At 40.0% G+C, this 72,089-nt stretch overlaps 21 non-coding genes and 7 pseudogenes across 21 annotated transcripts; all 28 read right to left on the reverse strand.

Moving 5' to 3' along the window:
• Nucleotides 1-13,279: 13,279 nt before the first annotated feature.
• Nucleotides 13,280-13,398, reverse strand: LOC141356003 (5S ribosomal RNA). Its single transcript, XR_012362444.1, has one exon. It is a non-coding gene; the product is annotated as a 5S ribosomal RNA (ribosomal RNA).
• Nucleotides 13,399-13,539: 141 nt separating this feature from the next.
• Nucleotides 13,540-13,658, reverse strand: LOC141357736 (5S ribosomal RNA). Its single transcript, XR_012364223.1, has one exon. It is a non-coding gene; the product is annotated as a 5S ribosomal RNA (ribosomal RNA).
• A 129-nt stretch (nt 13,659-13,787) lies between these two features.
• Nucleotides 13,788-13,906, reverse strand: LOC141354444 (5S ribosomal RNA). The gene has a single exon (XR_012360877.1). It is a non-coding gene; the product is annotated as a 5S ribosomal RNA (ribosomal RNA).
• A 141-nt stretch (nt 13,907-14,047) lies between these two features.
• On the reverse strand, nt 14,048-14,166 carry LOC141357267 (5S ribosomal RNA). The gene has a single exon (XR_012363749.1). It is a non-coding gene; the product is annotated as a 5S ribosomal RNA (ribosomal RNA).
• Nucleotides 14,167-14,319: 153 nt separating this feature from the next.
• Nucleotides 14,320-14,438, reverse strand: LOC141358514 (5S ribosomal RNA). Its single transcript, XR_012365010.1, has one exon. It is a non-coding gene; the product is annotated as a 5S ribosomal RNA (ribosomal RNA).
• A 141-nt stretch (nt 14,439-14,579) lies between these two features.
• On the reverse strand, nt 14,580-14,698 carry LOC141356004 (5S ribosomal RNA). Its single transcript, XR_012362445.1, has one exon. It is a non-coding gene; the product is annotated as a 5S ribosomal RNA (ribosomal RNA).
• A 141-nt stretch (nt 14,699-14,839) lies between these two features.
• On the reverse strand, nt 14,840-14,958 carry LOC141356005 (5S ribosomal RNA). Its single transcript, XR_012362446.1, has one exon. It is a non-coding gene; the product is annotated as a 5S ribosomal RNA (ribosomal RNA).
• A 140-nt stretch (nt 14,959-15,098) lies between these two features.
• Nucleotides 15,099-15,217, reverse strand: LOC141356007 (5S ribosomal RNA). Its single transcript, XR_012362448.1, has one exon. It is a non-coding gene; the product is annotated as a 5S ribosomal RNA (ribosomal RNA).
• A 121-nt stretch (nt 15,218-15,338) lies between these two features.
• Nucleotides 15,339-15,457, reverse strand: LOC141357642 (5S ribosomal RNA). The gene has a single exon (XR_012364129.1). It is a non-coding gene; the product is annotated as a 5S ribosomal RNA (ribosomal RNA).
• A 141-nt stretch (nt 15,458-15,598) lies between these two features.
• LOC141356008 (5S ribosomal RNA) lies at nt 15,599-15,717 on the reverse strand. Its single transcript, XR_012362449.1, has one exon. It is a non-coding gene; the product is annotated as a 5S ribosomal RNA (ribosomal RNA).
• Nucleotides 15,718-15,858: 141 nt separating this feature from the next.
• On the reverse strand, nt 15,859-15,977 carry LOC141353379 (5S ribosomal RNA). The gene has a single exon (XR_012360476.1). It is a non-coding gene; the product is annotated as a 5S ribosomal RNA (ribosomal RNA).
• Nucleotides 15,978-16,118: 141 nt separating this feature from the next.
• On the reverse strand, nt 16,119-16,237 carry LOC141356009 (5S ribosomal RNA). Its single transcript, XR_012362450.1, has one exon. It is a non-coding gene; the product is annotated as a 5S ribosomal RNA (ribosomal RNA).
• A 140-nt stretch (nt 16,238-16,377) lies between these two features.
• LOC141356010 (5S ribosomal RNA) lies at nt 16,378-16,496 on the reverse strand. Its single transcript, XR_012362451.1, has one exon. It is a non-coding gene; the product is annotated as a 5S ribosomal RNA (ribosomal RNA).
• A 141-nt stretch (nt 16,497-16,637) lies between these two features.
• LOC141356011 (5S ribosomal RNA) lies at nt 16,638-16,756 on the reverse strand. The gene has a single exon (XR_012362452.1). It is a non-coding gene; the product is annotated as a 5S ribosomal RNA (ribosomal RNA).
• A 4,333-nt stretch (nt 16,757-21,089) lies between these two features.
• LOC141354423 (5S ribosomal RNA) lies at nt 21,090-21,212 on the reverse strand (annotated as a pseudogene).
• Nucleotides 21,213-21,345: 133 nt separating this feature from the next.
• On the reverse strand, nt 21,346-21,464 carry LOC141354900 (5S ribosomal RNA). The gene has a single exon (XR_012361329.1). It is a non-coding gene; the product is annotated as a 5S ribosomal RNA (ribosomal RNA).
• A 141-nt stretch (nt 21,465-21,605) lies between these two features.
• On the reverse strand, nt 21,606-21,724 carry LOC141358374 (5S ribosomal RNA). Its single transcript, XR_012364869.1, has one exon. It is a non-coding gene; the product is annotated as a 5S ribosomal RNA (ribosomal RNA).
• Nucleotides 21,725-21,877: 153 nt separating this feature from the next.
• Nucleotides 21,878-21,996, reverse strand: LOC141354375 (5S ribosomal RNA; annotated as a pseudogene).
• Nucleotides 21,997-22,659: 663 nt separating this feature from the next.
• Nucleotides 22,660-22,778, reverse strand: LOC141357464 (5S ribosomal RNA). Its single transcript, XR_012363951.1, has one exon. It is a non-coding gene; the product is annotated as a 5S ribosomal RNA (ribosomal RNA).
• Nucleotides 22,779-22,919: 141 nt separating this feature from the next.
• On the reverse strand, nt 22,920-23,038 carry LOC141354327 (5S ribosomal RNA; annotated as a pseudogene).
• A 154-nt stretch (nt 23,039-23,192) lies between these two features.
• Nucleotides 23,193-23,311, reverse strand: LOC141354015 (5S ribosomal RNA; annotated as a pseudogene).
• Nucleotides 23,312-23,444: 133 nt separating this feature from the next.
• On the reverse strand, nt 23,445-23,563 carry LOC141356903 (5S ribosomal RNA). Its single transcript, XR_012363375.1, has one exon. It is a non-coding gene; the product is annotated as a 5S ribosomal RNA (ribosomal RNA).
• Nucleotides 23,564-24,452: 889 nt separating this feature from the next.
• On the reverse strand, nt 24,453-24,571 carry LOC141354910 (5S ribosomal RNA). Its single transcript, XR_012361338.1, has one exon. It is a non-coding gene; the product is annotated as a 5S ribosomal RNA (ribosomal RNA).
• A 141-nt stretch (nt 24,572-24,712) lies between these two features.
• Nucleotides 24,713-24,831, reverse strand: LOC141354329 (5S ribosomal RNA; annotated as a pseudogene).
• A 154-nt stretch (nt 24,832-24,985) lies between these two features.
• LOC141354016 (5S ribosomal RNA) lies at nt 24,986-25,104 on the reverse strand (annotated as a pseudogene).
• Nucleotides 25,105-25,237: 133 nt separating this feature from the next.
• Nucleotides 25,238-25,356, reverse strand: LOC141356904 (5S ribosomal RNA). Its single transcript, XR_012363376.1, has one exon. It is a non-coding gene; the product is annotated as a 5S ribosomal RNA (ribosomal RNA).
• Nucleotides 25,357-25,495: 139 nt separating this feature from the next.
• On the reverse strand, nt 25,496-25,614 carry LOC141354316 (5S ribosomal RNA; annotated as a pseudogene).
• Nucleotides 25,615-25,779: 165 nt separating this feature from the next.
• LOC141356013 (5S ribosomal RNA) lies at nt 25,780-25,898 on the reverse strand. The gene has a single exon (XR_012362454.1). It is a non-coding gene; the product is annotated as a 5S ribosomal RNA (ribosomal RNA).
• Nucleotides 25,899-72,089: the final 46,191 nt, after the last annotated feature.

A 72,089-nucleotide genomic window follows, 5' to 3' on the forward strand; every position in this document is an offset into this window, starting at 1 on the left:
ACTCACATTGACACACTTGCTCACACTTACTCTCACACTTACTCACACCCACTCACACTCACTCACATTTACACACTAACGCATATTGACACTGACACTTAATTTCACTCACATTTACACACTTACTCACACTTGCTTACATTTACACACTCACATTTACACACTTACTAACACTTACATTCACACTGACTCACACTCACTCACATTGACACACTTGCTCACACTTACTAACACCCACTCACACTTACATTTACACACTTACTCACACTCACTGACATTAACACACTTACTCCCATTTATACACTTACTCCCATTTACACACTTACTCACACTCACTCTTACTCACACTGACTGACATTTACACACTTGCTCACATTTACACACTTACTCACACTTACTCACACTCACTGACATTTACACACTTACATTGTAACTCACATTCGCTTACATTTACACACTCACATTTACACACTTACTCACATTTACACACTCACATTCGCTTACATTTACACACTCACATTTACACACTTACTAACACTTACACTCACCCTTACTCGCCCTCACTGACATTTACACACTTACTCCCATTTACACACTTACTCACATTAACACACTTACTCACACTCGCTCACACTTACACACTTACTGACATTTACACACTTACTCTCATTTACACACTTACTCACACTCGCTTACATTTACACACTCACTCACATTTACACACTTACTAACACTTAAATTCACACTCACTCACACTTACTCACACTCACTCACATTGACACACTTGCCCACACTTACTCTCACAGTTACTCACACCCACTCATTTACACTAACTCACTTACACTTAAACTCATAATTACTCAAATGTACACACTTACTAACACTTACATTCACACTCACTCACTCACACTCACTCACATTGACACACTTGCTCACACTTACTCTCACACTTACTCACACTCACTCACACTCACTCACATTTACACACTAACTCACACTTACTCACACTCACTGACATTTACACACTTACTCACATTTACACACTCACATTCGCTTACATTTACACACTCACATTTACACACTTACTAACACTTATACTCACACTTACTCACACTCACTGACATTAACACACTTACTCCCATTTATACACTTACTCCCATTTACACACTTACTCACACTCACACTTACTCACACTGACTGACATTTACACACTTGCTCACATTTACACACTTACACACACTTACACTTACTCACACTCACTGACATTTACACACTTACTAACATTTACACACTTACTCACATTCGCTTACATTTACACACTCACATTTACACACTTACTAACACTTACACTCACCCTTACTCACACTCACTGACATTTACACACTTACTCCCATTTACACACTTACTCACATTAACACACTTACTTACACTCGCTCACATTTACACACTTACTGACATTTACACACTTACTCACATTTACACACTTACTCACACTCGCTTACATTTACACACTCACTCACATTTACACACTTACTAACACTTAAATTCACACTCACTCACACTTACTCACACTCACTCACATTGACACACTTGCCCACACTTACTCTCACATTTACTCACACCCACTCATTTACACTAACTCACTTACACTTAAACTCACAATTACTCAAATGTACACACTAACTATCACTTACATTCACACTCATTCACTCACATTGACACACTTGCTCACACTAACTCTCACACTTACACACACTCACTGACATTTACACACTTCCTTACACTCACACTTACTCACACTCACTGACATTTACACACTTACTCCCATTTACACACTTACTCACACTTACACTTACACTCAGTGACATTTACACACTTGCTCACATTTACACACTTACTCACACTTGCTTACATTTACACACTCACATTTACACACTTACTAACACTTACATTCACACTCACTCACAATGACTCACACTCACTCACATTGACAAACTTGCTCACAATTACTCACACCCACTCACACTCGCTCACATTTACACACCCACTAACATTTACACATTTACTTACACTTACATTCACACTCACTCACACTTGCTCATACTTACTTTCTCAGTTACTCACACACACTCATTTACACTAACTCACTCACACTTACACTCACACATACTCACACTTGCATTTACACTCACTTACACTCACTCACATTAACACACGCTCACACTAACTCTCACAGTTACTCAGACCCACTCATTTACACTAACTCACTCACACTTACGCTCACACTTACCTTTACACACTTACTAACACTTACATTCACACTCACTCACATTGACACACTTGCTCACACTTACTCTCACACTTACACCCTCTCACACTTACTCACATTTACACACTTACTCACACTCCCACATACTGACATTTACACACTTAATCGCATTTACACACTTAAACTCACACGCACACTCGCTCACATTTACACATTCACTCACATTTACGCACTTACTAACACTTACATCCACACTGACTCACACTTACTCACACTCACTCACATTGACACACTTGCTCACACTTACTCTCACACCTACACCCACTCACACTTACTCACATTTACACACTTACTCACACTTACTCACACTCGCACACATTTACACACTCACTCACATTTACACACTTACTAACACTTACATACACACTCACTCACACTTACTCACACTCACTCACATTGACACATTTGCTCACAATTACTCTCACAGTTACTTACACCAACTCATTTACACTAACTCACTCACACTTACACTCACATTTACTCACATTTACACACTTACTGACATTTACATTCACACTCACTCACACTTTCTCACACTCACTCACATTGACACACTTGCTCACACTTACTTTCACAGTTACTCAAACCCACTCACACTTACTCACACTCACTGACATTTACACACTCACTCACACTTACTCACACACACTGACATTTACACACTTACTCCCATTGACACACTTACTCACACTCACTGACATTTACACACTTGCTCACATTTACACACTTACTCACACATACTGACATTTACACATTTACTCGCATTTACACACTTACACTCACACTCGCTCACATTTACACATTCATTCACATTTACACACTTACTAACACTTACACTCACCCTTACTCACACTCACTGACATTTACACACTTACTCCCATTTACACACTTACTTACATTAACACACTTACTCACACTCGCTCACATTTACACACTCACTGACATTTACACACTTACTCACACTCGCTTACATTTACACACTCACTCACATTTACACACTTACTAATACTTAAATTCACACTCACTCACACTTACTCACACTCACTCACATTGACACACTTGCCCACACTTACTCTCACAGTTACTCACACCCACTCATTTACACTAACTCACTTACACTTAAACTCACAATTACTCAAATGTACACACTTACTAACACTTACATTCACACTCACTCATTCACACTCACTCACATTGACACACTTGCTCACACTTACTCACACCCACTCAGACTAACTCACATTGACACACTCACACTTACTTTTACTCACATTTGTACACTCACTAACATTTACAAACTTTTTAACACTTTCATTCACACTCACTCACACTTACTCACACTCACTCACATTGACACACTTGCTCACACTTACTCTCAAACTTACTCACACCCACTCACACTTACTCACATTTACACACTTACTCACACTCACTCACATTTACACACTCACTCACATTTACACACTTTCTAACACTTACATTCACACTCACTCACACTTACTCACACTCACTCACATTGACACATTTGCTCACACTTACTCTCACAGTTACTTACACCAACTCATTTACACTAACTCACTCACACTTACACTCACACTTACTCACATTTACACATTTACCGACATATACATTCACACTCACTCACACTTACTCACACTCACTCACATTAAAACACTTGCTCACACTTACTTTCACAGTTACTCAAACCCACTCACACTTACTCACACTCACTGACATTTACACACTCACTCACACTTACTCACACACACTGACATTTACACACTTACTCCCATTTACACACTTACTCACACTTACACTTACTCACACTCACTGACATTAACACACTTGCTCACATTTACACACTTACTCACACTCACACATACTGACATTTACACACTTACTCGCGTTTACACACTTACACTCACACTCGCTCACATTTACACATTCACTCACATTTACACACTTACTAACACTTACTTTCACACTGACTCCCACCTAGTCACACTCACTCACATTGACACACTTGCTCACACTTACTCTCACACGTACTCACACTCACTCACATTTACACACTTACTCCCATTTACACAGTTAATCACACTAACACTTACTCACACTCACTGACATTTACACACTCACTCACATTCACACACTTACTCACATTTACATTCACACTCACTTACACTCACTCACATTGACACACTTGCTCACACTTACTCTCACAGTTACTCAGACCCACTCATTTACCCTAACTCACTCACACTTACGCTCACACTTACTCACCTTTACACACTTACTAACACTTACATTCACACTCACTCACATTGACACACTTGCTCACACTTACTCTCACACTTACACCCTCTCACACTTACTCACATTTACACACTTACTCACACTCACACATACTGACATTTACACACTTAATCGCATTTACACACTTAAACTCACACTCGCTCACATTTACACATTCACTCACATATACACACTTACTAACACTTACATTCACACTGAATCACACTTACTCACACTCACTCACATTGACACACTTGCTCACACTTACTCTCACACTTACTTACACCCACTCACACTTACTCACACTCGCACACATTTACACACTCACTCACATTTACACACTTACTAACACTTACATACACACTCACTCACACTTACTCACACTCACTCACATTTGCTCACACTTACTCTCACAGTTACTTACACCAACTCATTTACACTAACTCACTCACACTTACACTCACACTTACTCACATTTACACATTTACTGACATTTACTTTCACACTCACTCACACTTACTCACACTCACTCACATTAAAACACTTGCTCACACTTACTTTCACAGTTACTCAAACCCACTCACACTTACTCACACTCACTGACATTTACACACTCACTCACACTTACTCACACACACTGACATTTACACACTTACTCCCATTTACACACTTACTCACACTTACACTTACTCACACTCACTGACATTTACACACTTGCTCACATTTACACACTTACTCACACTCACACATACTGACATTTACACACTTACTCGCGTTTACACACTTACACTCACACTCGCTCACATTTACACATTCACTTACATTTACACACTTACTAACACTTACTTTCACACTGACTCACACTTTCTCACACTCACTCACATTGACACACTTGCTCACACTTACTCTCACACTTACTCACACCCACTCACACTTACTCACATTTACACACTTACTCACACTTACTCACACTCACTCACATTTACACACTCACTCACATTTACACACTTACTAACACTTACATACACACTCACTCACACTCACTCACATTGACACATTTGCTCACACTTACTCTCACAGTTACTCACACCAACTTATTTACACTAACTCACTCACACTTACACTCACACTTACTGACATTTACATTCCCACTCACTCACACTTACACACACTCACTCACATTGACACACTTGCTCACACTTACTTTCACAGTTACTCACAACAACTCAAACCCACCCACACTTACTCACTGACATTTACACACTTACTCACACTCACACTTACTCACACTCACTGACATTTACACACTTACTCCCATTTACACACTTACTCACACTTACTCAAACTTGCTTACATTTACACACTCACATTTACACACTTACTAACACTTACAGTCACACTGACTCACACTAACTCACATTTACACACTAACTCACACTCACACTTACTCACACTCGCTCACATTTACACACTCACTCACATTTACACACTTACTCACACACCCACTCACACTAACTCACATTTACACACTAACTCACACTCACACTTACTCACACTCGCTCACATTTACACACTCACTCACATTTACACACTTACTCACACTTACTCTCACAGTTACTCACACCCACTCATTTACACTAACTCACTCACAATTACACTCACAATTACTCACATTTACACACTTTTTAACACTTTTCACACTCACTCACACTCACTCACATTGACAGACTTGCTCACAGTTACTCTCACACTTACTCACACCCACTCACACTCACTCACATTTACACACTAACTCACATTTACACTCACTCACATTTACACACTTTTTAACACTTACATTCACACTCACTCACACTTACTCGCACTCACTCACATTGACACACTTGCTCACACTTACTCAAACCCACTCACACTTACTCACATTTACACACTTACACTCACACTTAATCACACTCGCTCACATTTACACACTCACTAACATTTACACACTTACTAACACTTACATTCACACTCACTCACACTTACTCACATTAGGGGTTTTCACACTGCGCTTAACCCTGGGTTATCTTCGTTCTAAACCCCGCTTTTAACCCTGGGTTAAGGAGCGTTTCACACCTGTAATTTGAAAGCAGTGTTAGCACCGTTTTTTACCCAGGGTTATGAAACCCTGCTCCGGAGCAGGGTTAGCAGCGCATTTGTGGTGTTAACCTCGCATTGCGGTGCCAAACGCATGCAGTGTGAAACGAAGCAGGGTTAGAATGTTATGACCCTAATTAAACACAGCTGAAGCAGCCAATCAAGGTGTTCAGGGTTGCTTGATAATTACATACAGGTGTGTTGGAGCTGTGTTGGAGACTCCTGACCCAGGGTTTTGGAATGCACAGTGTGAAACGTCAAATTATGAATGCCCAGGTTTATCTCTTAATCCCTGGTTAAGTTTGAACAGTGTGAAACATGAGAAAAATAACTCAGGATTCCGTTAACCCTGGTTTTAGAATAACCCAGGGTTAACAATTTCAGGTGTGAAAAGCCTAATTGACACACTTGCTCATACTTACTCTCACAGTTACTCACACCCACTCATTTACACTAACTCACTCACACTTACCCTCACAATTACTCACATTTACACACTTATATTTACACTCACTCACACTCACTCACATTGACACACTTGCTCACACTTACACTCACACCCACTCACACCAACTCACACTTACTCACATTCACGGACATTTACACACTTACTCCCATTTACACACTTACTCACACTTACAATTACTCACACTCACTGACATTTACACACTTGCTCACATTTACACACCTACTCACACTTGCTTACATTTACACACTCACATTTACACACTTACTAACACTTACATTCACACTGACTCACACTCACTCACATTGACACACTTGCTCACACTTACTCACACCCACTCACACTTACTCACATTTACACACTTACTCACACTCGCTCACATTTACACACTAACTCACATTTACACACTTGCTAACACTTACATTTACACTCACTCACACTTACTCACACTCACTCCACATTTACACACTTGTTTACACTTACTCTCACAGTTACTCACACCCACTCATTTACACTAACTCACTCACACTTACACTCACAATTACTCACATTTACAGACTTACTAACACTTACATTCACACTCACTCACACTCACATTTACACACTTACTCACACTCACACTTACTCACACTCACTGACATTTACACACTTACTCACATTTACACACTTACTCGCATTCGCTTACATTTACACACTCACATTTACACACTTACTAACACTTATACTCACGCTTACTCACACTCACTCCACATTTACACACTTGTTCACACTTACTCTCACAGTTACTCACACCCACTCATTTACACTAACTCACTCACACTTACACTCACAATTACTCACATTTACAGACTTACTAACACTTACATTCACACTCACTCACACTCACATTTACACACTTACTCACACTCACACTTACTCACACTCACTGACATTTACACACTTACTCACATTTACACACTTACTCGCATTCGCTTACATTTACACACTCACATTTACACACTTACTAACACTTATACTCACGCTTACTCACACTCACTGACATTTACACACTTACTCCCATTTATACACTTACTCCCATTTACACACTTACTCACACTCACACTTACTCACACTGACTGACATTTACACACTTGCTCACATTTACACACTTACTCACACTTACACTTACTCACACTCACTGACATTTACACACTTACTCACATTTACACACTTACTCACATTCGCACACACTTGCTCACATTTACACACTTACTCACACTCACACTTACTCACACTCACTGACATTTACACACTTACTCACATTTACACACTTACTCGCATTCGCTTACATTTACACACTCACATTTACACACTTACTAACACTTATACTCACGCTTACTCACACTCACTGACATTTACACACTTACTCCCATTTATACACTTACTCACATTTACACACTTACTAACACTTACACTCACCCTTACTCACACTCACTGACATTTACACACTTACTCCCATTTACACACTTACTCACATTAACACACTTACTCACACTCGCTCACATTTACACACTCACTGACATTTACACACTTACTCACGTTTACACACTTACTCACATTCGCTTACATTTACACACTCACATTTACACACTTACTAACACTTACACTCACCCTTACTCGCCCTCACTCACATTGACACACTTGCTCACACTTACTAACATTTACACACTTACTCACACTCACACTTACTCACATTCACTCACATTTACACACTCACTCACATTTACACACTTACTAACCCTTACATACACACTCACTTACACTTACTCACACTCACTCACATTGACACATTTGCTCACACTTACTCTCACAGTTACTCACATCCACTCATTTACACTAACTCACTCACACTTACTCACATTTATACACTTACTGACATTTACATTTACACTCACTCACACTTACTGTTGGACTTTAAGGCGTCCGAAGCATGTTTATCAATGGAGAAAGACACAAATATCTAAATTGAATATTTATTGATCAGATATGAAAAAGTTTTACAGCGCGCCGGGTTGTTTCAAGGCCACAATCGGCAAGCAACAACCCCCAGCATTTGGGAAAACAACTATTTATAGAGTATGTGACGTCGATCTTCTTCTTAGAATCTCCACCCACAAAGGCTGCTTTTCCTCGTGAATCTGACTCCCTCACCACACCTAGTTTTAGCCTATAGGCAAAGATAAACACACAGACAAAGGAAAAAACAACTGCTCTCCCCCAACTTTGAGAGTCCTGCAGTTTGTCAGTACTTTTCCACTTTACATATGATTGACTTCACATAGCATTTTATAATGCTTTCTTAAAAACAAATCATTAATAAAACATTCATTTATTCATAAAAAACAAACTGTAAGATAAAAGTGATTATTATGTAGAACACATTTCAATATCATGACATAATTTCATTATTCGTAAAATTGGTTATATGAATAAGGCACACATTAACTTCTTTAGATAGATAAACACATATTAAATCTTTTACTGCAATACTACTTCTAAGCAAACACTTTATCATCATTAAAAAACATCTGTTCAGTATGTTTTCCCTTAGGCCCCTTTTATCTTGAATGATTATCAGATGCACATTCCTAGCTAATCCCCCCTTGCAGCCTCTACACACACACCCAAGCTGGTAGCTTTCCACTCTCAAACACAAACACCTCATTTTTACGTAATAACTCAATGCATATATGAAACACACAGTGTTTGTAGAATAAAATGATTAATTAAAGAAATATAAAATGGAACAAAATCAATTTCTACAGTCCTTATTTGGACATCTTTGTAACTTTAACACTTTTAGCAATGATCATGAAATGTAGGCAGTAAATATGTAAAACATAATTATTCAACAACACAACAATACTCCATTGTTCATGAATTGGTTAAATGCATTCATTAGTTAAACATACTAATTTTCACTTTCTCTAAATATAACATAGTTATAAAACAAACAACTTGTTTATTGAAACCATCTGTTCTGTGTGTTTTCCCTTCAGGGCTTTTTACAGCCCCCCGGCTCCCACACACACACACACACACACACACACACACACACACACACACACACACACAGACAACTTTCTTGTGGTCAGCACAGAAATCATTGTTGTAACAATACACATAAATTAAGATTATAAACAGCACGATTAATAAAACAAAATCAAATCCCACAATTACTCACACTCACTCACATTGACACACTTGCTCACACTTACTTTCACAGTTACTCACAACCACTCAAACCCACTCACACTTACTCACACTCACTGACATTTACACACTTGCTCACATTTACACACTTACTCACACTTACTCACACTTGCTTATTTTTACACACTCACATTTACACACTTACTAACACTTTTATTCACACTGACTCACACTCCCTCACATGGACACACTTGCTCAGACTTACTCACACCCACTCACACTTACTCACATTTACACACTTACTCAAACTCACACTTACTCACACTCACTCCCATTTACACACTTACTCCCATTTATACACTTAATCACACTCAGACTTACTCACACTCACTGACATTCACACACTTACTCACATTTACACACTTACTCACACTCACTCACATTTACACACTTGCTCACACTTACATTCACACTCACTGACATTTACACACTTACTCACATTTACAGACCTACTCACACTTACACTTACTCACACTCACTGACATTTACACACTTACTCACATTTACACACTCACATTCGCTTACATTTACACACTCACATTTACACACTTACTAACACTTACACTCACACTTACTCACACTCACTGACATTTACACACTTACTCCCATTTACACACTTACTCAGACTCACACTTACACTTACTCACACTGGCTCACATTGACACACTTGCTCATACTTACTCTCACAGTTACTCACACCCACTCATTTACACTAACTCACTCACACTAACACTCACAATTACTCAGATTTACACATTTATTAACACTCACATTTACACTCACTCACACTCACTCACATTGAAACACTTGCTCACTCTCACACTTACTCACACCCACTCACATCCACTCACACTTACTTACATTTACACACTTACTCACCTTTACACACTTACACTCACATTCACACTGACTCACACTTACTCACACTCACTCACATTGACACACTTGCTCACACTTACATTTACACACTTACTCACACTCACACTTACTAACACTTACATACACACTCACTTACACTTACTCACACTCACTCACATTGACACATTTTGCTCACACTTACTCTCACAGTTACTCACATCCACTCATTTACACTAACTCACTCACACTTACACTCACACTTACTCACATTTATACACTTACTGACATTTACATTTACACTCACTCACACTTACTCACACTCACTCACATTGACACACTTGCTCACACTTACTTTCACAGTTACTCACAACCACTCAAACCCACTCACACTTACTCACACTCGCTGACATCTTTTTTGTAATATAATTTGTGTCAGATGCCAAGTCATTCAGAGTACCAAGTTTCTGGCCTGCATTTGAGGTTACCTCCATCAGCATCATGATAACAGGAAGCTCTTCTAGCCCACTTTCATCCAACAATCCCATCAGGTTTTGATTAGAGCAGCTTACTGCTTTAACTTTGTTGGTGAATGCTTTCTTGCACTTTTCTGCCATTTCTGGTGAGAGTCCAGCCAAGAATTCCTCCTGTTCTTCGGTCAGTCTGTTGCCTTTTCTAGGATTCCTGGTGACAGCCTTGCCTTCACTTATGTTCTTGAGTTCCCCTCTTGAACAAAGGAAGTAATGATGGTCTGACAAGGACCCTCTTTTACAATCTTTGTTTCTGCAAAGGTAACTGTCGCTACACCTGTCATCATCCTCATGACATCCTAAGCACTTTTTACATGCTCCCAGCTTTCCCACAATATATCTCTTCTCTGCTAGTTTTAGTTCTCTAAACTTTTTGCAGAAGAAAATCTTGTCTCTGTGTTTCTCCACTCCACACACAATGCACCCACCCTTTGTAGAAACTTTCTTTGTCGACCTAGTAAAAGCATAGTTCCTCTCAGATCTCCTTTCTGGCTTTTTCGCTCTATCTGAAATTTTGAGATGATCCAGCTTCTCAAGAATGGCTTCCTCTTTCTTTAGGAACTCTAACAGTGCATCGAAGTGGTTCTCTGGTGTGATGCCATTTGCAGGATCTGTCATGCAGCCCAGCCAGTCCCTTTTCACATAGTCTGGCAACTTGCTCTCAATGGACTTTATTACGAGTGGGTTCTTTATTGCACCAATATTTCCCAGATCTGTGAGATTTGTCAGTGCTTTTTCAACCATTTGGATTAATTCTATCTCTCTTCTGGTCTGATTTCCTCTTACAGCTGGGACTCTCTCCAACTCCTCAACAATTTCCATGGCAATGGAGATTTTATCTCCAAAACGGTTTTCTAAGACCCTGAATATGTCAGCTGCAGTGTTATAAGAAGATAATCTGAGTTCTTTAGCAATCTTTTCATCAATGCTGTCCACAAGCTGGATTTTTTTAACCTCAGCTGATCCAGTGGGCTCTCCTTGACTCTGTAGATTTTCTCAGTCCTTTTTCCAGCGGTAGAAATCTCTCTTAATCCCACTAAACTTAGGCAAACTTGTGGGTCTAAGTTTAACCACTGGCATAATTTGTGCTGCAGATGCTGCGCTATCCAGATTTCTCCCTGTATTAGTTTCTGCTGCTCGATCAGCCTCAGCTGCGCTCCGAGCCCATGCAAATTCAGCTTTTCTTGCTTCAAGCTCGTTGCTAAAATCTTTCAGCTTTCTAACACGACTATCAAGATTTGCTCTCTCCGACGTTGGAGTCCATCTCTCCCAATTTATCAAAGCTCCAGTTGCTTCCTTCACCAGTCTTATCAAAAGCTCAAGTTGCACTACATAACTTTCATAGCTGATGCTATCGACAGGTATAGTGACTGTGCGTGAACAGGCTCTCTCTGCTGCGGAGATAGAAGAATTAAATGCTTACAGCACCTGGTATTCCCAGGCGGTCTCCCATCCAAGTACTAACCAGGCCCGACCCTGCTTGGCTTCCGAGATCAGACGAGAGCGGGCGTGCTCAGGGTGGTGTGGCCGTAAGCGAGCGCTGACTCGATTCGAGAGCCACTTCAAGACTAATGTGGCAACGCCATGCCATCGGCGAACGCTTACAGAAAGGATGCATTTCTGGAAAAAAATTATATGAATAAATAATTAAATAATTAATTAAATAAAGAATTAAATGCTTACAGCACCTGGTATTCCCAGGCGGTCTCCCATCCAAGTACTAACCAGGCCCGACCCTGCTTGGCTTCCGAGATCAGACGAGAGCAGGCGTGCTCAGGGTGGTGTGGCCGTAAGCGAGCGCTGACTCGATTCGAGAGCCACTTCAAGACTAATGTGGCAACGCCATGCCATCGGCGAACGCTTACAGAAAGGATGCATTTCTGGAAAAAAATTATATGAATAAATAATTAAATAATTAATTAAATGCTTACAGCACCTGGTATTCCCAGGCGGTCTCCCATCCAAGTACTAACCAGGCCCAACCCTGCTTGGCTTCCGAGATCAGACGAGAGCGGGCGTGCTCAGGGTGGTGTGGCCGTAAGCGAGCACTGACTCGATTCGAGAGCCACTTCAAGACTAATGTGGCAACGCCATGCCATCGGCGAACGCTTACAGAAAGGATGCATTTCTGGGAAAAAATTATATGAATAAATAATTAAATAATTAATTAAATAAAGAATTAAATGCTTACAGCACCTGGTATTCCCAGGCGGTCTCCCATCCAAGTACTAACCAGGCCCGACCCTGCTTGGCTTCCGAGATCAGACGAGAGCGGGCGTGCTCAGGGTGGTGTGGCCGTAAACAAGCGCTGACTCGATTCGAGAGCCACTTCAAGACTAATGTGGCAACGCCATGCCATCGGCGAACGCTTACAGAAAGGATGCTTTTCTGGAAAAAAATTATATGAATAAATAATTAAATAATTAATTAAATAAAGAATTAAATAAATAATTAAATGCTTACATCACCTGGTATTCCCAGGCGGTCTCCCATCCAAGTACTAACCAGGCCCGACCCTGCTTGGCTTCCGAGATCAGACGAGAGCGGGCGTGCTCAGGGTGGTGTGGCCGTAAGCGAGCGCTGACTCGATTCGAGAGCCACTTCAAGACTAATGTGGCAACGCCATGCCATCGGCGAACGCTTACAGAAAGGATGCATTTCTGGAAAAAAATTATATCAATAAATAATTAAATAATTAATTAAATAAAGAATTAAATGCTTACAGCACCTGGTATTCCCAGGCGGTCTCCCATCCAAGTACTAACCAGGCCCGACCCTGCTTGGCTTCCGAGATCAGACGAGAGCGGGCGTGCTCAGGGTGGTGTGGCCGTAAGCGAGCGCTGACTCGATTCGAGAGCCACTTCAAGACTAATGTGGCAACGCCATGCCATCGGCGAACGCTTACAGAAAGGATGCATTTCTGGAAAAAAATTATATGAATAAATAATTAAATAATTAATTAAATAAAGAATTAAATGCTTACAGCACCTGGTATTCCCAGGCGGTCTCCCATCCAAGTACTAACCAGGCCCGACCCTGCTTGGCTTCCGAGATCAGACGAGAGCGGGCGTGCTCAGGGTGGTGTGGCCGTAAGCGAGCGCTGACTCGATTCGAGAGCCTCTTCAAGACTAATGTGGCAACGCCATGCCATCGGCGAACGCTTACAGAAAGGATGCATTTCTGGAAAAAATTATATGAATAAATAATTAAATAATTAATTAAATAAAGAATTAAATGCTTACAGCACCTGGTATTCCCAGGCGGTCTCCCATCCAAGTACTAACCAGGCCCGACCCTGCTTGGCTTCCGAGATCAGACGAGAGCGGGCGTGCTCAGGGTGGTGTGGCCGTAAGCGAGCGCTGACTCGATTCGAGAGCCACTTCAAGACTAATGTGGCAACGCCATGCCATCGGCGAACGCTTACAGAAAGGATGCATTTCTGGAAAAAAATTATATGAATAAATAATTAATTAAATGCTTACAGCACCTGGTATTCCCAGGCGGTCTCCCATCCAAGTACTAAACAGGCCCGACCCTGCTTGGCTTCCGAGATCAGACGAGAGCGGGCGTGCTCAGGGTGGTGTGGCCGTAAGCGAGCGCTGACTCGATTCGAGAGCCACTTCAAGACTAATGTGGCAACGCCATGCCATCGGCGAACGCTTACAGAAAGGATGCATTTCTGGAAAAAAATTATATGAATAAATAATTAAATAATTAATTAAATAAAGAATTAAATGCTTACAGCACCTGGTATTCCCAGGCGGTCTCCCATCCAAGTACTAACCAGGCCCGACCCTGCTTGGCTTCCGAGATCAGACGAGAGCGGGCGTGCTCAGGGTGGTGTGGCCGTAAGCGAGCGCTGACTCGATTCGAGAGCCACTTCAAGACTAATGTGGCAACGCCATGCCATCGGCGAACGCTTACAGAAAGGATGCATTTCTGGAAAAAAATTATATGAATAAATAATTAAATAATTAATTAAATAAAGAATTAAATGCTTACAGCACCTGGTATTCCCAGGCGGTCTCCCATCCAAGTACTAACCAGGCCCGACCCTGCTTGGCTTCCGAGATCAGACGAGAGCGGGCGTGCTCAGGGTGGTGTGGGCGTAAGCGAGCGCTGACTCGATTCGAGAGCCACTTCAAGACTAATGTGGCAACGCCATGCCATCGGCGAACGCTTACAGAAAGGATGCATTTCTGGAAAAAAATTATATGAATAAATAATTAAATAATTAATTAAATAAAGAATTAAATGCTTACAGCACCTGGTATTCCCAGGCGGTCTCCCATCCAAGTACTAACCAGGCCCGACCCTGCTTGGCTTCCGAGATCAGACGAGAGCGGGCGTGCTCAGGGTGGTGTGGCCGTAAGCGAGCGCTGACTCGATTCGAGAGCCACTTCAAGACTAATGTGGCAACGCCATGCCATCGGCGAACGCTTACAGAAAGGATGCATTTCTGGAAAAAATTATATGAATAAATAATTAAATAATTAATTAAATAAAGAATTAAATGCTTACAGCACCTGGTATTCCCAGGCGGTCTCCCATCCAAGTACTAACCAGGCCCGACCCTGCTTGGCTTCCGAGATCAGACGAGAGCGGGCGTGCTCAGGGTGGTGTGGCCGTAAGCGAGCGCTGACTCGATTCGAGAGCCACTTCAAGACTAATGTGGCAACGCCATGCCATCGGCGAACGCTTACAGAAAGGATGCATTTCTGGAAAAAAATTATATGAATAAATAATTAAATAATTAATTAAATAAAGAATTAAATGCTTACAGCACCTGGTATTCCCAGGCGGTCTCCCATCCAAGTACTAACCAGGCCCGACCCTGCTTGGCTTCCGAGATCAGACGAGAGCGGGCGTGCTCAGGGTGGTGTGGCCGTAAGCGAGCGCTGACTCGATTCGAGAGCCTCTTCAAGACTAATGTGGCAACGCCATGCCATAGGCGAACGCTTACAGAAAGGATGCATTTCTGGAAAAAAATTATATGAGTAAATAATTAAATAATTAATTAAATAATTAATTAAATAAAGAATTAAATAAAGAATTAAATGCTTACAGCACCTGGTATTCCCAGGCGTTCTCTCCTCCAAGTCCCTATGCCGACCAATCATTGAGCGCCGTTGAGCAAGTTGAGCTGCTCAACCAACCAATCACTGAGCTCTGTTGAGCAGGCCGCTTCCTCAACCCACCAATCAGATGGCGCCGTTGCTTTGAATATTAAGTGCATCACGCGAGTGACAAACGTAAATAACACTATTATCATCGTTTGATTGAGATCGGTTACAGCAAACAAGAGGTAAGTCGAGTATATTTACCAGTATATTCATATAAATGCTTTCTAACCGTTTTTTGTATGGATTCGCGTGGATTTACGTGCAGTAATTACAAAGTTATTAAAGTTTTAAAAGCTTTAATAGAGAAAATATAATCGCCCATCTAAGTTAACTGCTAACGTGTATCGTAAACTGCAGTTATTCGAGTCTTTGTAATATTTTACTCAAATTAAATACTTTGGAAATACCCAAACACAATCAGGGCTGGACATTAAGACTAACACTACTATCCAAATACAGGTAGATTTTACTTATTGCTAGTAATACTAATGCCAGTTTTTCCTGTTGGAATTGACTGACTACATACTGTACAATATGATAATCCATTAACAGTCAATAACATGTTAAAACACTGAAAACACAAGGCAAGCAAAAATAAAGTCTACAATTATAAAACCATTACCTTTTGTACTTTCAGCTAATCATATGAAATATCACATTAAAAAGTAAATCTGATAACATCAATAAAATACCTTTTTAGTTCTACTTTAAGTAATAGTATTAGCAGTACTGTTACTTGTGTACATGTTTTGCATCTCCTGGTTTTCCAGTGTTTAGTCCCCTGTACAGTTTGAAAAGAAGAAACCAATCTGAATATGTTTCTGTTTTATTACAACAAATAGAAATCATGGATGTGGAGGGACACAAGTGCGTGACAAGAGTTTCTCTGTGAAGTCCAACCTGACTCGGCACATGCAGCTTCATCTTCCAAAGGAACATGTGTGTGAAGTGTGTGGGAAAAGCTTCTCAGTGAAAAAGCATCTGAGCAGCCACCAAAAACAACACCTGTACCCATGCATCCGTCTGTACAGGCAGGGAGAGGCCAAGCTGCAGTGTACGGATGGATCTGCATCGTCTCAGAAGAGCATCCTGTCCTTTGTCAAAGCTGTTGGTACTTACACCCCTCCTCTGCCCCGGTCTCCCCTTCCTTGTGCCCGTGTGCTGAGGCGTGCGCACATGATCATGGAGATGGAGAAGATGTCTGGAGAAATCCTCTGCATTGATGGCACAAAAAAGGTATGTGTATTGTATAAATTCATGAAGTTCAGTAGACTTAATATTTGTTTAGTCACTTTAAAATGACTTGAGCAAACCTATTGTTTTGAATAAGGGACTTTGGCCTCACTGTTCAGCGTTCAAATGTGATGGATACAAAATGTACATGCATTGTAATTCATATCAATTATATTGGGCAGACAGGTTATTGATAGAAACTATCAAATGAATGTTCTGCTTTGTGTTTTCCAGGTCCTTAAGAAGATATATGGTGATGGCCAGGGCACCATGCAGTATATCACCAGTGTGCTGAACGAGTGGGGCCAGTTCTTGACCACAGTGGTGGTGGCAGCTGAGTCTGAGGGGTGCTACAGACGTATGGCCAAAGGTCTGATGGCCCTCTTTGAATGAGCTAGGGCTCCTGCACCAGCTGTCATATATGCAGATAACAACTGTTGTCGGTAGGTAATAACACATACATATACCCTGATAATATTTGTCAAAAAAAAAAAAAAGAACACATGCTGAAAATTTTTATTGTGACAGTGCTTCATCCTTCCTGGAGAATCTGTTCAGGGACTGGGCACAGAAGGGCACTGTGATCCGACTGGACATCCGACACTGGCTGCACGCTGGGATGCTGTTGTCATCAAACAGAGCCATGCCAACTATGGGGTGTTTATGAGTGCCCTTGCAAGTGCAGTGCTGGCCTACAACAAGAATGATATGATGCTCCTCAACTGCCCAATCTGAATGCCAAGGCTAACTACAGGGCAACCGTAATGCCAAAGGTGAAACCCCACCAACGAGTGCTGTCAGAAGAACCAATGCCAGCAGCTCCTACTCTGTCAGAATCCCTTCCAGCTCCAGATCGACCTCAGGTTCAGTACCAGAGCCTATGTCATGCAGCTGGAAAAAGGCATGATCAGAAGCGGAGGTAAGCTGTAAAACCATTAGCAACCAAACGTATAAACATAAACATAGAATGAGACAAAGTTTGAGATCAGTTTGTTGTTTTTATGTGAGCTTTCATGCATATTACACATTGGAACGTTCTTGTTCACGGTCAGGGACTATTTTTTCTAGCGGAAGAAATGCTTTTACTGATATAACTTCATTAAAGTTGCACTAACACATTTTTTAACTTTAATATTGTGTGGTAACTTTTTTATAAAAGCAATAAGGTACTTGAGGCAAGTGCTGTGTCGTGAATAAGTGACACGAAGCGGAGTGCCTGCAACCCCTTCAGCCGTTACTTATTCACGATACAGCACAGCCTCTCATACCTTATTGCTTACATGTGAACATAACTGAATTCATCAGCTGAATGGTTTAAACTTAAACACAACAAACCATGTAAATTGATAGTCATACCCATTATTTCTTATGAATTAAACTCATCATCGCATGTATGATTTATTTTTGCAGGATAGATGTGGAAGAGTTTGTGAACCGGCCCATTCAACCTAAACCCCCTGTGGCCACGTACATCCCATCCAGAGCGTCAAAAGCACCTGTCCTTGTAGTGGTTCCTGCATAGCCACAGGGACCATCCATGATGCTCTGTGGGGCATCCAGCAGTCAAGGGTTCATACCTTTCGCACCGCCTCCTGCGCTGACATCCAGACCAATCAAGCCTCATAAATCCCCGAAGCCTTGTGGGGCCTACCAAGTACCCCAGTGTGGTGGGCAGGTACACGCCGTCCAAAGACAAGGCTGCTGAAAGTAGCCGAAAAATATTTACGTATTGCCCAGCAACTAGAAAGTCCACCACTTCAGGTTTTGAAGGTGTTGTGTTCAACAGTTTCGAACACTTCAAAAGTGTAGTAGATGAAGAACTAAAAATGAAGACAAATAACAATTAGAGGGCCAACTACATCCCCCAAATCACAATAGCAGATTTCTGGGGTATGGCTTGTACCTGGTTCAGACCTGGATCAGACCTAGTTTACTTCATCCCCTTGTATATATTGTACACAGTATTGGGGAAAGTAACTTTCCCCAACACTGATTGTACTTATATTGTATATTGTTCAATGTGTACATGTATAAATCTTAAAAAGAATCCTGTAAATAATAACTTATTAGTACCTATTTAGCTATTTTCTGCTAAATTACTTAATAATTAATGTAAATTCTATTCTGTTTACCTTGTGACCTGTGTTATTGTTATTATTGTTGTGTTGTTTATTTATTTCTATAGATATATATTGTTGAACAAATAAAAAAAGAATGTTTCCGAATATATGATTCCTCTCTCTTGTTCTCCATTTGTCCACTTAATAGAGGTAAAGACTGTCACATGAAACTGTATTGAGTATAGCAGAGGCTGAATTACTTACCAGTATGGTAAAGATTAAGTATTTTTCTAAAATTCCATTAAGGCCATTTTATGTGTACATTTTTCATGCTTTCTAGAGGGCGAATAGGGCATATAGAGTGAATAATATCTCAGATATGAGCAAATTACACTTTATTCAAGTAGCCCTAATATAGCTTCTTAGATTTTTTCAGTGATCTTGCAAACATTGTAACTAAAAGTCTCAAGTTTATTTGTAAAGTGCATCCATTCATACATCAAATAGATATGAGCAAAAACATTTGTTACATTGCTTGTTTTTTTATTGTTTTCATTAAAGCATGATGTATGTTACATTAAGTGACAGACATCATATTATACTTAATAAAACATTGAAGTCAAAGATTCTAGTCTTCATGGTCTTACTCACAAAAACATAAAAAGAACAGTAAATTTAGAATTGATGTTCTGAAGTGAGAAAACATTGACCTCTATTTGGCCCCACCAAAATCTAACACATGTCCTCCCTCCACCGTCCTACTGATCTGTTTACTTGGCTTTTTCCAAGGTGATCGGGACCCAGGATAGGGACTTGCGGGGGTCATGAGCCATTCCCAGGCGGTCTCCCATCCAAGTACTAACCAGGCCCGACCCTGCTTGGCTTCCGAGATCAGACGAGAGCGGGCGTGCTCAGGGTGGTGTGGCCGTAAGCGAGCGCTGACTCGATTCGAGAGCCACTTCAAGACTAATGTGGCAACGCCATGCCATCGGCGAACGCTTACAGATTGGATGCATTTCTGGAAAAAAATTATATGAATAAATAATTAATTAAATAAAGAATTAAATGCTTACAGCACCTGGTATTCCCAGGCGGTCTCCCATCCAAGTACTAACCAGGCCCGACCCTGCTTGGCTTCCGAGATCAGACGAGAGCGGGCGTGATCAGGGTGGTGTGGCTGTAAGCGAGCGCTGACTCGATTCGAGAGCCACTTCAAGACTAATGTGGCAACGCCATGCCATCGGCGAACGCTTACAGAAAGGATGCATTTCTGGAAAAAATTTATATGAATAAATAATTAAATAATTAATTAAATAAAGAATTAAATGCTTACAGCACCTGGTATTCCCAGGCGGTCTCCCATCCAAGTACTAACCAGGCCCGATCCTGCTTGGCTTCCGAGATCAGACGAGAGCGGGCGTGCTCAGGGTGGTGTGGCCGTAAGCGAGCGCTGACTCGATTCGAGAGCCACTTCAAGACTAATGTGGCAACGCCATGCCATCAGCGAACGCTTACAGAAAGGATGCATTTCTGGAAAAAAATTATATGAATAATTAAATAAATAATTAATTAAATAAAGAATTAAATAAAGAATTAAATGCTTACAGCACCTGCTATTCCCAGGCGGTCTCCTATCCAAGTTTTAACCAGGCCCGACCCTGCTTGGCTTCCGAGATCAGACGAGAGCGGGCGCGATCAGGGTGGTGTGGCCGTAAGCGAGCGCTGACTCGATTCGAGAGCCACTTCAAGACTAATGTGGCAACGCCATGCCATCGGCGAACGCTACAGAAAGGATGCATTTCTGGAAAAAATGTATATGAATAAATAATTAAATAATTAATTAAATAAAGAATTAAATGCTTACAGCACCTGGTATTCTGCCCTCCAAAGGCTAAGTGCAGTATCTACGCAAACACTAAAACTGAGATAAATGGCTTTAAAGTTTTTTACACCAGCCAGTAAAACATGTTACTGCAATTTTGGCACACACGTTTCTCTGAAATGGGACAAAATTGAACCAGGAGACTTTGTCACAAGACACAACAGATCTCACAAAGCCCATTTGAACCCTTAACTCAATTTTGACCAAATGCGTAGTTACTGCGCTTTTGCTTTGTAGGGCAGTATTCCCAGGCGGTCTCCCATCCAAGTACTAACCAGGCCCGACCCTGCTTGGCTTCCGAGATCAGACGAGAGCGGACGTGCTCAGGGTGGTGTGGCCGTAAGCGAGCGCTGACTCGATTCGAGAGCCACTTCAAGACTAATGTGGCAACGCCATGCCATCGGCGAACGCTTACAGAAAGGATGCATTTCTGGAACAAAATTATATGAATAATTAAATTAAAAATTAATTAAATAAAGAATTAAATAAAGAATTAAATGCTTACAGCACCTGGTATTCCCAGGCGGTCTCCCATACAAGTACTAACCAGGCCCGACCCTGCTTGGCTTCCGAGATCAGACGAGAGCGGGCGTGATCAGGGTGGTGTGGCTGTAAGCGAGCGCTGACTCGATTCGAGAGCCACTTCAAGACTAATGTGGCAACGCCATGCCATCGGCGAACGCTTACAGAAAGGATGCATTTCTGGAAAAAATTTATATGAATAAATAATTAAATAATTAATTAAATAAAGAATTAAATGCTTACAGCACCTGGTATTCCCAGGCGGTCTCCCATCCAAGTATTAACCAGGCCCGATCCTGCTTGGCTTCCGAGATCAGACGAGAGCAGGCGTGCTGAGGGTGGTGTGGCCGTAAGCGAGCGCTGACTCGATTCGAGAGCCACTTCAAGACTAATGTGGCAACGCCATGCCATCGGCGAACGCTTACAGAAAGGATGCATTTCTGGAAAAAAAATTATATGAATAATTAAATAAATAATTAATTAAATAAAGAATTAAATAAAGAATTAAATGCTTACAGCACCTGCTATTCCCAGGCGGTCTTCTATCCAAGTACTAACCAGGCCCGACCCTGCTTGGCTTCCGAGATCAGACGAGAGCGGGCGCGATCAGGGTGGTGTGGCCGTAAGCGAGCGCTGACTCGATTCGAGAGCCACTTCAAGACTAATGTGGCAACGCCATGCCATCGGCGAACGCTTACAGAAAGGATGCATTTCTGGAAAAAAATTATATGAATAAATAATTAATTAAATAAGGAATTAAATGCTTACAGCACCTGGTATTCCCAGGCGGTCTCCCATCCAAGTACTAACCAGGCCCAACCCTGCTTGGCTTCCGAGATCAAACGAGAGCGGGCGTGCTCAGGGTGGTGTGGCCGTAAGCGAGCGCTGACTCGATTCAAGAGCCACTTCAAGACTAATGTGGCAACGCCATGCCATCGGCGAACGCTACAGAAAGGATGCATTTCTGGAAAAAATTATATGAATAAATAATTAAATAATTAATTAAATAAGGAATTAAATGCTTACAGCACCTGGTATTCCCAGACCCTGCTTGGCTTCCGAGATCAGACGAGAGCGGGCGCGATCAGGGTGGTGTGGCCGTAAGCGAGCGCTGACTCGATTCGAGAGCCACTTCAAGACTAATGTGGCAACGCCATGCCATCGGCGAACGCTACAGAAAGGATGCATTTCTGGAAAAAATGTATATGAATAAATAATTAAATAATTAATTAAATAAAGAATTAAATGCTTACAGCACCTGGTATTCTGCCCTCCAAAGGCTAAGTGCAGTATCTACGCAAACACTGAAACTGAGAAAAATGGCTTTAAAGTTTTTTACACCAGCCAGTAAAACATGTTACTGCAATTTTGGCACACACGTTTCTCTGAAATGGGACAAAATTGAACCAGGAGACTTTGTCACAAGACACAACAGATCTCACAAAGCCCATTTGAACCCTTAACTCAATTTTGACCAAATGCGTAGTTAGTGCGCTTTTGCTTTGTAGGGCAGTATTCCCAGGCGGTCTCCCATCCAAGTACTAACCAGGCCCGACCCTGCTTGGCTTCCGAGATCAGACGAGAGCGGACGTGCTCAGGGTGGTGTGGCCGTAAGCGAGCGCTGACTCGATTCGAGAGCCACTTCAAGACTAATGTGGCAACGCCATGCCATCGGCGAACGCTTACAGAAAGGATGCATTTCTGGAACAAAATTATATGAATAATTAAATAAAAAATTAATTAAATAAAGAATTAAATAAAGAATTAAATGCTTACAGCACCTGGTATTCCCAGGCGGTCTCCCATCCAAGTACTAACCAGGCCCGACCCTGCTTGGCTTCCGAGATCAGACGAGAGCGGGCGTGATCAGGGTGGTGTGGCTGTAAGCGAGCGCTGACTCGATTCGAGAGCCACTTCAAGACTAATGTGGCAACGCCATGCCATCGGCGAACGCTTACAGAAAGGATGCATTTCTGGAAAAAATTTATATGAATAAATAATTAAATAATTAATTAAATAAAGAATTAAATGCTTACAGCACCTGGTATTCCCAGGCGGTCTCCCATCCAAGTATTAACCAGGCCCGATCCTGCTTGGCTTCCGAGATCAGACGAGAGCAGGCGTGCTGAGGGTGGTGTGGCCGTAAGCGAGCGCTGACTCGATTCGAGAGCCACTTCAAGACTAATGTGGCAACGCCATGCCATCGGCGAACGCTTACAGAAAGGATGCATTTCTGGAAAAAAAATTATATGAATAATTAAATAAATAATTAATTAAATAAAGAATTAAATAAAGAATTAAATGCTTACAGCACCTGCTATTCCCAGGCGGTCTTCTATCCAAGTACTAACCAGGCCCGACCCTGCTTGGCTTCCGAGATCAGACGAGAGCGGGCGCGATCAGGGTGGTGTGGCCGTAAGCGAGCGCTGACTCGATTCGAGAGCCACTTCAAGACTAATGTGGCAACGCCATGCCATCGGCGAACGCTTACAGAAAGGATGCATTTCTGGAAAAAAATTATATGAATAAATAATTAATTAAATAAGGAATTAAATGCTTACAGCACCTGGTATTCCCAGGCGGTCTCCCATCCAAGTACTAACCAGGCCCAACCCTGCTTGGCTTCCGAGATCAAACGAGAGCGGGCGTGCTCAGGGTGGTGTGGCCGTAAGCGAGCGCTGACTCGATTCAAGAGCCACTTCAAGACTAATGTGGCAACGCCATGCCATCGGCGAACGCTACAGAAAGGATGCATTTCTGGAAAAAATTATATGAATAAATAATTAAATAATTAATTAAATAAGGAATTAAATGCTTACAGCACCTGGTATTCCCAGGCGGTCTCCCATCCAAGTACTAAATAGGCCCGACCCTGCTTGGCTTCCGAGATCAGACGAGAGCGGGCTTGCTTAGGGTGGTGTGGCCGTAAGCGAGCGCTGACTCGATTCGAGAGCCACTTCAAGACTAATGTGGCAACGCCATGCCATCGGCGAACGCTTACAGAAAGGATGCATTTCTGGAAAAAAATTATATGAATAAATAATTAAATAATTAATTAAATAATTAATTAAATAAAGAATTAAATAAAGAATTAAATGCTTACAGCACCTGGTATTCCCAGGCGGTCTCCCATCCAAGTACTAACCAGGCCCGACCCTGCTTGGCTTCCGAGATCAGACGAGAGCGGGCGTGCTCAGGGTGGTGTGGCCGTAAGCGAGCGCTGACTCGATTCGAGAGCCACTTCAAGACTAATGTGGCAACGCCATGCCATCGGCGAACGCTTACAGAAAGGATGCATTTCTGGAAAAAAATTATATGAATAAATAATTAAATAATTAATTAAATAAAGAATTAAATAAAGAATTAAATAAAGAATTAAATGCTTACAGCACCTGGTATTCCCAGGCGGTCTCCCATCCAAGTACTAACCAGGCCCGACCCTGCTTGGCTTGCTCACACTTACTCACATTTACACACTTACTCACACTCACACCTACTCACACTCGCTCACATTTACACACTCACTCACATTTACACACTTGCTAACACTTACATTCACACTCACTCACACTTACTCCCACTCACTCCACATTTACACACTTGCTCACACTTACTCTCACAGTTACTCACACCCACTCATTTACACTAACTCAATCACACCTACACTCACAATTACTCACATTTACACACTTTTTAACACTTACATTCACACTCACTCACACTCACTCACATTGACACACTTGCTCACACTTACTCTCACACTTACTCACACCCACTCACACTCACTCACATTTACACACTAACGCATATTGACACTGACACTTAATTTCACTCACATTTACACACTTACTCACACTTGCTTACATTTACACACTCACATTTACACACTTACTAACACTTACATTCACACTGACTCACACTCACTCACATTGACACACTTGCTCACACTTACTAACACCCACTCACACTTACATTTACACACTTACTCACACTCACTGACATTAACACACTTACTCCCATTTATACACTTACTCCCATTTACACACTTACTCACACTCACTCTTACTCACACTGACTGACATTTACACACTTGCTCACATTTACACACTTACTCACACTTACTCACACTCACACTTACACTCACTGACATTTACACACTTACTCACATTAAACACTTACTCAAACTCACTGACATTTACACACTTACTCACATTTACACAACTTACTCACATTCGCATACATTTACACACTCACATTTACACATTTACTAACACTTACAATCACAATTACTCACACTCACTGACAATTACACACTTACTCCCATTTACACACTTGCTCACACTCACACTTACACTCACTGACATTTACACACTTACTTACATTAAACACTTACTCAAACTCACTGACATTTACACACTTACTCACATTTACACAACTTACTCACATTCGCATACATTTACACACTCACATTTACACATTTACTAACACTTACAATCACAATTACTCACACTCACTGACAATTACACACTTACTCCCATTTACACACTCACACTTACACTCACTGACATTTACACACTTACTCCCGTTTACACACTTACTCACACTTACTCACACTCACTGACATTTACACACTTACTCACATTTAAACACTTACTCACACTCGCTCACATTTACACACTCACTGACATTTACACACTTACTCACATTTATACACTTACTCACACTCTCTCACATTTACACACTCACTCACATTTACACACTTACTAACACTTACATTCACACTCACTCACACTTACTGACACTCACTCACATTGACACACTTGCTCACACTTACTCTCACAGTTACTCACACCCATTCATTTACACTAACTCACTCACACTTAAACTCACAATTACTCAAATGTACACACTAACTATCACTTACATTCACACTCACTCACATTGACACACTTGCTCACACTAACTCTCACACTTACTCACACTCACTGACATTTACACACTTCCTTACACTCACACTTACTCACACTCACTGACATTTACACACATACTCCCATTTACACACTTACTCACACTTACACTTACACTCAGTGACATTTACACACTTGCTCACATTTACACACTTACTCACACTTGCTTACATTTACACACTCACATTTACACACCTACTAACACTTACATTCACACTGACTTACACTTACTCACACTCACTCACATTGACACATTTGGTCACACTTACTCTCACACTTACTCACACTCACTGACATTTACACACTTACTCCCATTTACACACTTGCTCACACTCACACTTACACTCACTGACATTTACACACTTACTCACATTAAACACTTACTCAAACTCACTGACATTTACACACTTACTCACATTTACACAACTTACTCACATTCGCATACATTTACACACTCACATTTACACATTTACTAACACTTACAATCACAATTACTCACACTCACTGACAATTACACACTTACTCCCATTTACACACTCACACTTACTCACACTCACTGACAATTACACACTTACTCCCATTTACACACTCACACTTACACTCACTGACATTTACACACTTACTCCCGTTTACACACTTACTCACACTTACTCACACTCACTGACATTTACACACTTACTCACATTTAAACACTTACTCACACTCGCTCACATTTACACACTCACTGACATTTACACACTTACTCACATTTATACACTTACTCACACTCTCTCACATTTACACACTTACTAACACTTACATTCACACTCACTCACACTTACTGACACTCACTCACATTGACACACTTGCTCACACTTACTCTCACAGTTACTCACACCCACTCATTTACACTAACTCACTCACACTTAAACTCACAATTACTCAAATGTACACACTAACTATCACTTACATTCACACTCACTCACTCACATTGACACACTTGCTCACACTAACTCTCACACTTACTCACACTCACTGACATTTACACACTTCCTTACACTCACACTTACTCACACTCACTGACATTTACACACATACTCCCATTTACACACTTACTCACACTTACACTTACACTCAGTGACATTTACACACTTGCTCACATTTACACACTTACTCACACTTGCTTACATTTACACACTCACATTTACACACTTACTAACACTTACATTCACACTGACTTACACTTACTCACACTCACTCACATTGACACATTTGGTCACACTTACTCTCACACTTACTCACACTCACTGACATTTACACACTTACTCCCATTTACACACTTGCTCACACTCACACTTACACTCACTGACATTTACACACTTACTCACATTAAACACTTACTCAAACTCACTGACATTTACACACTTACTCACATTTACACAACTTACTCACATTCGCATACATTTACACACTCACATTTACACATTTACTAACACTTACAATCACAATTACTCACACTCACTGACAATTACACACTTACTCCCATTTACACACTCACACTTACTCACACTCACTGACATTTACACACTTACTCCCGTTTACACACTTACTCACACTTACTCACACTCACTGACATTTACACACTTACTCACATTTATACACTTACTCACACTCTCTCACATGTACACACTCACTCACATTTACACACTTACTAACACTTACATTCACACTCACTCACACTTACTGACACTCACTCACATTGACACACTTGCTCACACTTACTCTCACAGTTACTCACACCCACTCATTTACACTAACTCACTCACACTTAAACTCACAATTATTCAAATGTACACACTAACTATCACTTACATTCACACTCACTCACTCACATTGACACACTTGCTCACACTAACTCTCACACTTACTCACACTCACTGACATTTACACACTTCCTTACACTCACACTCACTGACATTTACACACATACTCCCATTTACACACTTACTCACACTTACATTTACACTCAGTGACATTTACACACTTGCTTACATTTACACACTTACTCACACTTGCTTACATTTACACACTCAAACTTATACACTTACTAACACTTACATTCACACTCACTCACAATGACTCACACTCACTCACATTGACACACTTGCTCACAATTACTCACACCCACTCACACTCGCTCACATTTACACACCCACTAACATTTACACATTTACTTACACTTACATTCACACTCACTCACACTTCCTCACACTTGCTCATACTTACTTTCTCAGTTACTCACACACACTCATTTACACTAACTCACTCACACTTACACTCACACATACTCACATTTACACACTTACATTTACACTCACTCACACTCACTCACATTGACACACTTGCTCACACTTACACTCACACTTACTCACACCCACTCACACCAACTCACACTTACTCACACTCACTGACATTTACACACTTACTCACATTTACACACTTACTCACACTCGCTCACATTTACACACTCACTGACATTTACACACTTACTCACATCTATACACTGACTCACACACGCTCACATTTACACACTCACTCACATTTACACACTTACTAACACTTACATTCACACTCACTCACACTTACTCACACTCACTCACATTGACACACTTGCTCAAACTTACACTCACAGTTACTCACACCCACTCATTTACACTAACTCACTCACACTTAAACTTACAATTACTCAAATTTACACACTAACTAGCACTTACATTCACACTCACTCACACTCTCTCACACACATTGACACACTTGCTCACACTAACTCTCACACTTACTCACACTCACACTTACTCACACTCACTGACATTTACACACGTACTCCCATTTACACACTTATTCACACTTGCTTACATTTACACAATCACATTTACACACTTACTAACACTTACATTCACACTAACTCACAATGACTCACACTCACTCACATTGACACACTTGCTCACACTTACTCACACCCACTCACACTCGCTCACATTTACACACTTATTCACACTTGCTTACATTTACACACTCACATTTAAACACTTACTAACACTTACATTCACACTAACTCACAATGACTCACACTCACTCACATTGACACACTTGCTCACACTTACTCACACCCACTCACACTCACTCACATTTACACACTTACTAACACTTACATTCACACTCACTCACACTTCCTCACACTTCCTTACATTGACACACTTGCTCACACTTACTCTCACAGTTACTCACACCCACTCATTTACACTAACTCACTCACACTTACACTCACAATTACTCACATTTACACACTAACATTTATACTCACTCACACTCACTCATATTGACACACTTGCTCACCCTTACACTCACACTTACTCACACCAACTCACACTTACTCACACTCACTGACATTTACACACTTACTCCCATTTACACACTTACTCACACTCACACTTACTTACACTTACTGACATTTACACACTTACTCACATTTACACACTTACTCACACTCACACTTACTCACACTCACTGACATTTACACACATACTCACATTCGTTTACAATTACAAACTCACATTTACACACTTACTAACACTTACACTCACACTTACTCACACCAACTCACATTACTCACACTCACTGACATTTACACACTTACTCGCATTTACACACTAACTCACACTTACTCACACTCACTGACATTTACACACTTACTCCCGTTTACACACTTACTCACACTCACACTTACTCACACTCACTGACATTTACACACTTACTCACATTTACACACTTACTCACACTCGCTCACTTTTACAAACTCACATTTACACACTTGCTCACACTTACACTCACACTTACTCACACCAACTCACACTTACTCACACTCACTGACATTTACACACTTACTCACACTCACACTTACACTCACTGACAATTACACACTTTCTCCCATTAACACACTTACTCACACTCACACTTACTCACACTCACAGACATTTACACACTCCTGTTTACACACTTAATCACACTAACAGTTACTCACACTCACTGACATTTACACACTTACTCACATTTACACACTTACTCACACTCACTGCCATTTACACACTCACTCACATTTACACACTCACTCACATTTACACACTTAATATCACTTACATTCACATTCACTCACACTCACTCACACTTAAACTCACAATTACTCAAATTTACACACTAACTCACACTTACATTCACACTCACTCACACTCCCTCACTCACATTAACACACTTGCTCACACTAACTCTCACACTTACTCACACTCACTGACATTTACACACTTCCTCACACTCACACTTACTCACACTCACTGACATTTACACACATACTCCCATTGACACACTTACTCACACTTCCTCACATTTACAAACTCACATTTACACACTTAATCACACTTACACTCACACTTACTCACAACAACTCACACTTACTCACACTTACTCCCATTTACACACTTACTCACACTCACACTTACTCAGATTCACTGACATTTACACACCTACTCCCATTTACACACTTACTCACACTCACACTTACTCACACTCACTGACATTTACACACTTACTCCCGTTTACACACTTACACTCACTCACTGACATTTACAAACTTACATTTACCCACTTACTCACACTCACTCACATTTACACACTTGCTCACTTACTCTCACAGTTACTCACACCCACTCATTTACACTAACTCACTAACACTTAAACTCACAATTACTCAAATTTACACACTAACTAACACTTACATTCACACTCACTCACACTCCCTCACTCACACTGACACACTTGCTCACACTAACTCTCACACTTACTCACTCTCACTGACATTTACACACTTCCTCACACTCACACTTACTCACACTCACTGGCATTTACACACGTACTCCCATTGACACACTTACTCACACTTACACTTACTCACTGACCTTTACACACTTGCTCACATTTACACACTTACTCCCATTTACACACTTACTCACACTCACACTTACTCACACTGACTGACATTTACACACTTACTCACACTCACACTTACTCACACTGACTGACATTTACACACTTGCTCACATTAACACACTTACTAACACTAAAATTCACACTGACTCACACTTACTCACACTCACTCACTCACATTGACACACTTGCTTACACTTACTATCACAGTTACTCACACCCACTCATTTACACTAACTCACTTACACTTAAACTTACAATTACTCAAATTTACACACTTACACTCACACATACTGACATTTACACACTTACTCGCATTTACACACTTACACTCACACTCGCTCACATTTACACATTCACTCACATTTACACACTTACTAACACTTACATTCACACGGACTCACACTTACTTACACTCACTCACATTGACACAATTGCTCACACTTACTCTCACACTTAATCACACCCACTCACACTTACTCACATTTACACACTTACTCACACTCGCTCACATTTACACACTCACTCACATTTACACACTTACTAACACTTACATACACACTGACTTACACTTACTCACACTCACTCACATTGACACATTTGGTCACACTTACTCTCACACTTACTCACACTCACTGACATTTACACACTTACTCCCATTTACACACTTGCTCACACTCACACTTACACTCACTGACATTTACACACTTACTTACATTAAACACTTACTCAAACTCACTGACATTTACACACTTACTCACATTTACACAACTTACTCACATTCGCATACATTTACACACTCACATTTACACATTTACTAACACTTACAATCACAATTACTCACACTCACTGACAATTACACACTTACTCCCATTTACACACTCACACTTACACTCACTGACATTTACACACTTACTCCCGTTTACACACTTACTCACACTTACTCACACTCACTGACATTTACACACTTACTCACATTTAAACACTTACTCACACTCGCTCACATTTACACACTCACTGACATTTACACACTTACTCACATTTATACACTTACTCACACTCTCTCACATTTAAACACTCACTCACATTTACACACTTACTAACACTTACATTCACACTCACTCACACTTACTGACACTCACTCACATTGACACACTTGCTCACACTTACTCTCACAGTTACTCACACCCACTCATTTACACTAACTCACTCACACTTAAACTCACAATTACTCAAATGTACACACTAACTATCACTTACATTCACACTCACTCACTCACATTGACACACTTGCTCACACTAACTCTCACACTTACTCACACTCACTGACATTTACACACTTCCTTACACTCACACTTACTCACACTCACTGACATTTACACACATACTCCCATTTACACACTTACTCACACTTACACTTACACTCAGTGACATTTACACACTTGCTCACATTTACACACTTACTCACACTTGCTTACATTTACACACTCACATTTACACACTTACTAACACTTACATTCACACTGACTTACACTTACTCACACTCACTCACATTGACACATTTGGTCACACTTACTCTCACACTTACTCACACTCACTGACATTTACACACTTACTCCCATTTACACACTTGCTCACACTCACACTTACACTCACTGACATTTACACACTTACTCACATTAAACACTTACTCAAACTCACTGACATTTACACACTTACTCACATTTACACAACTTACTCACATTCGCATACATTTACACACTCACATTTACACATTTACTAACACTTACAATCACAATTACTCACACTCACTGACAATTACACACTTACTCCCATTTACACACTCACACTTACTCACACTCACTGACAATTACACACTTACTCCCATTTACACACTCACACTTACACTCACTGACATTTACACACTTACTCCCGTTTACACACTTACTCACACTCACACTTACTCACATTCGCATACATTTACACACTCACATTTACACATTTACTAACACTTACAATCACAATTACTCACACTCACTGACAATTACACACTTACTCCCATTTACACACTCACACTTACTCACACTCACTGACATTTACACACTTACTCCCGTTTACACACTTACTCACACTTACTCACACTCACTGACATTTACACACTTACTCACATTTATACACTTACTCACACTCTCTCACATGTACACACTCACTCACATTTACACACTTACTAACACTTACATTCACACTCACTCACACTTACTGACACTCACTCACATTGACACACTTGCTCACACTTACTCTCACAGTTACTCACACCCACTCATTTACACTAACTCACTCACACTTAAACTCACAATTATTCAAATGTACACACTAACTATCACTTACATTCACACTCACTCACTCACATTGACACACTTGCTCACACTAACTCTCACACTTACTCACACTCACTGACATTTACACACTTCCTTACACTCACACTCACTGACATTTACACACATACTCCCATTTACACACTTACTCACACTTACATTTACACTCAGTGACATTTACACACTTGCTTACATTTACACACTTACTCACACTTGCTTACATTTACACACTCAAACTTATACACTTACTAACACTTACATTCACACTCACTCACAATGACTCACACTCACTCACATTGACACACTTGCTCACAATTACTCACACCCACTCACACTCGCTCACATTTACACACCCACTAACATTTACACATTTACTTACACTTACATTCACACTCACTCACACTTCCTCACACTTGCTCATACTTACTTTCTCAGTTACTCACACACACTCATTTACACTAACTCACTCACACTTACACTCACACATACTCACATTTACACACTTACATTTACACTCACTCACACTCACTCACATTGACACACTTGCTCACACTTACACTCACACTTACTCACACCCACTCACACCAACTCACACTTACTCACACTCACTGACATTTACACACTTACTCACATTTACACACTTACTCACACTCGCTCACATTTACACACTCACTGACATTTACACACTTACTCACATCTATACACTGACTCACACACGCTCACATTTACACACTCACTCACATTTACACACTTACTAACACTTACATTCACACTCACTCACACTTACTCACACTCACTCACATTGACACACTTGCTCAAACTTACACTCACAGTTACTCACACCCACTCATTTACACTAACTCACTCACACTTAAACTTACAATTACTCAAATTTACACACTAACTAGCACTTACATTCACACTCACTCACACTCTCTCACACACATTGACACACTTGCTCACACTAACTCTCACACTTACTCACACTCACACTTACTCACACTCACTGACATTTACACACGTACTCCCATTTACACACTTATTCACACTTGCTTACATTTACACAATCACATTTACACACTTACTAACACTTACATTCACACTAACTCACAATGACTCACACTCACTCACATTGACACACTTGCTCACACTTACTCACACCCACTCACACTCGCTCACATTTACACACTTATTCACACTTGCTTACATTTACACACTCACATTTAAACACTTACTAACACTTACATTCACACTAACTCACAATGACTCACACTCACTCACATTGACACACTTGCTCACACTTACTCACACCCACTCACACTCACTCACATTTACACACTTACTAACACTTACATTCACACTCACTCACACTTCCTCACACTTCCTTACATTGACACACTTGCTCACACTTACTCTCACAGTTACTCACACCCACTCATTTACACTAACTCACTCACACTTACACTCACAATTACTCACATTTACACACTAACATTTATACTCACTCACACTCACTCATATTGACACACTTGCTCACCCTTACACTCACACTTACTCACACCAACTCACACTTACTCACACTCACTGACATTTACACACTTACTCCCATTTACACACTTACTCACACTCACACTTACTTACACTTACTGACATTTACACACTTACTCACATTTACACACTTACTCACACTCACACTTACTCACACTCACTGACATTTACACACATACTCACATTCGTTTACAATTACAAACTCACATTTACACACTTACTAACACTTACACTCACACTTACTCACACCAACTCACATTACTCACACTCACTGACATTTACACACTTACTCGCATTTACACACTAACTCACACTTACTCACACTCACTGACATTTACACACTTACTCCCGTTTACACACTTACTCACACTCACACTTACTCACACTCACTGACATTTACACACTTACTCACATTTACACACTTACTCACACTCGCTCACTTTTACAAACTCACATTTACACACTTGCTCACACTTACACTCACACTTACTCACACCAACTCACACTTACTCACACTCACTGACATTTACACACTTACTCACACTCACACTTACACTCACTGACAATTACACACTTTCTCCCATTAACACACTTACTCACACTCACACTTACTCACACTCACAGACATTTACACACTCCTGTTTACACACTTAATCACACTAACAGTTACTCACACTCACTGACATTTACACACTTACTCACATTTACACACTTACTCACACTCACTGCCATTTACACACTCACTCACATTTACACACTCACTCACATTTACACACTTAATATCACTTACATTCACATTCACTCACACTCACTCACACTTAAACTCACAATTACTCAAATTTACACACTAACTCACACTTACATTCACACTCACTCACACTCCCTCACTCACATTAACACACTTGCTCACACTAACTCTCACACTTACTCACACTCACTGACATTTACACACTTCCTCACACTCACACTTACTCACACTCACTGACATTTACACACATACTCCCATTGACACACTTACTCACACTTCCTCACATTTACAAACTCACATTTACACACTTAATCACACTTACACTCACACTTACTCACAACAACTCACACTTACTCACACTTACTCCCATTTACACACTTACTCACACTCACACTTACTCAGATTCACTGACATTTACACACCTACTCCCATTTACACACTTACTCACACTCACACTTACTCACACTCACTGACATTTACACACTTACTCCCGTTTACACACTTACACTCACTCACTGACATTTACAAACTTACATTTACCCACTTACTCACACTCACTCACATTTACACACTTGCTCACTTACTCTCACAGTTACTCACACCCACTCATTTACACTAACTCACTAACACTTAAACTCACAATTACTCAAATTTACACACTAACTAACACTTACATTCACACTCACTCACACTCCCTCACTCACACTGACACACTTGCTCACACTAACTCTCACACTTACTCACTCTCACTGACATTTACACACTTCCTCACACTCACACTTACTCACACTCACTGGCATTTACACACGTACTCCCATTGACACACTTACTCACACTTACACTTACTCACTGACCTTTACACACTTGCTCACATTTACACACTTACTCCCATTTACACACTTACTCACACTCACACTTACTCACACTGACTGACATTTACACACTTACTCACACTCACACTTACTCACACTGACTGACATTTACACACTTGCTCACATTAACACACTTACTAACACTAAAATTCACACTGACTCACACTTACTCACACTCACTCACTCACATTGACACACTTGCTTACACTTACTATCACAGTTACTCACACCCACTCATTTACACTAACTCACTTACACTTAAACTTACAATTACTCAAATTTACACACTTACACTCACACATACTGACATTTACACACTTACTCGCATTTACACACTTACACTCACACTCGCTCACATTTACACATTCACTCACATTTACACACTTACTAACACTTACATTCACACGGACTCACACTTACTTACACTCACTCACATTGACACAATTGCTCACACTTACTCTCACACTTAATCACACCCACTCACACTTACTCACATTTACACACTTACTCACACTCGCTCACATTTACACACTCACTCACATTTACACACTTACTAACACTTACATACACACTGACTTACACTTACTCACACTCACTCACATTGACACATTTGGTCACACTTACTCTCACACTTACTCACACTCACTGACATTTACACACTTACTCCCATTTACACACTTGCTCACACTCACACTTACACTCACTGACATTTACACACTTACTTACATTAAACACTTACTCAAACTCACTGACATTTACACACTTACTCACATTTACACAACTTACTCACATTCGCATACATTTACACACTCACATTTACACATTTACTAACACTTACAATCACAATTACTCACACTCACTGACAATTACACACTTACTCCCATTTACACACTCACACTTACACTCACTGACATTTACACACTTACTCCCGTTTACACACTTACTCACACTTACTCACACTCACTGACATTTACACACTTACTCACATTTAAACACTTACTCACACTCGCTCACATTTACACACTCACTGACATTTACACACTTACTCACATTTATACACTTACTCACACTCTCTCACATTTAAACACTCACTCACATTTACACACTTACTAACACTTACATTCACACTCACTCACACTTACTGACACTCACTCACATTGACACACTTGCTCACACTTACTCTCACAGTTACTCACACCCACTCATTTACACTAACTCACTCACACTTAAACTCACAATTACTCAAATGTACACACTAACTATCACTTACATTCACACTCACTCACTCACATTGACACACTTGCTCACACTAACTCTCACACTTACTCACACTCACTGACATTTACACACTTCCTTACACTCACACTTACTCACACTCACTGACATTTACACACATACTCCCATTTACACACTTACTCACACTTACACTTACACTCAGTGACATTTACACACTTGCTCACATTTACACACTTACTCACACTTGCTTACATTTACACACTCACATTTACACACTTACTAACACTTACATTCACACTGACTTACACTTACTCACACTCACTCACATTGACACATTTGGTCACACTTACTCTCACACTTACTCACACTCACTGACATTTACACACTTACTCCCATTTACACACTTGCTCACACTCACACTTACACTCACTGACATTTACACACTTACTCACATTAAACACTTACTCAAACTCACTGACATTTACACACTTACTCACATTTACACACTTACTCACACTCGCTCACTTTTACAAACTCACATTTACACACTTGCTCACACTTACACTCACACTTACTCACACCAACTCACACTTACTCACACTCACTGACATTTACACACTTACTCACACTCACACTTACACTCACTGACATTTACACACTTTCTCCCATTTACACACTTACTCACACTCACACTTACTCACACTCACAGACATTTACACACTCCTGTTTACACATTTACTAACACTTACAATCACAATTACTCACACTCACTGACAATTACACACTTACTCCCATTTACACACTCACACTTACTCACACTCACTGACATTTACACACTTACTCCCGTTTACACACTTACTCAAACTTACTCACACTCACTGACATTTACACACTTACTCACATTTATACACTTACTCACACTCTCTCACATTTACACACTCACTCACATTTACACACTTACTAACACTTACATTCACACTCACTCACACTTACTGACACTCACTCACATTGACACACTTGCTCACACTTACTCTCACAGTTACTCACACCCACTCATTTACACTAACTCACTCACACTTAAACTCACAATTACTCAAATGTACACACTAACTATCACTTACATTCACACTCACTCACTCACATTGACACACTTGCTCACACTAACTCTCACACTTACTCACACTCACTGACATTTACACACTTCCTTACACTCACACTCACTGACATTTACACACATACTCCCATTTACACACTTACTCACACTTACATTTACACTCAGTGACATTTACACACTTGCTTACATTTACACACTTACTCACACTTGCTTACATTTACACACTCAAATTTACACACTTACAAACACTTACATTCACACTCACTCACAATGACTCACACTCACTCACATTGACACACTTGCTCACAATTACTCACACCCACTCACACTCGCTCACATTTACACACCCACTAACATTTACACATTTACTTACACTTACATTCACACTCACTCACACTTCCTCACACTTGCTCATACTTACTTTCTCAGTTACTCACACACACTCATTTACACTAACTCACTCACACTTACACTCACACATACTCACATTTACACACTTACATTTACACTCACTCACACTCACTCACATTGACACACTTGCTTACACTTACACTCACACTTACTCACACCCACTCACACCAACTCACACTTACTCACACTCACTGACATTTACACACTTACTCACATTTACACACTTACTCACACTTGCTCACATTTACACACTCACTGACATTTACACACTTACTCACATCTATACACTGACTCACACACGCTCACATTTACACACTCACTCACATTTACACACTTACTAACACTTACATTCACACTCACTCACACTTACTCACACTCACTCACATTGACACACTTGCACAAACTTAGTCTCACAGTTACTCACACACACTCATTTACACTAACTCACTCACACTTAAACTTACAATTACTCAAATTTACACACTAACTAGCACTTACATTCACACTCACTCACACTCTCTCACACACATTGACACACTTGCTCACACTAACTCTCACACTTACTCACACTCACACTTACTCACACTCACTGACATTTACACACGTACTCCCATTTACACACTTAATCACTTACACTTACACTCACTGACATTTACACACTTGCTCACATTTACACACTTATTCACACTTGCTTACATTTACACAATCACATTTACACACTTACTAACACTTACATTCACACTAACTCACAATGACTCACACTCACTCACATTGACACACTTGCTCACACTTACTCACACCCACTCACACTCGCTCACATTTACACACTTATTCACACTTGCTTACATTTACACACTCACATTTAAACACTTACTAACACTTACATTCACACTAACTCACAATGACTCACACTCACTCACATTGACACACTTGCTCACACTCACTCACACCCACTCACACTCACTCACATTTACACACTTACTAACACTTACATTCACACTCACTCACACTTCCTCACACTTCCTTACATTGACACACTTGCTCATACTTACTCTCACAGTTACTCACACCCACTCATTTACACTAACTCACTCACACTTACACTCACAATTACTCACATTTACACACTAACATTTATACTCACTCACACTCACTCATATTGACACACTTGCTCACCCTTACACTCACACTTACTCACACCAACTCACACTTACTCACACTCACTGACATTTACACACTTACTCCCATTTACACACTTACTCACACTCACACTTACTTACACTTACTGACATTTACACACTTACTCACATTTACACACTTACTCACACTCACACTTACTCACACTCACTGACATTTACACACATACTCACATTCGTTTACAATTACAAACTCACATTTACACACTTACTAACACTTACACTCACACTTACTCACACCAACTCACATTACTCACACTCACTGACATTTACACACTTACTCGCATTTACACACTAACTCACACTTACTCACACTCACTGACATTTACACACTTACTCCCGTTTACACACTTACTCACACTCACACTTACTCACACTCACTGACATTTACACACTTACTCACATTTACACACTTACTCACACTCGCTCACTTTTACAAACTCACATTTACACACTTGCTCACACTTACACTCACACTTACTCACACCAACTCACACTTACTCACACTCACTGACATTTACACACTTACTCACACTCACACTTACACTCACTGACATTTACACACTTTCTCCCATTTACACACTTACTCACACTCACACTTACTCACACTCACAGACATTTACACACTCCTGTTTACACACTTAATCACACTAACAGTTACTCACACTCACTGACATTTACACACTTACTCACATTTACACACTTACTCACACTCACTGCCATTTACACACTCACTCACATTTACACACTCACTCACATTTACACACTTAATATCACTTACATTCACATTCACTCACACTCACTCACACTTAAACTCACAATTACTCAAATTTACACACTAACTCACACTTACATTCACACTCACTCACACTCCCTCACTCACATTAACACACTTGCTCACACTAACTCTCACACTTACTCACACTCACTGACATTTACACACTTCCTCACACTCATACTTACTCACACTCACTGACATTTACACACATACTCCCATTGACACACTTACTCACACTTCCTCACATTTACAAACTCACATTTACACACTTAATCACACTTACACTCACACTTACTCACAACAACTCACACTTACTCACACTTACTCCCATTTACACACTTACTCACACTCACACTTACTCAGATTCACTGACATTTACACACCTACTCCCATTTACACACTTACTCACACTCACACTTACTCACACTCACTGACATTTACACACTTACTCCCGTTTACACACTTACACTCACTCACTGACATTTACAAACTTACATTTACCCACTTACTCACACTCACTCACATTTACACACTTGCTCACTTACTCTCACAGTTACTCACACCCACTCATTTACACTAACTCACTAACACTTAAACTCACAATTACTCAAATTTACACACTAACTAACACTTACATTCACACTCACTCACACTCCCTCACTCACACTGACACACTTGCTCACACTAACTCTCACACTTACTCACTCTCACTGACATTTACACACTTCCTCACACTCACACTTACTCACACTCACTCGCATTTACACACGTACTCCCATTGACACACTTACTCACACTTACACTTACTCACTGACCTTTACACACTTGCTCACATTTACACACTTACTCCCATTTACACACTTACTCACACTCACACTTACTCACACTGACTGACATTTACACCCTTACTCACACTCACACTTACTCACACTGACTGACATTTACACACTTGCTCACATTAACACACTTACTCACACTTACACTTACTCACACTCACTGACATTTACACACTTACTCACATTTACACACTTACTCACATTTGCTTACATTTACACACTCACATTTACACACTTACTAACACTTACACTCACCCTTACTCACACTCACTGACATTTACACACTTACTCCCATTTACACACTTACTCACACTCACACTCACACTCGCTCACATTTACACACTCACTGACATTTACACACTTACTTACACTCGCTTACATTTACACACTCACTCACATTTACACACTTACTAACACTAAAATTCACACTGACTCACACTTACTCACACTCACTCACTCACATTGACACACTTGCTTACACTTACTATCACAGTTACTCACACCCACTCATTTACACTAACTCACTTACACTTAAACTTACAATTACTCAAATTTACACACTTACACTCACACATACTGACATTTACACACTTACTCGCATTTACACACTTACACTCACACTCGCTCACATTTACACATTCACTCACATTTACACACTTACTAACACTTACATTCACACGGACTCACACTTACTTACACTCACTCACATTGACACAATTGCTCACACTTACTCTCACACTTAATCACACCCACTCACACTTACTCACATTTACACACTTACTCACACTCGCTCACATTTACACACTCACTCACATTTACACACTTACTAACACTTACATACACACTGACTTACACTTACTCACACTCACTCACATTGACACATTTGGTCACACTTACTCTCACACTTACTCACACTCACTGACATTTACACACTTACTCCCATTTACACACTTGCTCACACTCACACTTACACTCACTGACATTTACACACTTACTTACATTAAACACTTACTCAAACTCACTGACATTTACACACTTACTCACATTTACACAACTTACTCACATTCGCATACATTTACACACTCACATTTACACATTTACTAACACTTACAATCACAATTACTCACACTCACTGACAATTACACACTTACTCCCATTTACACACTCACACTTACACTCACTGACATTTACACACTTACTCCCGTTTACACACTTACTCACACTTACTCACACTCACTGACATTTACACACTTACTCACATTTAAACACTTACTCACACTCGCTCACATTTACACACTCACTGACATTTACACACTTACTCACATTTATACACTTACTCACACTCTCTCACATTTAAACACTCACTCACATTTACACACTTACTAACACTTACATTCACACTCACTCACACTTACTGACACTCACTCACATTGACACACTTGCTCACACTTACTCTCACAGTTACTCACACCCACTCATTTACACTAACTCACTCACACTTAAACTCACAATTACTCAAATGTACACACTAACTATCACTTACATTCACACTCACTCACTCACATTGACACACTTGCTCACACTAACTCTCACACTTACTCACACTCACTGACATTTACACACTTCCTTACACTCACACTTACTCACACTCACTGACATTTACACACATACTCCCATTTACACACTTACTCACACTTACACTTACACTCAGTGACATTTACACACTTGCTCACATTTACACACTTACTCACACTTGCTTACATTTACACACTCACATTTACACACTTACTAACACTTACATTCACACTGACTTACACTTACTCACACTCACTCACATTGACACATTTGGTCACACTTACTCTCACACTTACTCACACTCACTGACATTTACACACTTACTCCCATTTACACACTTGCTCACACTCACACTTACACTCACTGACATTTACACACTTACTCACATTAAACACTTACTCAAACTCACTGACATTTACACACTTACTCACATTTACACACTTACTCACACTCGCTCACTTTTACAAACTCACATTTACACACTTGCTCACACTTACACTCACACTTACTCACACCAACTCACACTTACTCACACTCACTGACATTTACACACTTACTCACACTCACACTTACACTCACTGACATTTACACACTTTCTCCCATTTACACACTTACTCACACTCACACTTACTCACACTCACAGACATTTACACACTCCTGTTTACACATTTACTAACACTTACAATCACAATTACTCACACTCACTGACAATTACACACTTACTCCCATTTACACACTCACACTTACTCACACTCACTGACATTTACACACTTACTCCCGTTTACACACTTACTCAAACTTACTCACACTCACTGACATTTACACACTTACTCACATTTATACACTTACTCACACTCTCTCACATTTACACACTCACTCACATTTACACACTTACTAACACTTACATTCACACTCACTCACACTTACTGACACTCACTCACATTGACACACTTGCTCACACTTACTCTCACAGTTACTCACACCCACTCATTTACACTAACTCACTCACACTTAAACTCACAATTACTCAAATGTACACACTAACTATCACTTACATTCACACTCACTCACTCACATTGACACACTTGCTCACACTAACTCTCACACTTACTCACACTCACTGACATTTACACACTTCCTTACACTCACACTCACTGACATTTACACACATACTCCCATTTACACACTTACTCACACTTACATTTACACTCAGTGACATTTACACACTTGCTTACATTTACACACTTACTCACACTTGCTTACATTTACACACTCAAATTTACACACTTACAAACACTTACATTCACACTCACTCACAATGACTCACACTCACTCACATTGACACACTTGCTCACAATTACTCACACCCACTCACACTCGCTCACATTTACACACCCACTAACATTTACACATTTACTTACACTTACATTCACACTCACTCACACTTCCTCACACTTGCTCATACTTACTTTCTCAGTTACTCACACACACTCATTTACACTAACTCACTCACACTTACACTCACACATACTCACATTTACACACTTACATTTACACTCACTCACACTCACTCACATTGACACACTTGCTTACACTTACACTCACACTTACTCACACCCACTCACACCAACTCACACTTACTCACACTCACTGACATTTACACACTTACTCACATTTACACACTTACTCACACTTGCTCACATTTACACACTCACTGACATTTACACACTTACTCACATCTATACACTGACTCACACACGCTCACATTTACACACTCACTCACATTTACACACTTACTAACACTTACATTCACACTCACTCACACTTACTCACACTCACTCACATTGACACACTTGCTCAAACTTACTCTCACAGTTACTCACACCCACTCATTTACACTAACTCACTCACACTTAAACTTACAATTACTCAAATTTACACACTAACTAGCACTTACATTCACACTCACTCACACTCTCTCACACACATTGACACACTTGCTCACACTAACTCTCACACTTACTCACACTCACACTTACTCACACTCACTGACATTTACACACGTACTCCCATTTACACACTTAATCACTTACACTTACACTCACTGACATTTACACACTTGCTCACATTTACACACTTATTCACACTTGCTTACATTTACACAATCACATTTACACACTTACTAACACTTACATTCACACTAACTCACAATGACTCACACTCACTCACATTGACACACTTGCTCACACTTACTCACACCCACTCACACTCGCTCACATTTACACACTTATTCACACTTGCTTACATTTACACACTCACATTTAAACACTTACTAACACTTACATTCACACTAACTCACAATGACTCACACTCACTCACATTGACACACTTGCTCACACTCACTCACACCCACTCACACTCGCTCACATTTACACACTTACTAACACTTACATTCACACTCACTCACACTTCCTCACACTTCCTTACATTGACACACTTGCTCATACTTACTCTCACAGTTACTCACACCCACTCATTTACACTAACTCACTCACACTTACACTCACAATTACTCACATTTACACACTAACATTTATACTCACTCACACTCACTCATATTGACACACTTGCTCACCCTTACACTCACACTTACTCACACCAACTCACACTTACTCACACTCACTGACATTTACACACTTACTCCCATTTACACACTTACTCACACTCACACTTACACTTACTGACATTTACACACTTACTCACATTTACACACTTACTCCCATTAACACACTTACTCACACTCACACTTACACTCACTGACATTTACACACATACTCACATTCGTTTACAATTACAAACTCACATTTACACACTTACTAACACTTACACTCACACTTACTCACACCAACTCACATTACTCACACTCACTGACATTTACACACTTACTCGCATTTACACACTAACTCACACTTACTCACACTCACTGACATTTACACACTTACTCCCGTTTACACACTTACTCACACTCACACTTACTCACACTCACTGACATTTACACACTTACTCGCATTTACACACTAACTCACACTTACTCACACTCACTGACATTTACACACTTACTCCCGTTTACACACTTACTCACACTCACACTTACTCACACTCACTGACATTTACACACTTACTCAAATTTACACACTTACTCACACTCGCTCACTTTTACAAACTCACATTTACACACTTGCTCACACTTACACTCACACTTACTCACACCAACTCACACTTACTCACACTCACTGACATTTACACACTTACTCACACTCACACTTACACTCACTGACATTTACACACTTTCTCCCATTTACACACTTACTCACACTCACACTTACTCACACTCACAGACATTTACACACTCCTGTTTACACACTTAATCACACTAACAGTTACTCACACTCACTGACATTTACACACTTACTCACACTCACTGACATTTACACACTTACTCACATTTACCCACTTACTCACACTCACTCACATTTACACACTCACTCACTCACACTTAAACTCACAATTACTCAAATTTACACACTAACTCACACTTACATTCACACTCACTCACACTCCCTCACTCACATTAACACACTTGCTCACACTAACTCTCACACTTACTCACACTCACTGACATTTACACACTTCCTCACACTCACACTTACTCACACTCACTGACATTTACACACATATTCCCATTGACACACTTACTCACACTTCCTCACATTTACAAACTCACATTTACACACTTACTCACACTTACACTCACACTTACTCACAACAACTCACACTTACTCACACTTACTCCCATTTACACACTTACTCACACTCACACTTACTCACACACACTGACATTTACACACCTACTCCCATTTACACACTTACTCACACTCACACTTACTCACACTCACTGACATTTACACACTTACTCCCGTTTACACACTTACTCACACTCACTCACTGACATTTACAAACTTACATTTACCCACTTACTCACACTCACTGACATTTACACACTTGCTCACTTACTCTCACAGTTGCTCACACCCACTCATTTACACTAACTCACTCACACTTAAACTCACAATTACTCAAATTTACACACTTAATAACACTTACATTCACATTCACTCACACTCACTCACATTGACACACTTGCTCACACTTACTCTCACAGCTACTCACACCCACTCATTTACACTAACTCACTAACACTTAAACTCACAACTACTCAAATTTACACACTAACTAACACTTACATTCACACTCACTCACACTCCCTCACTCACACTGACACACTTGCTCACACAAACTCTCACACTTACTCACTCTCACTGACATTTAAACACTTCCTCACACTCACACTTCCTCACACTCACTGGCATTTACACACTTACTCCCATTGACACACTTACTCACACTTACACTTACTCACACTCACTGACATTTACACACTTGCTCACATTTACACACTTACTCACACTTACACTTACTCACACTCACTGACATTTACACACTTGCTCACATTTACACACTTACTCCCATTTACACACTTACTCACACTCACACCTACTCACACTGACTGACATTTACACACTTGCTCACATTTACACACTTACTCACACTTACACTTACTCACACTCACTGACATTTACACACTTACTCACATTTACACACTTACTCACATTCGCTTACATTTACACACTCACATTTACACACTTACTAACACTTACACTCACCCTTACTCACACTCACTGACATTTACACACTTACTCCCATTTACACACTTACTCACATTCACACTCGCTCACATTTACACACTCACTGACATTTACACACTTACTTACACTCGCTTACATTTACACACTCACTCACATTTACACACTTACTAACACTAAAATTCACACTCACTCACACTTACTCACACTCACTCACTCACATTGACACACTTGCCCACACTTACTGTCACAGTTACTCACACCCACTCATTTACACTAACTCACTTACACTTAAACTTACAATTACTCAAATTTACACACTTACTAACACTTACATTCACACTCACTCACACTCACATTGACACACTTGCTCACACTTACTCTCACATTTACTCACACTCACTCACACTAACTCACATTGACACACTCACACTTACTTTTACTCACATGTACACACTCACTAACATTTACAAACTTTTTAACACTTTCATTCACACTCACTCACACTTACTCACACTCACTCACATTGACACACTTGCTCACACTTACTCTCACACTTACTCACACCCACTCACACTTACATTTACACACTAACTAACACTTACATTCACACACTCACTCACATTTACACACTAACTAACACTTACATTCACACTCACTCATACTCACTCACATTGACACACTTGCTCACACTAACTCTCACACTTACTCACACCCACTCACACTTACTCAAATTTACACACTTAGGGCCCTATCTTGCACCCAGCGCAATTGACTTTGTCAGTGACGCATGTATCATTTCGTATTTTGCGCTGGCGCACAGCGGGTTTTTCCCTCCACAGACGCACGTCGGCAAACTAGGGAATGAACTTGCGCTCCCTGGGCGGTTCAGCGCAAAAAAGGAGGCGTGCTCCGGCGCAAACCATCTCTTATGCTATTTTGCAGTTTCAAAAAACAGTTGCGCCACTAACCAAAAAAAACTAGTCTAAAGTCAGTGGCGCGTTGCGCGTGGTTCATTATGCTATTTTAAGGGCGCATGCTTGACCATAATGTATAGCGTGCACAACGCGCATTGCTTATCTAATCTACACAGATGCAACAGTTATTTTTGCAAATCATAAATTGTTACAATAAAAAATATAAGATAAGGGAAATCATTAAATCATAAATTGTTACAATAAAAAATATTAATACATAAGGGAAATCATTGTGGTGAGCATTGTGGTGATTTTTATTTATTTTGTGTGGCAGCGTTTAACAATTATCATGCAAATAACGATTAAAATATTTTCATAAGTTTGTTGTGTGGCTGTATTACGTTTATTTTATCTAAATAATAATTAAAATGTTTTCATAAGAAACCTTCATGTATGTGAACTTGATTTGTAAGTGTACTTTGGGGTTGAACCTTGCTTGCGTTTCTTGTGTCCGATTTCAAAGCCCCCAAACCCTTTCAGCGGTGAGGGTGGACGCAGCGATGTCCTCCTGTGTGCCCGGCGTGCCCGATTTATGCTGGCAAGCTTGGGATCCCCCCGTCTCCTGACATCATTGCAGTGCTTGGCGCAGCTGATGAGACAATTGCGGCTATTTCCTCTCACGCCTGTTTAACCGACGCTGATTTGGGCGGGTTTCTCCCATCCCCATACAAAACAACTTCTCTGTCTTTGACTGCTCTTACAAGAACGTCGGTCTCCTCGGCTGTGTACCGCTCCTTGCGTGCGGCTGTCAAATCCGTCATAATAATAGCAACCCGCCATGGAACTTGCACCCTTGCGTTTAAAGGGAATGTTGGATAGCGTTCTGATTGGTTTATTTGACGTTACGCCCAAACCACACCTATGAATAATGAACCTACTTCAGACCAACCCCTTATTGATTTACGCCCGGCGCAAGACTTATTTCTCCCGCCGGGAAAATAGCAACAACGCGCAAGATCCGCCCACAAAGTCACTTGCGCTTTGCGCTTCGGACTTGCGTTTCAGATCGTTAAAATAGGGCCCATACTCACACTCACTCACATTTATACACTCACTCACATTTACACACTAACTAACACTTACATTCGCTCTCACTCACACTTACTCACACTCACTCACATTGACACACTTGCTCACACTTACTCTCACAGTTTCTCACACCCACTCATTTACACTAACTCACTCACACTTACACGTGCACTTACTCACATTTACACACTTACTAACATTTACATTCACACTCACTTACACTTATTCACACTCACTCACATTGACACACTTGCTCACACTAACTCTTACACTTACTCACACTCACTGACATTTACACACGTACTCCCATTTACACACTTACTCACACTTACACTTACTCACACTCACTGACATTTACACACTTGCTCACATTTACACACTTACTCACACTTGCTTACATTTACACACTCACATTTACACACTTACTAACACTTACATTCACACTGACTCACAATGACTCACACTTACTCACATTGACACACTTGCTCACACTTACTCACACCCACTCACAATTACTCACATTTACACACTTACTCACACTCGCACTTACTCGCACTCGCTCACATTAATACACTTTTTAACACTTACATTCACACTTACTCCCATTTACACACTTACTCCCATTTACAGTTAATCACACTCACACTTACTCACACTCACTGAAATTTACACACTTACTCACATTTACACACTTACTCACACTCACTCACATTTACACACTTACTAACATTTACATTCACACTCACTTACACTCACTCACATTGACACACTTGCTCACATTGACTCTCACACTTACTCACACCCACTCACACTTACTCACATTTACACACTTACTCACACTCGCTCACATTTACACACTCACTAACTCACATCTACACACTTGCTAACACTTACATTCACACTCACTCACACTTACTCACACTCACTCACATTGACACACTTGTTCACACTTACTCTCACAGTTACTCACACCCACTTTTTACACTAACTCACTCACACTTACACTCATATTTACACACTTACTAACATTTACACTCACTCACATTCACTCACTCACATTGACACACTTGCTCACACTTACTCTCAAAATTACTCACACCCACTCACACTTACTCACACTCACTGACATTTACACACTTACTCACATTGACACACTTACTCACACTCACTCACATTTACACACTCACTCACATTTACACACTTACTCACACGTACTCTCACAGTTACTCAGACCCACTCATTTACACGAACTCACTCACACTTACGCTCACACTTACTCACCTTTACACACTTACTAACACTTACATTCACACTCACTCACATTGACACACTTGCTCACACTTACTCTCACACTTACACCCTCTCACACTTACTCACATTTACACATACTGACATTTACACACTTAATCGCATTTACACATTCACTCACATTTACACACTTACTAACACTTACATTCACACTGACTCACACTTACTCACACTCACTCACATTGACACACTTGCTCACACTTACTCTCACACTTACTCACACCCACTCACACTTACTCACATTTACACACTTACTCACATTTACACACTTCCTAACACTTACATACACACTCACTCACACTTACTCACACTCACTCACATTGACACATTTGCTCACACTTACTCTCACAGTTACTCACACCAACTCATTTACACTAACTCACTCACACTTACTCACACTCACTCACATTGACACACTTGCTCACACTTACTTTAACCTTGGAGTGGTTGTGAGTAACTGTGATAGTCGTTAACGAAAACGAACGAAAAAACGAAAACTAGGTGGGAAAAAACATTGTAGTTAACTGAAATAAAAATAAAAACGAGTCATTACAAAAAAACGATAACTAACTAAAACTGTAATGTGTGTCTAGCAAAACTAACTAAAATAAAATAAAAATATAGATTAAATGTCCTTAGTTTTCGTCTTTGTCTTTTATAGAGCAAATAACGCTTCAAATTCCCTTCCATGCGTCTCTCACTCACGCGGTGTCACATTCACACATTCGCGAACTAATGACTCGTTTAAGTTGATTCCTTACAAGGTGTTGCAAATAAATGAGTCTTTTGAGTCGATTCTTTACAAAGCAAACGGGCCAAACGTTTTGAATTGGTTCGCGAATCAGTTTAAATGAATTGTTTAGATCGCTGCAACAACTGAATCGTTTGATGCGGTTTTGCTTGTGTCTAGAAACACGCAGAACATAAAGAGTGTTGTATTACGTGAATATGAATTTACTAATCCTTTAACTAAAAGCTAAACTTCACACGTGTACCCGCCATTATATACAGCATTTTAGTCAGCATTAGATAAAGTCCAAAACGAAATAAAAATAAAAACTAATGAAAAATACAAAACTATAATAATATAACCTTGAACCACTCAAACCCACTCACACTTACTCACACCCACTGACATTTACACACTTACTCACACTCACACTTACTCACACTCACTGACATTTACACACTTACTCACACTTACACTTACTCACACTCACTGACATTTACACACTTGCTCACATTTACACACTTACTCACACTCACACATACTGACATTTACACACTTACTCGCATTTACCCACTTACTCACACTCACTCACATTTACACACTCACATTTACACACTTAATAACACTTACATTCACATTCACTCACACTCACTCACATTGACACACTTGCTCACACTTACTCTCAAAATTACTCACACCCACTCACACTTACTCACATTTACACACTTACTCACACTCACACTTACTCACACTCACTCACATTTACACACTCACTCACATTTACACACTTACTAACACTTACATATACACTCACTCACATTGACACACTTGCTCACACTTACTCTCACACTTACACCCTCTCACACTTACTCACATTTACACACTTATTCACACTCACACATACTGACATTTACACACTAACTCGCATTTACACACTTACACTCACACTCGCTCACATTTACACATTCACTCACATTTACAAACTTACCAACACTTACATTCACACTGACTCACACTTACTCACACTCACTCACATTGACACACTTGCTCACACTTACACACTTACACTCACACTTGCTCACATTTACACATTCCATCACATTTACAAACTTACTAACACTTACATTCACACTGACTCACACTTACTCACACACACTCACATTGACACACTTGCTCACACTTACTCTCACACTTACTCACACCCACTCACACTTGCTCACATTACCACACTTACTCACACTCACATTTACTCACACTCACTCACACTTACTCACACTCACTCACATTGACACATTTGCTCACACTTACTCTCACAGTTACTCACACCAACTCATTTACACTAACTCACTCACACTTACACTCACACTTACTCGCCTTTACACACTTACTCACATTAACATTCACACTCACTCACACTTACTCACACTCACTCACATTGACACACTTGCTCACACTTACTTTCACAGTTACTCACAACCACTCAAACCCACTCACACTCACTGACATTTACACACTTACGCACACTCACACTTACTCACACTCACTGACATTTTCACACTCCCATTTACACACTAACTCACACTTACACTTACTCACACTCACTGACATTTACACACTTGCTCACATTTACACTTACTCACACTTATTCACACTTGCTTACATTTACACACTCACATTTACACACTTACTAACACTTACATTCACACTGACTCACACTCACTCACATTGACACACTTGCTCACACTTACTCACACCCACTCACACTTACTCACATTTACACACTTACTCACACTCACACCTACTCACACTCGCTCACATTTACACACTCACTCACATTTACACACTTGCTAACACTTACATTCACACTCACTCACACTTACTCCCACTCACTCCACATTTACACACTTGCTCACACTTACTCTCACAGTTACTCACACCCACTCATTTACACTAACTCAATCACACCTACACTCACAATTACTCACATTTACACACTTTTTAACACTTACATTCACACTCACTCACACTCACTCACATTGACACACTTGCTCACACTTACTCTCACACTTACTCACACCCACTCACACTCACTCACATTTACACACTAACGCATATTGACACTGACACTTAATTTCACTCACATTTACACACTTACTCACACTTGCTTACATTTACACACTCACATTTACACACTTACTAACACTTACATTCACACTGACTCACACTCACTCACATTGACACACTTGCTCACACTTACTAACACCCACTCACACTTACATTTACACACTTACTCACACTCACTGACATTAACACACTTACTCCCATTTATACACTTACTCCCATTTACACACTTACTCACACTCACTCTTACTCACACTGACTGACATTTACACACTTGCTCACATTTACACACTTACTCACACTTACTCACACTCACTGACATTTACACACTTACATTGTAACTCACATTCGCTTACATTTACACACTCACATTTACACACTTACTCACATTTACACACTCACATTCGCTTACATTTACACACTCACATTTACACACTTACTAACACTTACACTCACCCTTACTCGCCCTCACTGACATTTACACACTTACTCCCATTTACACACTTACTCACATTAACACACTTACTCACACTCGCTCACACTTACACACTTACTGACATTTACACACTTACTCTCATTTACACACTTACTCACACTCGCTTACATTTACACACTCACTCACATTTACACACTTACTAACACTTAAATTCACACTCACTCACACTTACTCACACTCACTCACATTGACACACTTGCCCACACTTACTCTCACAGTTACTCACACCCACTCATTTACACTAACTCACTTACACTTAAACTCATAATTACTCAAATGTACACACTTACTAACACTTACATTCACACTCACTCACTCACACTCACTCACATTGACACACTTGCTCACACTTACTCTCACACTTACTCACACTCACTCACACTCACTCACATTTACACACTAACTCACACTTACTCACACTCACTGACATTTACACACTTACTCACATTTACACACTCACATTCGCTTACATTTACACACTCACATTTACACACTTACTAACACTTATACTCACACTTACTCACACTCACTGACATTAACACACTTACTCCCATTTATACACTTACTCCCATTTACACACTTACTCACACTCACACTTACTCACACTGACTGACATTTACACACTTGCTCACATTTACACACTTACACACACTTACACTTACTCACACTCACTGACATTTACACACTTACTAACATTTACACACTTACTCACATTCGCTTACATTTACACACTCACATTTACACACTTACTAACACTTACACTCACCCTTACTCACACTCACTGACATTTACACACTTACTCCCATTTACACACTTACTCACATTAACACACTTACTTACACTCGCTCACATTTACACACTTACTGACATTTACACACTTACTCACATTTACACACTTACTCACACTCGCTTACATTTACACACTCACTCACATTTACACACTTACTAACACTTAAATTCACACTCACTCACACTTACTCACACTCACTCACATTGACACACTTGCCCACACTTACTCTCACATTTACTCACACCCACTCATTTACACTAACTCACTTACACTTAAACTCACAATTACTCAAATGTACACACTAACTATCACTTACATTCACACTCATTCACTCACATTGACACACTTGCTCACACTAACTCTCACACTTACACACACTCACTGACATTTACACACTTCCTTACACTCACACTTACTCACACTCACTGACATTTACACACTTACTCCCATTTACACACTTACTCACACTTACACTTACACTCAGTGACATTTACACACTTGCTCACATTTACACACTTACTCACACTTGCTTACATTTACACACTCACATTTACACACTTACTAACACTTACATTCACACTCACTCACAATGACTCACACTCACTCACATTGACAAACTTGCTCACAATTACTCACACCCACTCACACTCGCTCACATTTACACACCCACTAACATTTACACATTTACTTACACTTACATTCACACTCACTCACACTTGCTCATACTTACTTTCTCAGTTACTCACACACACTCATTTACACTAACTCACTCACACTTACACTCACACATACTCACACTTGCATTTACACTCACTTACACTCACTCACATTAACACACGCTCACACTAACTCTCACAGTTACTCAGACCCACTCATTTACACTAACTCACTCACACTTACGCTCACACTTACCTTTACACACTTACTAACACTTACATTCACACTCACTCACATTGACACACTTGCTCACACTTACTCTCACACTTACACCCTCTCACACTTACTCACATTTACACACTTACTCACACTCCCACATACTGACATTTACACACTTAATCGCATTTACACACTTAAACTCACACGCACACTCGCTCACATTTACACATTCACTCACATTTACGCACTTACTAACACTTACATCCACACTGACTCACACTTACTCACACTCACTCACATTGACACACTTGCTCACACTTACTCTCACACCTACACCCACTCACACTTACTCACATTTACACACTTACTCACACTTACTCACACTCGCACACATTTACACACTCACTCACATTTACACACTTACTAACACTTACATACACACTCACTCACACTTACTCACACTCACTCACATTGACACATTTGCTCACAATTACTCTCACAGTTACTTACACCAACTCATTTACACTAACTCACTCACACTTACACTCACATTTACTCACATTTACACACTTACTGACATTTACATTCACACTCACTCACACTTTCTCACACTCACTCACATTGACACACTTGCTCACACTTACTTTCACAGTTACTCAAACCCACTCACACTTACTCACATTCACGGACATTTACACACTTACTCCCATTTACACACTTACTCACACTTACAATTACTCACACTCACTGACATTTACACACTTGCTCACATTTACACACCTACTCACACTTGCTTACATTTACACACTCACATTTACACACTTACTAACACTTACATTCACACTGACTCACACTCACTCACATTGACACACTTGCTCACACTTACTCACACCCACTCACACTTACTCACATTTACACACTTACTCACACTCGCTCACATTTACACACTAACTCACATTTACACACTTGCTAACACTTACATTTACACTCACTCACACTTACTCACACTCACTCCACATTTACACACTTGTTTACACTTACTCTCACAGTTACTCACACCCACTCATTTACACTAACTCACTCACACTTACACTCACAATTACTCACATTTACAGACTTACTAACACTTACATTCACACTCACTCACACTCACATTTACACACTTACTCACACTCACACTTACTCACACTCACTGACATTTACACACTTACTCACATTTACACACTTACTCGCATTCGCTTACATTTACACACTCACATTTACACACTTACTAACACTTATACTCACGCTTACTCACACTCACTCCACATTTACACACTTGTTCACACTTACTCTCACAGTTACTCACACCCACTCATTTACACTAACTCACTCACACTTACACTCACAATTACTCACATTTACAGACTTACTAACACTTACATTCACACTCACTCACACTCACATTTACACACTTACTCACACTCACACTTACTCACACTCACTGACATTTACACACTTACTCACATTTACACACTTACTCGCATTCGCTTACATTTACACACTCACATTTACACACTTACTAACACTTATACTCACGCTTACTCACACTCACTGACATTTACACACTTACTCCCATTTATACACTTACTCCCATTTACACACTTACTCACACTCACACTTACTCACACTGACTGACATTTACACACTTGCTCACATTTACACACTTACTCACACTTACACTTACTCACACTCACTGACATTTACACACTTACTCACATTTACACACTTACTCACATTCGCACACACTTGCTCACATTTACACACTTACTCACACTCACACTTACTCACACTCACTGACATTTACACACTTACTCACATTTACACACTTACTCGCATTCGCTTACATTTACACACTCACATTTACACACTTACTAACACTTATACTCACGCTTACTCACACTCACTGACATTTACACACTTACTCCCATTTATACACTTACTCACATTTACACACTTACTAACACTTACACTCACCCTTACTCACACTCACTGACATTTACACACTTACTCCCATTTACACACTTACTCACATTAACACACTTACTCACACTCGCTCACATTTACACACTCACTGACATTTACACACTTACTCACGTTTACACACTTACTCACATTCGCTTACATTTACACACTCACATTTACACACTTACTAACACTTACACTCACCCTTACTCGCCCTCACTCACATTGACACACTTGCTCACACTTACTAACATTTACACACTTACTCACACTCACACTTACTCACATTCACTCACATTTACACACTCACTCACATTTACACACTTACTAACCCTTACATACACACTCACTTACACTTACTCACACTCACTCACATTGACACATTTGCTCACACTTACTCTCACAGTTACTCACATCCACTCATTTACACTAACTCACTCACACTTACTCACATTTATACACTTACTGACATTTACATTTACACTCACTCACACTTACTGTTGGACTTTAAGGCGTCCGAAGCATGTTTATCAATGGAGAAAGACACAAATATCTAAATTGAATATTTATTGATCAGATATGAAAAAGTTTTACAGCGCGCCGGGTTGTTTCAAGGCCACAATCGGCAAGCAACAACCCCCAGCATTTGGGAAAACAACTATTTATAGAGTATGTGACGTCGATCTTCTTCTTAGAATCTCCACCCACAAAGGCTGCTTTTCCTCGTGAATCTGACTCCCTCACCACACCTAGTTTTAGCCTATAGGCAAAGATAAACACACAGACAAAGGAAAAAACAACTGCTCTCCCCCAACTTTGAGAGTCCTGCAGTTTGTCAGTACTTTTCCACTTTACATATGATTGACTTCACATAGCATTTTATAATGCTTTCTTAAAAACAAATCATTAATAAAACATTCATTTATTCATAAAAAACAAACTGTAAGATAAAAGTGATTATTATGTAGAACACATTTCAATATCATGACATAATTTCATTATTCGTAAAATTGGTTATATGAATAAGGCACACATTAACTTCTTTAGATAGATAAACACATATTAAATCTTTTACTGCAATACTACTTCTAAGCAAACACTTTTATCATCATTAAAAAAACATCTGTTCAGTATGTTTTCCCTTAGGCCCCTTTTATCTTGAATGATTATCAGATGCACATTCCTAGCTAATCCCCCCTTGCAGCCTCTACACACACACCCAAGCTGGTAGCTTTCCACTCTCAAATTCAAACACCTCATTTTTACGTAATAACTCAATGCATATATGAAACACACAGTGTTTGTAGAATAAAATGATTAATTAAAGAAATATAAAATGGAACAAAATCAATTTCTACAGTCCTTATTTGGACATCTTTGTAACTTTAACACTTTTAGCAATGATCATGAAATGTAGGCAGTAAATATGTAAAACATAATTATTCAACAACACAACAATACTCCATTGTTCATGAATTGGTTAAATGCATTCATTAGTTAAACATACTAATTTTCACTTTCTCTAAATATAACATAGTTATAAAACAAACAACTTGTTTATTGAAACCATCTGTTCTGTGTGTTTTCCCTTCAGGGCTTTTTACAGCCCCCCGGCTCCCACACACACACACACACACACACACACACACACACACACACACACACACACACACAGACAACTTTCTTGTGGTCAGCACAGAAATCATTGTTGTAACAATACACATAAATTAAGATTATAAACAGCACGATTAATAAAACAAAATCAAATCCCACAATTACTCACACTCACTCACATTGACACACTTGCTCACACTTACTTTCACAGTTACTCACAACCACTCAAACCCACTCACACTTACTCACACTCACTGACATTTACACACTTGCTCACATTTACACACTTACTCACACTTACTCACACTTGCTTATTTTTACACACTCACATTTACACACTTACTAACACTTTTATTCACACTGACTCACACTCCCTCACATGGACACACTTGCTCAGACTTACTCACACCCACTCACACTTACTCACATTTACACACTTACTCAAACTCACACTTACTCACACTCACTCCCATTTACACACTTACTCCCATTTATACACTTAATCACACTCAGACTTACTCAAACTCACTGACATTTACACACTTACTCACATTTACACAATTACTCACACTCACTCACATTTACACACTCACTCACATTTACACACTTGCTCACACTTACATTCACACTCACTGACATTTACACACTTACTCACATTTACACACCTACTCACACTCACACTTACTCACACTCACTGACATTTACACACTTACTCACATTTACACACTCACATTCGCTTACATTTACACACTCACATTTACACACTTACTAACACTTACACTCACACTTACTCACACTCACTGACATTTACACACTTACTCCCATTTACACACTTACTCAGACTCACACTTACACTTACTCACACTGGCTCACATTGACACACTTGCTCATACTTACTCTCACAGTTACTCACACCCACTCATTTACACTAACTCACTCACACTAACACTCACAATTACTCAGATTTACACATTTATTAACACTCACATTTACACTTACTCACACCCACTCACATCCACTCACACTTACTAACATTTACACACTTACTCGCCTTTACACACTTACACTCACATTCACACTGACTCACACTTACTCACACTCACTCACATTGACACACTTGCTCACACTTACATTTACACACTTACTCACACTCACACTTACTAACACTTATATACACACTCACTTACACTTACTCACACTCACTCACATTGACACATTTGCTCACACTTACTCTCACAGTTACTCACATCCACTCATTTACACTAACTCACTCACACTTACACTCACACTTACTCACATTTATACACTTACTGACATTTACATTTACACTCACTCACACTTACTCACAATCGCTGACATTTACACACTTGCTCACACTTACTTTCACAGTTACTCACAACCACTCAAACCCACTCACACTTACTCACACTCGCTGACATCTTTTTTGTAATATAATTTGTGTCAGATGCCAAGTCATTCAGAGTACCAAGTTTCTGGCCTGCATTTGAGGTTACCTCCATCAGCATCATGATAACAGGAAGCTCTTCTAGCCCACTTTCATCCAACAATCCCATCAGGTTTTGATTAGAGCAGCTTACTGCTTTAACTTTGTTGGTGAATGCTTTCTTGCACTTTTCTGCCATTTCTGGTGAGAGTCCAGCCAAGAATTCCTCCTGTTCTTCGGTCAGTCTGTTGCCTTTTCTAGGATTCCTGGTGACAGCCTTGCCTTCACTTATGTTCTTGAGTTCCCCTCTTGGACAAAGGAAGTAATGATGGTCTGACAAGGACCCTCTTTTACAATCTTTGTTTCTGCAAAGGTAACTGTCGCTACACCTGTCATCATCCTCATGACATCCTAAGCACTTTTTACATGCTCCCAGCTTTCCCACAATATATCTCTTCTCTGCTAGTTTTAGTTCTCTAAACTTTTTGCAGAAGAAAATCTTGTCTCTGTGTTTCTCCACTCCACACACAATGCACCCACCCTTTGTAGAAACTTTCTTTGTCGACCTAGTAAAAGCATAGTTCCTCTCAGATCTCCTTTCTGGCTTTTTCGCTCTATCTGAAATTTTGAGATGATCCAGCTTCTCAAGAATGGCTTCCTCTTTCTTTAGGAACTCTAACAGTGCATCGAAGTGGTTCTCTGGTGTGATGCCATTTGCAGGATCTGTCATGCAGCCCAGCCAGTCCCTTTTCACATAGTCTGGCAACTTGCTCTCAATGGACTTTATTACGAGTGGGTTCTTTATTGCACCAATATTTCCCAGATCTGTGAGATTTGTCAGTGCTTTTTCAACCATTTGGATTAATTCTATCTCTCTTCTGGTCTGATTTCCTCTTACAGCTGGGACTCTCTCCAACTCCTCAACAATTTCCATGGCAATGGAGATTTTATCTCCAAGACGGTTTTCTAAGACCCTGAATATGTCAGCTGCAGTGTTATAAGAAGATAATCTGAGTTCTTTAGCAATCTTTTCATCAATGCTGTCCACAAGCTGGATTTTTTTAACCTCAGCTGATCCAGTGGGCTCTCCTTGACTCTGTAGATTTTCTCAGTCCTTTTTCCAGCGGTAGAAATCTCTCTTAATCCCACTAAACTTAGGCAAACTTGTGGGTCTAAGTTTAACCACTGGCATAATTTGTGCTGCAGATGCTGCGCTATCCAGATTTCTCCCTGTATTAGTTTCTGCTGCTCGATCAGCCTCAGCTGCGCTCCGAGCCCATGCAAATTCAGCTTTTCTTGCTTCAAGCTCGTTGCTAAAATCTTTCAGCTTTCTAACACGACTATCAAGATTTGCTCTCTCCGACGTTGGAGTCCATCTCTCCCAATTTATCAAAGCTCCAGTTGCTTCCTTCACCAGTCTTATCAAAAGCTCAAGTTGCACTACATAACTTTCATAGCTGATGCTATCGACAGGTATAGTGACTGTGCGTGAACAGGCTCTCTCTGCTGCGGAGATAGCAGATGACACTTCAGTTTCTCCGTATCTTTTCCAGAGGTTGTCTTGTATGTCACGACCGGCTCACGCCATGACAAATGAGGGAGGCAACGAAAACAATTTCTTTGCAAAGGAATTTTATTTAGCAAAACAACATTTTAAACAAGGATAAATCGCTTAAGAGAATATAATCTTTTAAAATAAAACTACATAATTAACACAAGCACAAACGTCCAAAATAACTAAATTAATACATACCAAAATAAACAAAACGGAGACCGCAAAAATTAACCAAAAGCCAAAAGGGGTAATAGAACAAAGAGCACCCATTACAACATCACACAGGTTTAAATAGGAGTGAACAGGTGTTCCAAATTACAATACCTATAAAGACCCATCCCACTGCCGGCTAAAGTGGGATGAACCCAAGGCACGTCACACATTCCCCCTTAAAATTGATGAGTACCACACCATCGCACTCACACTCGCTCACATTTACACACTCACTAACATTTACACACTTACTAACACTTATATTCACACTCACTCACACTTACTCACATCCACTCACACTTACTCACATTTACACACTTACTCAAACTCACACTTACTCACACTCACTCCCATTTACACACTTACTCCCATTTATACACTTAATCACACTCAGACTTACTCACACTCACTGACATTTACACACTTACTCACATTTACACACTTACTCACACTCACTCACATTTACACACTTACTCACATTTACACACTTACACGCCCTCACTCACATTAACACACTCACTCACATTTACACACTTACTCACATTTACATTCACACTCACTCACACTCACTCACATTGACACACTTGCTCACACTTACTCTCACAGTTACTCAGACACACTCATTTACACTAGCTCACTCACACTTACGCTCACACTTACTCACATTTACACACTTACTAACACTTACATTCACACTCACTCACATTTACACACTTACTCACATTTACACACTTACTCACATTTACATTCACACTCACTTACACTCACTCACATTGACACACTTACTCACACCCACTCACACTTACTCACATTTACACACTTACTCACATTTACACACTTACACACATTTACACACTTACTCACATTTACACACTTACTCACACTCACACATACTGACATTTACACACTTACTCGCATTTACACACTTACACTCACATTCACACTGACTCACACTTACTCACACTCACTCACATTGACACACTTGCTCACACTTACTCCCATTTACACACCTACTCAGACTCACACTTACTCACACTGGCTCACATTGACACACTTGCTCATACTTACTCTCACAGTTGCTCACACCCACTCATTTACACTAACTCACTCAAACTTACACTCACAATTACTCAGATTTACACATTTACTAACACTCACATTTACACTCACTCACACTCACTCACTCACATTGACACACTTGCTCACACTCACTCTCACACTTGCTCACACCCACTCACATCCACTCACACTTACTTACATTTACACACTTACTCGCATTTACACACTTACACTCACATTCACACTGACTCACACTTACTCACACTCACTCACATTGACACACTTGCTCACACTTACTAACATTTACACACTTACTCACACTCACACTTACTCACATTCACTCATATTTACACACTCACTCACATTTACACACTTACTAACACTTACATACACACTCACTTACACTTACTCACACTCACTCACATTGACACATTTGCTCACACTTACTCTCACAGTTACTCACATCCACTCATTTACACTAACTCACTCACACTTACTCACTTTTATACACTTACTGACATTTACATTTACACTCACTCACACTTACTCACACTCACTCACATTGACACACTTGCTCACATTTACACACCTACTCACACTCACACTTACTCACACTCACTGACATTTACACACTTACTCACATTTACACACTCACATTCGCTTACATTTACACACTCACATTTACACACTTACTAACACTTACACTCACACTTACTCACACTCACTGACATTTACACACTTACTCCCATTTACACACTTACTCAGACTCACACTTACACTTACTCACACTGGCTCACATTGACACACTTGCTCATACTTACTCTCACAGTTACTCACACCCACTCATTTACACTAACTCACTCACACTAACACTCACAATTACTCAGATTTACACATTTATTAACACTCACATTTACACTCACTCACACTCACTCACATTGACACACTTGCTCACTCTCACACTTACTCACACCCACTCACATCCACTCACACTTACTTACATTTACACACTTACTCGCCTTTACACACTTACACTCACATTCACACTGACTCACACTTACTCACACTCACTCACATTGACGCACTTGCTCACACTTACATTTACACACTTACTCACACTCACACTTACTAACACTTACATACACACTCACTTACACTTACTCACACTCACTCACATTGACACATTTGCTCACACTTACTCTCACAGTTACTCACATCCACTCATTTACACTAACTCACTCACACTTACACTCACACTTACTCACATTTATACACTTACTGACATTTACATTTACACTCACTCACACTTACTCACATTTACACACTTACTAACACTTACATACACACTCACTTACACTTACTCACACTCACTCACTCACATTGACACATTTGCTCACACTTACTCTCACAGTTACTCACATCCACTCATTTACACTAACTCACTCACACTTACTCACATTTATACACTTACTGACATTTACATTCACACTCACTCACACTTACTCACACTCACTCACATTGACACACTTGCTCACACTTACTTTCACAGTTACTCACAACCACTCAAACCCACTCACACTTACTCACACTCACTGACATTTACACACTTGCTCACATTTACACACTTACTCACACTTACTCACACTTGCTCACACTTGCTTATTTTTACACACTCACATTTACACACTTACTAACACTTACATTCACACTGACTCACACTCACTCAAATGGACACACTTGCTCAGACTTACTCACACCCACTCACACTTACTCACAATTACACACTTACACTCACACTTACTCACACTCATACATATTAACACACTCACTCACATTAAAACACTTCCTAACACTTACTTTCACACTCAGTCACACTTACTAACATTAACACACTTACTAACACTTACATTTACACTCACACTCACTCACTCACTCACTCACTCACATTGACACACTTGCTCACACTCACTCTCACACTTACTCATACCCTCTCACACTTACACTCACACTTACTCACATTTACACACTTACTGACATTTACATTTACACTCACTCACTCACACTTACTCACACCCACTAACACTTACTCACATTTACACACTTACGCTCGCACTTACTCACACTGGCTCACATTTACACACTCACTAACATTTACACACTTACTAACACTTATATTCACACTCACTCACACTTACTCACATCCACTCACACTTACTCACATTTACACACTTACTCAAACTCACACTTACTCACACTCACTCCCATTTACACACTTACTCCCATTTATACACTTAATCACACTCAGACTTACTCACACTCACTGACATTTACACACTTACTCACATTTACACACTTACTCACACTCACTCACATTTACACACTTACTCACATTTACACACCTACACGCCCTCACTCACATTAACACACTCACTCACATTTACACACTTACTCACATTTACATTCACACTCACTCACACTCACTCACATTGACACACTTGCTCACACTTACTCTCACAGTTACTCAGACACACTCATTTACACTAGCTCACTCACACTTACGCTCACACTTACTCACATTTACACACTTACTAACACTTACATTCACACTCACTCACATTTACACACTTACTCACATTTACACACTTACTCACATTTACATTCACACTCACTCACACTCACTCACATTGACACACTTGCTCACACTTACTTTCACACTTACTCACACCCACTCACACTTACTCACATTTACACACTTACTCACATTTACACACTTACTCACACTCACACATACTGACATTTACACACTTACTCGCATTTACACACTTACACTCACATTCACACTGACTCACACTTACTCACACTCACTCACATTGACACACTTGCTCACACTTACTCACATTTACACACTTACTCCCATTTACACACCTACTCAAACTCACACCTACTCACACTGGCTCACATTGACACACTTGCTCATACTTACTCTCACAGTTGCTCACACCCACTCATTTACACTAACTCACTCAAACTTACACTCACAATTACTCAGATTTACACATTTACTAACACTCACATTTACACTCACTCACACTCACTCACATTGACACACTTGCTCACACTCACTCTCACACTTGCTCACACCCACTCACATCCACTCACACTTACTTACATGTACACACTTACTCGCATTTACACACTTACACTCACATTCACACTGACTCACACTTACTCACACTCACTCACAATGACACACTTGCTCACACTTACTAACATTTACACACTTACTCACACTCACACTTACTCACATTCACTCACATTTACACACTCACTCACATTTACACACTTACTAACACTTACATACACACTCACTTACACTTACTCACACTCACTCACTCACATTGACACATTTGCTCACACTTACTCTCACAGTTACTCACATCCACTCATTTACACTAACTCACTCACACTTACTCACATTTATACACTTACTGACATTTACATTTACACTCACTCACACTTACTCACACTCACTCACATTGATACAGTTGCTCACACTTACTTTCACAGTTACTCACAACCACTCAAACCCACTCACACTTACTCAAACTCACTGACATTTACACACTTGCTCACATTTACACACTTACTCACACTTACTCACACTTGCTTATTTTTACACACTCACATTTACACACTTACTAACACTTACATTCACACTGACTCCCACTCACTCACATGGACACACTTGCTCAGACTTACTCACACCCACTCACACTTACTCACATTTACACACTTACACTCACACTTACACTCAGTCATATTTACACACTCACTCACATTTACACACTTGCTAACACTTACATTCACACTCACTCACACTTACTCACATTTACACACTTACTAACACTTACATTTACACTCACACTCACTCACTCACTCACATTGACACACTTGCTCACACTCACTCTCACACTTACTCATACCCTCTCACACTTACACTCACAGTTACTCACATTTACACTCTTAGTGAGTTTTACAATTACACTCACTCTGACTTACTGACTCCCTCTAACACTTACTCTCATTTACACTCTTACACTCACACTTACTCACACTCGCTCACATTTACACACTCACTAACATTTACACACTTACTAACACTTATATTCACACTTACTCACATCCACTCACACTTACTCACATTTACACACTTACTCAAACTCACACTTACTCACACTCACTCCCATTTACACACTTACTCCCATTTATACACTTAATCACACTCAGACTTACTCAAACTCACTGACATTTACACACTTACTCACATTTACACAATTACTCACACTCACTCACATTTACACACTCACTCACATTTACACACTTGCTCACACTTACATTCACACTCACTGACATTTACACACTTACTCACATTTACACACCTACTCACACTCACACTTACTCACACTCACTGACATTTACACACTTACTCACATTTACACACTCACATTCGCTTACATTTACACACTCACATTTACACACTTACTAACACTTACACTCACACTTACTCACACTCACTGACATTTACACACTTACTCCCATTTACACACTTACTCAGACTCACACTTACACTTACTCACACTGGCTCACATTGACACACTTGCTCATACTTACTCTCACAGTTACTCACACCCACTCATTTACACTAACTCACTCACACTAACACTCACAATTACTCAGATTTACACATTTATTAACACTCACATTTACACTTACTCACACCCACTCACATCCACTCACACTTACTAACATTTACACACTTACTCGCCTTTACACACTTACACTCACATTCACACTGACTCACACTTACTCACACTCACTCACATTGACACACTTGCTCACACTTACGTTTACACACTTACTCACACTCACACTTACTAACACTTACATACACACTCACTTACACTTACTCACACTCACTCACATTGACACATTTGCTCACACTTACTCTCACAGTTACTCACATCCACTCATTTACACTAACTCACTCACACTTACACTCACACTTACTCACATTTATACACTTACTGACATTTACATTTACACTCACTCACACTTACTCACACTCACTCACAATGACACACTTGCTCACACTTACTTTCACAGTTACTCACAACCACTCAAACCCACTCACACTTACTCACACTCACTGACATTTACACACTTGCTCACATTTACACACTTGCTTATTTTTACACACTCACATTTACACACTTACTAACACTTACATTCACACTCACTCACACTTACTCACATTTACACACTTACTAACACTTACATTTACACTCACTCACACTCACTCACTCACATTGACACATTTGCTCAGACTTACTCACACCCACTCACACTTACTCACATTTACACACTTACACTCACACTTACTCACACTCAGTCACATTTACACACTCACTCACATTTACACACTTGCTAACACTTACATTCACACTCACTCACACTTACTCACATTTACACACTTACTAACACTTACATTTACACTCACTCACACTCACTCACTCACATTGACACACTTGCTCACACTCACTCTCACACTTACTCATACCCACTCACACTTACACTTACTCACATTTACACACTTACTGACATTTACATTTACACTCACTCACACTTACTCACATTCACTCACATTGACACACGTTCTCACACTTACTCTCACACTTACACCCACTGACACTTACTC

This window comes from Misgurnus anguillicaudatus, chromosome 21 (assembly GCF_027580225.2).
Source record: "Misgurnus anguillicaudatus chromosome 21, ASM2758022v2, whole genome shotgun sequence".
Taxonomy (NCBI): Eukaryota; Metazoa; Chordata; class Actinopteri; order Cypriniformes; family Cobitidae; genus Misgurnus; species Misgurnus anguillicaudatus.